At 48.6% G+C, this 70497-nt stretch overlaps 2 protein-coding genes across 2 annotated transcripts in view; both read left to right on the forward strand.

The window, feature by feature from the left end:
- Positions 1–3657, forward strand: part of LOC103818886 (1,25-dihydroxyvitamin D(3) 24-hydroxylase, mitochondrial) — a 12656-nt gene extending 8999 nt beyond the window's left edge. The window contains exons 11-12 of the mRNA XM_050982115.1: positions 416–527; positions 2608–3657. Of these exons, the coding sequence (XP_050838072.1) occupies positions 416–527; positions 2608–2621 (126 nt within the window). The 3' untranslated portion in view covers positions 2622–3657. The remainder of the gene's footprint in view (positions 1–415; positions 528–2607) is intronic.
- Positions 3658–20274: 16617 nt separating this feature from the next.
- BCAS1 (brain enriched myelin associated protein 1) lies at positions 20275–54085 on the forward strand. Its single transcript, XM_030230058.2, has 12 exons — positions 20275–20371; positions 24174–24247; positions 24334–24415; positions 27571–28076; positions 32882–33034; positions 33536–33580; positions 36221–36361; positions 38680–38715; positions 38926–39120; positions 42670–42837; positions 48824–49072; positions 53159–54085. The coding sequence occupies exons 2-12, from the start codon at positions 24179–24181 to the stop codon at positions 53231–53233; spliced, it is 1719 nt and encodes a 572-aa protein (XP_030085918.2). The 5' UTR covers positions 20275–20371; positions 24174–24178; the 3' UTR covers positions 53234–54085.
- Positions 54086–70497: the final 16412 nt, after the last annotated feature.

Consider the following 70497-nt stretch of genomic DNA (forward strand, 5'->3'; position numbering starts at 1 on the left):
GCAGCAGGCACAGCCTTCCCAAGGATTCCTCTTGGGGAAGGCAGGGAGAAAGCTCAGAGGAGAAGAGAAACAATCCTTACCTCTGTTCACTGCTCGTGTTTGGCACATGTGGAATGGGTTATGGAGATTGTTTATGGAGAGTGAGCTCTCAATTGGACACGGTGGTGGCTGTTTGGATTGACTGGGCAGCTGGGTGGAAGCTGTGTGCTGACTGAAAGGGTCATGATACAGTATATATATATATATATATATATATATATATATACAGTGTATATATCGCGATAGGGTATGGTTTTGGGGATAGTGCAGTGTTGTGTGGCTGAACCAGGCGACTGCTCAGCCCTCTGAGGGAGGCAGTCAGAGCAGCTGCTCCTGCCAGGGCCCTGCCCTGAGGGCTGTGCCTGTGTCCCTGCAGCTGATCCGCAGGTACCGCGTGCTGGCCACCGACCGGGCACCGCTGCAGACGCTGCACTCGGGGATCCTCGTCCCGGGCCGGGCGCTGCCCATCGCCCTCCAGCCACGAGCAGGTGGGCACACACACACACCTGGGCACACACAGGCACCTGGGCACACACACACACACCTGGGCACACACACACACACACACACCTGGGCTCTGCTTGGGCACACACACACACACACCTGGGTACACACAGGCACCTGGGCACACACACACACACCTGGGCACACACCTGGGCACACACCTGGGCTCTACCTGGGCACACACCTGGGCTCTACCTGGGCACACACATGCACCTGGGCACACACACACACACGGGCACACACACACACACACACACCTGGGCTCTGCTTGGGCACACACACACACACACACACCTGGGCACACACACACACACACCTGGGCTCTGCTTGGGCACACACACACACACCTGGGCACACACACACACACACACACACACACACACACACCTGGGCAGACACACACCCCTGGGCTCTGCCTGGGTGCACAAACACACACCTGGGCACACACACACCACGCACCTGGGCACACACACACACACCTGGGCAGACACACACACCTGGGCTCTGCCTGGGCACACACACACACACCTGGGCAGACACACACACCTGGGCTCTACCTGGGCACACACATGCACCTGGGCACACACACACGGGCACACACACACACCTGGGCACACACACACACACACACACACACACACACACACACACACACACACACCTGGGCTCTGCTTGGGCACACACACACACACACCTGGGCACACACACACACACACCTGGGCTCTGCTTGGGCACACACACACAGCTGGGCACACACACACACACACACCTGGGCAGACACACACCCCTGGGCTCTGCCTGGGTGCACAAACACACACCTGGGCACACACACACCACGCACCTGGGCACACACACACACACCTGGGCAGACACACACACCTGGGCTCTGCCTGGGCACACACACACACACCTGGGCAGACACACACCCCTGGGCTCTGCCTGGGTGCACAAACACACACCTGGGCACACACACACAAACCTGGGCACACACACACCACGCACCTGGGCACACACACACACACCTGGGCAGACACACACCCCTGGGCTCTGCCTGGGCACACACACACACACCTGGGCAGACACACACACCTGGGCTCTGCCTGGGCACACACACACACACCTGGGCAGACACACACACCTGGGCTCTGCCTGGGCACACACACACACACCTGGGCACACACACACACCTGGGCACACACACACACACACACACACACACACACCTGGGCTCTGCCTGGGCACACACACACACACCTGGGCACACACACACACCTGTGTTCCTGTGCTCCAGCACACTGCAGGCTCTGCTGGCACCTGGGCTGGGATTTCTGTGGCAATGGGAGGGTAGAAAGGTGATGTCTGTCTGCTCTTCATTCTCACAGGGCCAGAGCCACCCTGAGTGTTTATTTTAACAAATGGATGCTGTCCCAGTTCAGTGTTCCATCTGCCCTGTGTTTCTCACAGCTGTGGCTCTGGAGTCAATCTTATATCCACGTTTTCTGCGTGATTCAGCTCAAAAAGGGGGAAATCAACAGATGGCCAGTGCTGCAGGAAATAACAGCCAGGGTTTGTTAGAACTCCTCCACTGCAGCCCCAGAAGATATTTCCTGCAAAAGAGCATTTCATCTTGAGCATCAATTTGCAGATTAAATAGAAGATGCCTTAGTGAAGGAACTGCTCACTGCAGAGTTTAGATAACAAAACTTCATCTGAGGCAGGAGAACAAAGAAAAATCTATTTGTAAATAGTTGTGCAGTGTTGCAACTTAAATATTTTGATTGTAAAGTTTTCTCTCTCACAAGCTTATACAAACGAGCTAACAAAATAACTTACTTGTGCAACAGCCTAAACTGAGAAAACAAGTCTCTGACCTAGAATGAAATCCTCCAAAGAGAAACCCAGGACATTTCAGTGCTGGGGAAGATTTTTTTTTGCCAGCCAACACCACAGGAAAAAAAAATCTCACGGTATAATCTGAATATTCACTCATTTAACTGGAGTTTGTTCAGTGCTGTTTGCTTTGACATAATCCCTACAAAGATTCTCTTTTTTTGCTCAACACAGGTTGCAAAAAATAAAGAACAGCCCTGCTGCTGCCTCCTCTTGAAAGAGAGACATCAGCTGTGGGAGCCAAAGCTCTGGAGGCTCCAGGGGAGAACTGCACCACTGCTGAGCCAGGAATGGCACCAGGAAAAGCTCCCAGAATGTTTTATTGGGAAAAATGCGCTTACAAGGAGAGGAAAAAGCCAAGTGCTGTCATAGAGCTGGGGAAGTCCAGGGATTTAGTGCAGCTGAGGGACTGAGCAGGACCAGGAGCCCAGTTTGGGGAGAGCTGCCTCCAGTTTGGGACCAGTCAGGGCTGGACCGGCCCTGGGAGCTCAGAGTGGGAGAGGAAACTGCCCCAGTCCTTCCCACCTTGCCAGGGAAGGGAGCTGGGAGTCTGGAAAAGGCTGAAACAGGGCTGGGAAATTGGGATAATGAAAGAAATGCTTTTCCTTGGCATTCTTCCCTGCCTGGGTAGGAGGGAAATGGGGACAAATGCACCTGGCAGGATTTATTGCTTTGCTTTGAGCTTGTGCCTGACACAGCCTCTGCTCTTCCCGTGGATTTCCATCCCTCCAGCTCCTGCACAGCCCATTTTATCCCCTTTTATTGCAAAAGCTTCGTGGTCTTTCACTGCATGAAAAGAAATGGAACCACTGGAGCCCCTGGGTGCTGCCTCTGCAGATGATGAGGATCCTGACAGGATAGTTACAGGAGATGAAGAACAGAAAATTATGCTTCAAAGGACAACTCCACAGGAAATGAGGACCCCAAACATTCCCAGGGTCTGTTTCTCGTGGAGGCTGCAATATCTAAAGGTTCAAATTGTCATCACTGCCCTCCATGCAATGCTGGGGTTTGGCTGTCATCATTACTGGGTTTACACTCTGGCAGTTTCAAGTACAGCTTTATCTCTATATAACCTGAATTTATTTTTTTACATGTTGAAATGCTGAAAGTTCTTAGTGCTTGTTGGTCTGTCTCTTGTTTTTCATTTGTTTGTTCTCCCCTGTTATGCTCAGACATGTAAATGTACCCCCTTAACAGTGTGTAAAACAATTTGTGCATTATCTGAATATTTCTAGGCTGTTTTGTAAGGAAATAAAGAGTTCTATTTTTTTTTTTCTCTAGAATTACTCTTTCATTCATTATTTTAAAATCTTTGCAGCTTTGCAAAAGAGGCTTCTGCCCCCTTGGCCCAGTCTGAACACGTTTCTGCCTGGCATGAAATGGTCCTAGGGACAGGACTGGGACATTTCTCTGTCATGAGAACAAGATAAAATCCATAGAAAGTTCTGAGGAAAGCTGAAAATAGCTGGGATTTTTGCAGAATCAGTAGAAATTATGTATATTCTTTAAAATGCCATCCCTCAGCCCCATTCCTGGCAGGGTGAGGGTGACCCTGGGAGCAAAGAGGATGGGAAATCAATCCCCAGGGAGCTCGTGCTGAGGTGTGGGTCCATGTGGGGCATCCACCCAAAATCCCGGGACAAAACCCCCACAAAGCCTCTTTTTACAGCATCATAAATTAGAATTAAAAGGGAGCTGGGCCAGTGTGGAAGAAGGGCTAAGAGAAACAGTTTGGTCCAGTCTGGGCATCTCTTGCTGCTCACACACATTGTGATGGTTTAACCCTCAGAGAGAAGAGCTGCCATCCCTCACTGCTCACACACATTGTGATGGTTTAACCCTCAGAGAGAAGAGCTGCTATCTCAGTTCCAGCCATCTCCCTGCTCACACACATTCTGATGGTTTAACCCTGAGAGAGAAGCGCTGCTATCTCAGTTCCAGCCATCTCTCACTGCTCACCAGTGTCCTGATGGTTTAACTCTCAGAGAGAAGAGCTGCTGTCGGGGTTCTCTCACTGCTCACACACATTCTGATGGTTTAACCTTTAGAGAGAGGTGCTGTTATCTGGGTTCCAACATCTCTCACTGCTCATCACACACATTGTGATGGTTTAACCCTGAGAGAGAAGAGCTGCTATCTGGGTTCCAGCCATCCCTCACTGCTCACCAGTGTCCTGATGGTTTAACCCTCAGATAGAAGAGCTGCTGTCTGGGTTCTCTCACTGCTCACACACATTCTGATGGTTTAACCCTGAGAGAGAAGAGCTGCTAACTGGGTTCCAACATCTCTCTCTGCTCAGCAAGGTCCTGATGGCTTAACCCTCACAGAGAAGAGCTGCTGTCTGGGTTCTCTCACTGCTCACCAGTGTCCTGATGGTTTAACCCTGAGAGAGAGGTGCTGTTATCTGGGTTCCAGACATCCCTCCCTGCTCACACACATTCTGATGGTTTAATCCTCAGAGAGAAGAGCTGCTATCTCAGTTCCAGCCATCTCACTGCTCAAACACATTCTGATGGTTTAACCCTCAGAGAGAAGAGCTGCTAACTGGGTTCCAGCCATCCCTCACTGCTCACCAGTGTCCTGATGGTTTAACCCTCAGAGAGAAGAGCTGCTATCTCGTTGACCTGACCTTGACAGCCTCGTTAGCAGCTGTTTCGAAACCCTGATTGCTCCGGGGCAGGAAATCACAGGTGGATATTTATTTACCGACCTGCTCAGGGTTTTTGCTGTTTCGAGGCAGTGGACCCAAAGATCCAGGCGGGAGTTGCTCTGGGTGCGTTCTGTACAAGCCCAGGTACAAATCTGTGCTCTCTGCTGGGTCACCAGCAGCCACTGACCTGGAAAATGCAGTTCCGGAATCTTTGGAGTTTTTCAGGTTCCTGAAGTTTGCAGAGAACTTCATTAATCTCCTACCTCCGAGTAAACGTCCAAAGCAATTAACTTAGGAAATAGGTAATTATCAAACTGCACAGACAATGAATGACCAAGGCAGGCTTCCACTTCAGGCACCAACAGAGCTTTCCTCTCCCTCTATTTCCGGAGCAGGAGCCTAGCAGATGCCCTGGGATTAATAAATATAAATATAAATATAAATATAAATATAAATATAAATATAAATATAAATATAAATATAAATATAAATATAAATATAAATAACTGTATCAATATTAAATAGAAATATTTCTTAATAGAAATAGAAATAGATGTGAATATTAATATAAATTTATATGTGAATATTAATATAAATTAAATATAAATAATATAAATATCTGGGCACCCTTTAGCCCAGCAGGATAAATTCAGTGCCTTCCTCTGCTGCCTTGGAACGAGGCCCTCATTCAGAATTTCCATTTCAGCACCACCTCCCCCGGATCATTTCCTGCAGTCTCCCCTCGGAGGAAGGCAGCAGGATCTCAGCTTTCATGGAATTAATTCCCCTCCACATTCCCTGTCCCTCCCTAGTGAGGTTCACCTGTCCAGAAGGAAGTGAATTCTCTTCAGGTTTGGGCGTGTTGGAGTTAACAGGCAAAGCTGGAGCCAATAATCCATGGATAAATCCATTATTTTCATGGATAAGAAGGGCAGTCCTCAGGCCTGGCAATCTGGAGGTTTTGATCTGTGCTCTGCTCCTGGCCCGCTGATGTGCCACAGCCCTGAGTCAGTCCCTGCAGAGCGATTTAGAGACCTTTCCCTGCTCCCATCAGTGACAGACAAGGCTCAGGCTGGTCCCCTCCACCCTCAGAAGGACCTTTGTGCTCAACAGCCAGAGGCAAATTCACATCTCTGCCAATACTTCCATTAATGGTGCAAAATAACCCAAAATCTAAACAATCAATTCTGTGACTGGTTCCCAGCTGGAGTTCATTTCAGGACAAATGTTCAGGAAATCCATCCCATGCCTCCTTTTAAAGATGTGAAACTTCATTTTTAATTCAATGGCACTGCCAGTGGGTGGGTGGGTGTTTGATGCATTATCACCTCTTAGAAAAGGAGAAAGTTGGACAATTTTCACTCCTTTGTGGCACATCTCTTGAAAATTCATGGAAGAGTTGTAGCTCTAGCAGAAAGAGCTGGTTTTGGCTGCAGATAGTTGAAACAAGAGGTTTGTTGGGATTGAAGCTGCCAGCAGCTCACTGATCCCTGTGTGGATGAGTGAATTCCCCTGGGAGCCTGAGCACTGACAGCTCAGGGTGGGGGTGGCTCCATTCTGATTTGTTTTAATATCTCCTTTCAGGCAAGGCTTGCAGAAAAGTGTGAATATTATATTGTGAAACTGATTCCCTTCTATTTGTTCTTGGCTATTTTTGAGTATCAGAGTTGAAAACCAGAGCTTTTATTGTCTGTTCACCTGGAACTCCATTAATGCCTCACACAATTCCTGCATGGATTTGATCTCCTATATTCCCATATAGGACAGACCACATGGAATTTCACCTCCTGTCCACGGTTTCTATCTCAGTGGTGTGATCTTTGAGACTTTGGAACAACCTAACAAGTCAAACCTCAGGACTTGGATCCAGAAGGAAATTTAAAGAACTTTGGATGGAGCTGAGCACCTATGGAGCAATAATTCCTGACAGGAAAAGCAACAAAAAGCCTCTCCATGAAACAAAATATTTTTCTCTGAGGGACAATGTCAAAACAAGTGTGGAATGGAATGCATTTAATAACCAGGGAAAAGCATCCTGTGCTTCCTTGGGCATGTTCCTCTCAACGAGTTCAAACTCTTTGCCTCTAATTTTCCAGGGGTTGGGTGAACTCCAGGCAGTGGAAAGGGAAGGGAGAAGGGAAGGGAAGGCAGGGACAGCAGCAGGGCAGTAAAGGGGAGCCAGGAGGACAAGAATTACCCCAAACTGGAATCTGCACCAGCCCATCTGTCCTGAAAGGGGGATGGAAATCAGAGTCTCGTCTGACCCATGCTGTGGTGACCTGTGCTGCACAGGAAAACAGGAGACAGGAGAGGAGCAGGGAATGCTCCAGGTCTGCTGGCCTCACTGCAGGTGGATTCCAGCAGCACGGGGCTGGCTCAAGGTGAAGAAGGGACAAAGGTTCTCCAGATTTAACAGAAATAATGGAAGGAAATGTTTGAGAAGCCTCAGGCAGAAAGGGTTCACTTATCCAGGCTTCCAAGCTGCCTCAAAACACCCCCCTTGTTGTCTCAGTTCTCCAAGGTCTCTCCTAAGAGATCTTCAGGTACTGAATAATTTAGTTTGGGATGCAATCCCTCAGGTTCTTAAATATTAAAGTGAATTTAAGCCACCTAAAACCAGCAGGAGTTTAGGTTTTTGTTCTAAATGCTAAAATTTCACTTTGGATACTTGAGAACCTCTCGGGGACTTCCCTTCTGGTTGGAAGGAGACAAGAACAAATTGCAAAAGGCATTTTTGTTGCTGAACAGTGGCAAAACAACTTCCCAGCACAGGGCCAGGCTCCGAGGGAAGCCTGGCAAGGAAGACAAGGGAAGGTGTGCCCCAAGACGTGCTCCAGACAGGACAGAAGCTCCAAGAGCAGCTGATTCATAACTCTGCAAAGCTCCTCTTGCCCAAAGGCAGAACTGAAAGGGAAACTCATTGCCTGAAGAATCAGAGTCAGCTCTGAGGCAACAGATAACCACTGCACTGGGGCAAGTTTGATTTGTCTGTGGATCCAGATGAATGGAAGGAAGGTTTAAAAATAGCACAGGGGTGCTGCCTGCAGGAGGAGCTGGGCAGGGAGGGCCGTGGCTGGTGCCAGATGTTTGATCTGTGCTTTGATCCAGCAGCAGGGCTCTCTATTACCTGTTTGCAGGTGCCCTCACAAACATGAGCACTGGGGGAGTTCTGCATATTCAACATCCCCTGGGGGAGCTGCTGCTTCCCCCCTGCCTCTCTGGGGTTGTGCTTGGCACCCAGAGCAGCGCCAGACTGGAAAACATTCATTTTTTGTCCAAAAGGATTTGTGGCATGGAGAGAGGAGTGTGCTATTTATAGAAGTCTATGGCATCCAGGGGAAAAAACCTGGAATTTCTGGGGGAACCAGAGCCCCTGGGCAAGCAGAGATGTGGAAATAACATCTTGGGGGTCACACAGTGTCAGGGCTGTGCTCTGGAGCCACGTGCCCCACACTGGCTGTGCTGAAGGACAGTGGCAACCAGGTTTGCTCTTTTTCTAAATGATCCTGAAATCTAAAATTCTTCTGTGCTGGAAAACCCCATTGAAGCAAAGGTGGCTTTTTAGCAAAAGTTTGGGAGAGAGAAAACACATCAGCTGGATGCAAATCTTATGGGAATGAATCTTCTGGAGAACTTGGAGTTCTTTTTAAGATTAGCGGGGCTGTTACAAGAAATTCCTGCAGGATAAAGATTTTTTCTTCCCGTCAAGCTCCAAACCCGTAGTTTTCAACATTATCATGTCAACAACGCTTCATTTTCATTTTGAAAGGGCATTTCATTAAAAACCACCTCAGTTTCATGGCATGTTTGGATTTTTAGAAAGCAGCTCCTCCCAAACACCTTCAGGCACCAGCAGGCCCAGGCCAGCACCTCTGCATGGTGTGAAAACCTTGGGCAGCCCTGGGAAACTTCACTTCTGACCAAAGCTGAACCTTCTTGGTGCGTGGATAACCCTTAAATTTTCAGCAATGTGCAGCCATTTCTTGCTCTTGTTGTACAGACAGAGAAAACTGATTTATTTTCAGTTGTTAAGCAAAGCTCTATCCCTGGATTATCTGGCATGAGAGCCAGACTAATTAGGCAGTGTTGGTCCTGGGGGAAACCTGCTCCTGAGCCACTTGCAGCAGCCTGTGCAGCGCCTCACCATCTCCTCAGCTTGCACAGAAATCATAAATACAGCATTAATAATCAAAGCTTTAAAAGCTCAGGCAACAGCACATAACTGAAAGTTAATTCTGTCATTATCAAATGCAGGTGGACTCCTCCTCCTCTGCTTCCTGTGAGTTCTCAGTTCCCATAAGAGGTATTGTAAATGTAATGTAAATATTAAAAATATTGTAAATATAATGTAAATATTAAAATATTAATTAATAGAAACAGACAATGGGGTTTTTAACACATTTATTCCACAGCTTGTGAGGAAGCCTCATTTTGCTTTATTAGCTGAAAAGCAGGAAAAGAAAATATGTGTATTAATTTGGAAATACAGCCAAAGAAGTATTGTAAATATAAAAAAATATTGTAAATATAATGTAAATATTAAAAAATTAATAAATATAAACAACTGATGGGTTTTTAACACATTTATTCCACAGCTTGTGAGGAATTCGGAGGTGAGTGTCAGGGATCAGTGAGTTAGTATAGTATGTGGGTTTTTTTTACTAAGTACAGTTAAAATTTCATCAGGGTTGGACTTTTGTGAGTCTATTTTTGGCACACCTCGGTAGGAGAATGCACTGGCTGAACCTGCACTCCCAGCCCGTGCTCTGCTATTAATAGCAGGGGTTTAATGAGCAGCCAGGGCATGGGTGAGGGGGAAACCTTCAGCCAGAGACCTTTCAACCAGACAGCACAAAATCCAGCCCAGGATGGGGGCAGGAGGGACACGGCCTGAGTGTCAGAACTGTGACACTGGGAACCCCCAGCTGGGAGGGATGGTCGGGAAAATTGGGATTGTTCATCCTGGAGGAGCTTTGGGGTGACCTCACTGTAGCCTGGAGGAGCTGCAGGAAAGATGGAGAGGGAATTTATAGGGATGGAGGGGCAGGAGACAGGGAATGGGTTCAAATGACAGAGAGGAGGGTTGGGTGGGATCTTGGGATGGAATTCCTCCCTGGCAGGGTGGGCAGGCCCTGGCACAGGGTGCCCAGAGCAGCTGGGGCTGCCCCTGGATCCCTGGCAGTGCCCAAGGCCAGGCTGGGCAGGGCTGGGAGCACCTGGGACAGTGCAAGGTGTCCCTGGGATAGTGGGAGGTGTGGGATGGGGTCAGATTTAAGGTTCCTTCAACCCAAACCAGTCTGGGCTGAGCTGTGGCCAAACTGGCCCAGGCAGCCCCCAGGACAGGGATGCAGGCTCAGCTGGGATCCAGCTCCCAGCTGCACATTCCCAAATGAACGGGAATGAATTCCCATACACAGAATTCCCAAATGTTACAAGTTAGGAACTGCTCAGAGCCTGAAAAGCAGGGCAGAATGATGGTGCCAGAAGAGATAAAGGATCCAGGTCATTTTAAGACACTTTATAAAGATAATGAGGGTCAGGATGTGACCCAAAGTTGCAGCAAGAGGGAGTCGGTGTCAGATGTGGGTGAGCAGCACACTGCAGCTGTGGGACCTGGGGCTGGAGCAGGAGAAGAGCAGGAGAAGCAGAGCAGGAGAGCTGCAGAGCAGGGTGAGACAGCCCATGGCAATGGGACCTTTCCTTGGGAGGTGAAGTGAGACACAGAGCCCAGCGCTCTGGCTCTGTTCCAAGGACAATATTTGAGCTAATGCAGCAGCTTTGATCATCCCCCTCCACGTGGTGTTTACTGGTGAGAAATGCCAGCATTTCTCCAAGCTCCTGTGGATTTCCCCTCTTTCTGATCCCCCAGCACCCTCAGCTTTCCTGTATGGTTGGAGGGATTAATCCATATTTATGATAACTTGAGAAATAAAGTGTTCTTTGTTTTTACATTTGCCAGACTGGCCAGGAATGAGACAAATAATAAAACAGAATGACTGGTTGCTCTTTCCTGCTCTCACAAGTTAAATATTCTTTGTCACAAGCACACTCAGAGCAAGATTTCCACCAGCTCAGAGCACAGTTTTTCCTGGATTGTCAGTGATGGTTAAAATGGTAGAATAAATGACCATTTCCATTTTCCAGAGAGATCATTACAGCTCCATTAGCCTTTACCTCGAGGAGTTTGTTCCAGCAGAGAAGCTGTCATTAATGCTGTGTGTTAATTGCTGGTTTTTCAGCCAGAACTGTCAATAACAAAAATTGTATACATTTTGTTCAGCAGGGCTTGAGTCAAGACCACTTTGTTTGCTCAGAGGATACTGAAAATATTCAGAGATGTAAAAATCTTTATAGCCAAAAAATCTTTGTTTTTCCTTTGCCATGAACATGTTTAGAGAAATTATCTCCCAAAGCCATTTCTTCTCTGCAATTTCACTGGGAATTTTCAGCTGGAACTGCTTCTGTGTTGAATTTCTCTCTCTCTTTTCCTCTCTCTCCCTGTCTCACCCAAAGGAGAAGCACCCTAAATCCCACACCCTAAACCCTGAGCTTGCTTTTGCATTTTCAGTTCTTCCCCCACCCACCCATCCCAGCTCCACATTGCACAAACTTTCAAGCCCAGGTTTGTTGCTGCCAGCAAAAACATTGGGTAGTCAGTGGTGTGAAAAAGTCTCCCTGAATTTTCTTCAATATTCTTGGGCAACCTGGTAGGAAAAAGCCAGTAGCAAAGGAGGATTGGCTGGGAGGAACTTATTGCAAAAGGTCGTTCCTCCTTCTTACCAGCAATGAACTGCATGATCTGGGCTGGAATAAATTCCTCTTGGAGGATGGAGGAGTGAGCCTGTGGGATTATCAGCCCTGCCCATGAGTAAGAGCACTGCCCTGGCTTTCAGCTATTGCTGATCTGCAGGAAAACACTTCCCACCTTTTATCTTTTATTGGACATTATTAAAGGTGGGAAAAAACCCTCACTGGAATCTGAGGTCTCTGAATCTCTGAGCTACTTCCTGGGTAGAGTTACAGCCCATTTTAGCAGCTGGGTGATCCACCAGAGCTGCAGAAAGTTCACAAGGAAGTATAAATATATATATTTTATCATGGTGTGGCTTCTCTAAACACCGTTTTCAGCAGAATTGCCTTGTGCAGGCTGAGCTAGAGCAGAGGCTGGATGGAGATAAAAACTAAAGCAGGGATTTATTAAAGGATCTCCTGCATGGATCCACCTTGGGCAGCACCAGAGCCCAGCCAGGGCTGCACCCAAGATGACCCAAAATGGCCCCAAAATGCCCGGCCGGGCACAGGGTCTGTCCCTGGGATCAGCTCTGCTCCATTCCCACCTTGCAGTTCATTGTCCCAGCCCAGCTTTAGCCCAGCCAGTCCCAGCCTTGTTTTTCTCTCTCCAGCCCACGGGGTTTGTGCTCCTGGGCTGGGATTGGGATCATTTGTCCTTGGTGCCCAGCTGGAGCAGGAATTGTTTTGTCTCCCTGCTCTGTGCACAGAGCTCACCATCCCATAATGTGAACCCAGACCCACACACTGAAGCAGCACAGAATCTGAAACACAGAAAAGCCGAACCTGAGGCATCTCTGGGAGCAGGCCCAGCCCCAGGAATGCCCTCAGGCAGCACCTGGAGCAGCCTTGGGAAGGGAGCAGGCTGGGGATGCTCAGGGAGCCAGGCAGACAGGCTGGACCCTGCAGGAGCAGCCCAGCCCTGGCTGTGCCTCCCCAGCCTTTTCCCACTCCTGAGGGATTTGCTGAGTGAATGAACTGCCCTTCCCCAAACCCCCCAGCTTTGGGGAAACACGGGTTACAGCATGCTGTGTGTGCCCAGCAAACCCAGCTGACCCCGACAGGCAGAGCAGGAATCCCTCTGTGATAAGGGAGAGGCCAACGAGGGCAGCCCATCCCAGCCCTGGCAGTGCCTGACCCACTCTGCCCTGCCAGAGAATCCCTGGCCTTCAAACACCCCTGCTCTCCTCCTGTGAGCTCCAGCACCAACCAGCAGGCACAGGAAAACTCCATTTCCCAGGGTTTTCCTTCAACTGGAAATTTGGAGAAGAATATCTATAGTAGTGGTGTCTTTTCTCCTCTGAGTGTGGCCTCAAACTGTGCAGACTTTCAGGTTAAGTGCTCAATTAAAAGGTCAGATTATCCAAATAGAAAACTGAAGTGTCAGGCAATAATTGTCCACTGGACCCCGTTACCTGAGGAGTTCATTGCACACTGACCCCCATCAAATATTACCCAGGGCAGTGGGACGTGCAGTGCTTCCTGCAGGTATTTATAACTCCTCAAATCCGGGGTCAGGGAAGTGCCAGGACTGCCCTTCGGAAGTGTTTGCCTCTGGAATTTGCAGGACACACAAATACAATCAAGATGCTTTGAGAATTCCCAACCAATTTTTTCCTGGAGGAAAAATAATAGTCCCAATCTCACAGGAGCATTGCAAAAAGTGACATTTATGTAACAGAATCCTTCAGCTGTTACTAATCCTTGCTGAAGAAGTCTCATTTTATGGAATGCACCCACAATTTTCCTATGGGATTTCTGCTCTGACTCAACACTTCAAGCTCATTCTTTATTTCTGACCATAAATAACTCGGCTTCTGTTGGTGCTGTGACAGTGACACGGGGAAATCGTCCCCTCGGTGATCCCTGCTCACACACTGGGAAGGAATCCCTCCCTGTGAGATGGTGAGGGGCTGGGATGGCATTCCCAGAGCAGCTGGGGCTGCCCCTGGATCCCTGGAGGTGTGCCAGGCTGGGCAGTGCAAGGTGCCAGGGCTGGAGGGATGAGCCCCAGTGTCCCTGCCCAGCACCCTCACTGAGCTCTGTGCACGCTGCAGGTGGTTTCCAGAGCTGACTAAAACGGGGGGGTTCCCTTCCCCAGGGTTTGGATGTGCTCAGAAGGGACCTGGGGTGGCTCTGCCCCTTGCACTCAGCCACCCCAGCAGTGGCACACGTGCAGAGCTCCCCTCTCCTGTCCCTCGGGTGTCCCCTCTGCAGTCACATGCCAGCTGCAAAAACATTAACCACGGTGTCCTCTGTAAACCCAGCCCTGCAGAGCTGCTCCTTTCTGGGGCGTGTGGGCTGTCCCTGATAAGGGATCTAATCCTCTCTCAGAGCCACAAACAAATTGTGGGAACACAAAAAAAAAAAAAACCGTTAAAATATCTGTTATTGCTCTTTCTTTTGGAATTCCGTGAGCACACATCATCTCAACTGTGATAAAAAACCCTCCTGAGTCACTGTGGGTTTGCTGGGAGGCCTGAGTGAGTGAGCCCTGACATATGAGTCACCTGAAATCATTAACCACACCTGACAACACCAGCACGGACTCCCTGACCCCAGGGAACAAATTTAACAACACAAAAACTCCATCGGAGAGAAAAGACAATAAAGATAACTTTAGAATGAGCCTGGCTCAGAGCAAACAGTGGCAGTTGTTTGGGACACAGCCCGAGTCATGTGCTGGCATCTGCCCCCCTCCACCTCTGCCTGCACAAGAGGATCTTCAGAAGGCTTCTCCTGCCTAAACTGGGGTTTTGTCCAGAATGGGAACAAAGGGATGAAGCTGGAGTAGGAGTCAATCCTACTCTGGCATTAATGAACCTGGTTCATTAATGCCAGAGGGAGAAATCTGATCGTTTAAGAAATGTTTAAGTTACTCTGAATTACCCAAATATCAATGCTCAAAACAGCTTCTCTTGGTTGCATTTCTGTATTTAAAAGACAATCACCACAACAAGCTAATTTTTAAAGGATGTATGAGTATGTCCTTGGCCTGTTGACACCCACATGTTATTTCCACAGCTGGGACTTAGGATTTTACTCAAGATGTTAAAAACAAACCTGCCCATGAGTCTGTCACAAGAACGGCTCTTGTGCAGCCAAACTCTCCCTTCATCCACCACAGTCTATTTTAACAGCACAAGGACAACAGTTGGTGTTGGAGCAGCACGGAGGAAACCCAGAGGGCTTGGAAAGATGATCTTTTCCAGAGTAGGTGATTAAAGAGTAGAAATCTCACTTCCAGGTTGAGCTGCACAAACGTGCACAGACAGGTGCAGTTCATCAGCCAGGATTGTCCTTGGCTGAAGGCAGAGGAGAACAGACAGAAAATTCCTTTGTGGGAGGGGGAAGTAGCTGGAAGGACCTGGAAAGGGTTGGAGGACACCTTGAGAGCACCTCATTTGGAGTCCCAAATGCTCAGAAAAACTTTGAACTGAGGTGGATTGTGTGGGGGCACCCTCGGGAAGGGAAGGGAAGGGAAGGGAAGGAAGGGAAGGGGAAGGGAAGGGAAGGGAAGGGAAGGGAAGGGAAGGGAAGGGAAGGGAAGGAGTTTTGGGCTAAACGCCGGGCTCAGCTGAGCGCACTGAGCATCTCCTGGCTGAGCGCGGCTTAACGCCGCCACCTGCTGACAGGCTGCCGGGCATCCCGGGACTTCCACGGGTATCCCTGAGCTTCCTGGAAATTCTGTGAGCATCCCGAAACTTTCCTGAGCATCCCGGAACTTCCGTGAGCATCCCTGAGCATCCTGAATTTCCCTGAGCACCCCTCAGCATCCCCTCAGCTGATGCTGAGACCGCGGTCAGGTTTCAAGCCCTAATTGCTGTTTACAAGTAGGTAAAATAAATGGAAAATGAAGGGTTCTGTGGGAAGTGGAAGTGCCGAGCCCTGGCCGTGGAGGACAGGCCGGGTCCTGCTCAGGAGTGTCACTGCTGCAGTGTCACTGCTCGCCGGGGAGCTGCGCTGGAGGACAGGGCTGTCAGGGAGCCCTGGAATTCTGCTGGAATAAAGCTCTGGCTCTCAGCTGTGCTGAGTAATCCGGAGGGGTCACGGAGCTCACACGAGTTCGGAAAGGGAAAGGGACAGGGAAAGGGACAGGGACAGCCCAGGGGCTGGCACAGCTCCTGCCCGATATCCCAGGGCAGCAATAAAATGATATCAAATTCTTATCCCTCACTAAGGGTCGTGTTTCCTCCCGTGGCTTTAAAGCTTTTGTTCCTTCAGTGGATTGCACCAGGGATATCCATCCTCGCATTTCCACTCGGCAGAAGTTTAGCAAATCATATTTTTCCAGGGAGAAAAATTGGCTGCAGCTGCCCTAATCCTGCAGTGACCTGAGGAGGTTCCCCTGTGTTGAAGAGGAGCTTTAACCCCGTGCTCCAGGGCAGCTGCAGGAATTCACAGCTGGAATTGCAGGGAGAGCTCTCCCAGGTGATCTGGGGAGCAGGGAGCACCAGGACAAGGTGCCCGAGGCTATTGATGCCTTTTCTTGGAAGAAGTTCAAAGAAAACACAAGAAAATTTGGACTTTTCCCTCAGCCCAAAACCACCAGGGTGGGGAAACAAAGGTTTCCCAGCAGCACCTGACAGAAGGGCAGGAGTGTGGCCATGGCCTCGCCCGTGTCCAGCTGGCAGCAGGAGTTGGCCAGGACACACCTGGCTGTGGGCACTCTGCTCTTCCCACCAGAGCAGGCTCAGCCTCGTGCCTGGCCCCTCCTCAGCACAGGAGAACATCCTAGACCTGACCCACGTGGGCTAAACACCCCCCAAAATCCAGCACTTCTCTGCCCCTGCTGCAGGTCCCTGCTCATGTGCCTGCTACTTCCTCACTCAAGGCAAGATTTAAATATAAAATTTACAAGAAGACTTTTTTTACTTCTTTTTAGTAGCTGCAGCTCCCCCAATTTTCCATATTTCAGGCTTGGGCAGGGGAAGCACTGAGAGGGGAAAGCAGAGCCAGGGGGTTCAAAGCAGAGCCTGCAGGGCAGAGGGGTGACCCAGGCTGTGCAGAAGGAAGTGAATATTTGACATAGTCTTGTTATCATCACTGCATATTTGATAGAGACCTAAAGTGCTCCTACAGGAGAGTAATTGTGGTTCAGATGCCTGTTCCACCCACTGAGGCACCACAGCTACAATAACTCTCTGTCTCAGTCCTGACACAGGAACCTTTCATCTGCTCTAGAAGCTCCCACGTGGAGAAATAGCTGGTGTAGGGTCTGTAACCCTCCCTCTTTAGAACCAGAAGAATAGTGGCAGCAGAACCTGGGGGATTTTTGTGAAGGGGGATGAAGAGACAATCAGATCAGCAGCTCCCTTCCTACATCAGCACTGACTCACAGTCTGCAGGAGCTCCAGGCTGAAACATCATTTAAAAATGCTGCTCAGGCATCCCTGGAAGCAGAATGAGGGAATGTTTCCCATTGAGCTCCAGCTGTGTGAGCCAGAGGCTGCTCCCAGCCCCTTGAGGGTCTGCAGGGATTCCTCTGGGCTTGCTGGAGCTGCTGCAGAGCCAGACCACAGAAGGGGCTGCAGCCTGACCCAGGGCCTGCTGAGAGGGATGGTGCTGCTTCCCAGGGCTCCTGCACTGCAGAGTCATTCTCTCCTTCTCACTACCCACCAGACCACAGTGCTGAAACACAAGACAGACCTGAGCATTAATGGGAACTCTGTGGGATACAGCAGGGAAACCTGGCTGGTTGAAAACATCACTGGGGCAACCCCAGGAAGCACCAGCTGTACACAGCCAGGTCCAATCCAGCTCAGAACTCCAGCAGAACTCCAGCAGAAGCAGTTTTCCCTGGGGCTCTGAGCCAGGCTATTCAGGTTTACAGGAACACCAGGAGCTCAGGTGTGCTTTCCCTCTGCAGTTCAGAGCAGCAGCTGCTCCCCCAGAGAGGAGGATGTTCACGGTGATGGGCATGGGATGTTTGGGTGATGACATTCCAGCTCGTGTCTGTCCCAAGGATTACGGATTTTGTAATGGATATCAGGAACTTCAGAGTGCCAGCACCTTACTTTGGGGTCTGCCAGGTGTGGAAGCCCCAGCTGTGTGACAGCATCACTCAGTGCACTGCCTCTAAGTAGGCTGAACTGACAGTGGGACCCTCAGAGGGTCTCAGAGTGTCCTGGGAATGCAGGCTCCAGGTGAACAAATCCCATGGATCTCAGAGGCCCAGGGGCTGGGCTGGATCTGGGATTCAGGAGGCTCCCAGAGCTCTCCCTGCCCAGGATCCAGGATCCAGCAATCCCTGCAAATGCTGGGCTCTGTCATCTGAAAGGATCCATGATCCACTCCATCCATCCTCTTCTGAGAGAAACATCAAAGCTGAGTCCAAACCTCATTTCCATTTTGTTCCAAACTGCCAGAATTCCCCTGGAGCAATGCCTAATTTTGCTCAGCTGTTCTCCTGCAGGTTCCCTCTGCCCTCCCTGCCAGGGGGGTTTTGCTGCTGATCCCTCGTGCTCTGCTGGATGAACCCTGGCAGATGGAAACCCTCACTTCCAACCACCCACCACCATCTCCAGAGCACGTGTGGCAGATGCAGACACAGACCAGGAGTCCTCTGCTCCTCCACTGTCAATATTTGAGCTCTTGGCTCTGGCCCTGGACACTCATAGAGAAGCTGGTTAATCATTGATCATTGTTGGCAGCTCTGTGCCATTGATGAACAGGAAGTTTTATGCAGCTGTCAGATGCACGAGCTGAGCATTTCCTGCAGGGGAGGAAGATTTATTTGGTGACAGCTTCAGTGGAGATTTTTAGAAAGAAAAAAATAGCATTTTGAGGGCTGAAAAATCGTGAAAGCAGCACAGTTTCCTGTGCTTTGCAGAAGATTTTCTGTGGCTGCCACCCAGCTAAATAATTCCCAGTTTGGAAAAACAAAATTCAACGTGTGTCCCTCTGGTCTGTCCTTGATTGAAACATGGGATGGCTTTGAAATTACCGGGAAAGGATATTAAAGAGTTGAAAGACACCTCAAAGAATGGATGGTTCATTGTCCACACAACTATGAATAATTAATCAGGATAAAGCTCACTGTGATGGCTCAGTTCAAGGAAAAGCCTTTTTTGGAGGAAAAGGAGCACTGCAATTCTTACATTCACAGGTAAAGGACATGATGATCCAAATCACTTCCTTCATGATGAATATTAAGGTTTTAAGGCTGAATTTGAAAACATTTTAGGAGCAAATACACCAGTGGAAGGCAAAATATGGTGCAAATTTGTAGTGAGTGTAATGACCTCTTAGAGAAATGAAGCATTTCTGGAATTAAATATTTACATCTTGCTTTTGAAAACCACTTTGCAATAATATTTTAACCAGGGAGAAAGACCAAACAATCAAAATAAAAAGACAATTAGTCCATCATTACTGCATGGGAGAGTGGTTTCACAGCCAGGCTGGGGTTCTGTGCCTCAGCCCAGGGGTAAATTCTGTTCCAGGGACCATTCCTAAGTCATATCCTGTCTGTGGATGGAATTCTGAGACTGGACTGGTGGGATATCACCTGAGCTTGGAGCAGACAGGGATTTGCACCAAGGAGGAAATGAGAAAGGTGCTTGACCCAGGGCTGGAAGAAATGAGGGAATCAGGATGTCCCCTCCCTTCCCACGCCCTGCTGAGGAGCTGGATGCAGATTCCTGCTCTGGTTCCACCCTTGCAGGTTCCTCATCACCCCTGAAACCCCTGACACCCTCCCCAGCCAGCACAACCCTCCTGACAAATCTGTTTTCCTCTCTTTGTCATGATCAGTAACAGAATTATACCCCAACCCACAATGAGCTCTGAAATAAGAGTGCCAGCTGGATGCTGCAAGCAAGTCAATGGTGCTCCTTCCATGCCATAAAATTGGGAATTTTCTCTTGCTGTTTTGCTTGCCTGTGGAAACCTCACTTTGCAAAGGCAGGTTTTATTGGCTGAGGTGCTGTGACAACTGAGAACAAAGAGCTCTCCCTGCTGCAGCCACCCCCAGTGTGAGTGAGCCCTGTGACTCACCTGAGGGAGCAGCAAATGGTGACAATGGCTTTAAAATAGCAGCACTTAGTCAGGCTGCACATTCTGCAGGGGGATTAGGAGCCACCCAGGCTGCACACTCTGCAGGGGGATCAGGAACCACACTGACAACAGCAAACAGCCCTGCCAGTGAAAGAACTTTGGGTTTTTCCTGCATTTGGGGAAAGCCCATGTTGGGAAGGGGTTTGTGAGGGTCCAGCACAGTGGGGCTGCCCCAGGTCAGGGACACACAAGCGCCCTGGAGCAGGTTTGGGTGGCCAGAGAGCTGAGAACAGAAAACACCTGGGGAGGGCTGGGAGGGGCACGGGGCTGCTCCACCCCGGCTGTGTTTGCACCCAGTGTTTGTGAGCACTCCCTGTGTGACCGTGGGGCAGAGCAGGGACAGGGACAGTGGCACAGCAGGCAGGGCTGGGTGAGCAGCACATCCATCACCTGGACCAGCTCCAGCTCCCAGAGGCTGTCCTGGCCCCTCTCCCCCAGGTAACTCCTTCATCTCCTTCCCTCCCTCTGTGCAGCTCTGCTCTGCTGCTTTGGCTTTTCCTGGGTTTTGCTCTCACAAAAGCATTTTTTGTTTTCTGCTGCTCTGCTCCAGCAGTCCTGCCTGTGCTCTCCAAGGATCTCAGGAGCTCCTGCGAGTCTCATTTTCTGTATTTGTGCTTTAAAGCACCAGCTCTGCCTTTCCCCAGCAGTGCCCTGGCTTTTCCTGCAGAATGGGAGCACACCTTTGTGGCAGAGCTTTCCCCAGCCACTCTGGGACTCCTTGCTCACCTGGTGGCATTGTGGAGCTGTCCCCTCCCTGAGAGCCCAGGGCGTGAATGTTTGAACTATTTTGCTTTTCCCACTTGGCTCCAGCGTGGAGTGGCTGAAAGAATTGTATTAAAGTGTCCCAAGAGCAATAGGGACTGTAAATCAGCATGTCCTGCGTGCCCAGCCCCTGCCAGGCTGGCTCCTGGCTGCTCCCGGGTGTTCCTTGTTTGCTGTAGGTGACTCATCCCAGCTGTCCCAGCTCCTGCTGTCCCTGTGTGCCCACTGCTGCTGCCCAGCTCTGCCAGGGCTCACAGCCACCTGCCCTGCTCCCCCTCCCCAGTCCCAGGTGCCTCTCCCTGCAGGACAAGGCAGAGCTGCTCTCAAGGTAAGCAGAATTTCTGCACTCTGTGCTGTCAGCAGCCCTTTCTTCGCTCCTCCTCAATCCCAGCTGAAAATTCTGCTTTTCCACCTGGACGTGGCCATGTCTGCAGGCTCACCTGGGTTCCAAGGGCAGGGAAATTGATTATTTTCTGTGATGTTTGAATGCAACATACGGTAAGTTTTAGGGAGGAGTTAATTGTGGGCTTTTGGCATTTTCAGACATGGGTGATTGCAATATTCCAGGCTGGTCAGTGCATCAGGGAGGGGAGGCTTGGCTGCCTTTAGCAGCACACAGCAGATCAGAGATTTTGCAGTAATTTCCTCTCATATTTTCAAAGCTTTTCTTACCATTCTGCCAGGACCAAACCAATGATTTTTGAGAGAGAGAGAGTGAAAAAGGGGGATTTTCCCAAGCCTTGAAATTGGCACACTATGGTGCACACAACATTAGAACCAATTAAAAATGCATTTATTTTCCTTTTGAATTATTTTCTGCATTACAATGGAAGCAGCGAGGCATAATTTGGGAAAGGGATTGTTTCAGAGCTGTAGAAGCTGGTAGTTCATGTTCCTTTTGGAACCAGTCAGGCTGGATTCCAGCTGGCCTGAGGGAGCCCCCACAAGGAGAATACCCTTGGAACTTGGTGACAAAGCTGTACCTGGAAAGGGAGCCTCGGGACAGGAGTTACTGCAGCTCCTGCTGACTTTTAGGGGCTTTGCTCTCATTTTGAAGAATGTTCTTGCCTCTCAGTCCTCCAAGTCCATCTTCTCCCATAAAAGCTGTCCCATTTTCTCTCACAGAGTGAGGCAGAGCCCTGGCCCAGCTGCAGGGAGGGTGTGGGTCTCCCCCTCTGCAGACACCCCAAACCCCCTGGCTGAGTTCCTGTGTCACCTGCCCCAGGTGGCCCTGCCTGAGCAGGGGTTGGGCTGGCTGATCTCCAAGGGCCCTTCCAAGCCAATCCTGCTGCAATTCCCTGATTATCTAACCCTCAAACACATCCTGAGAGCTCCTTTATTTGCCTTTGTTTGCCTTCACGTTGAACAACTCCAGCTTTAAGCTGCTGTGTATCGAATGAGAGAAAAATGGATGTGAGCACTCCGGGAAAAACAAAACCATTCCATGGGAATGGCAGGGCTGGGGCTGCTCTTTGTCAGCTCTGGAGCCACACGGGGACAGTCAGCGGCAGGAGCTGGCACAAGGGCACGGCAGTGACATCAGCTGCCAGTTTGACTCGGTTTGTGTTCGGCTCCTCACTGCTCTGCTCACATTTGTCTATAGGTGGCAGTGACCGGTCATTTTTCTTTAAAATAAGGCAGAAATAGCACACGTGGATGTTTCTAAATCATGCAGGGGTTTGGGGTGGAAGGGACCTTAAAGCTTATCCTGTGCCACCCTTCCAGAGCAGGGACACCTCCCCCTGTCCCAGGCTGCTCCAGCCTGGCCCTGGGCACTGCCAGGGATGGGGCAGCCCCAGCTCCAAACTCTCCATGAGCACAGCAGAGAGCAGTTTGGTGCTTTGGGATCACATTTGGGATTGTGTAGCAAGTTTTCTTCCCATTTTTAGCAAAAAGCCTCTCCTGTTCATCTCCATCTTTCCTTGAGAGAGTTCCTGTGAGTGAAAATATTTTGAAATTCCAAATGGCTGCTGTGTGTGTTTTATTTCAGTGAGAATTATAAACTGGATTTTAGGAAATGGCTGAGCTCCCCTAGAGCAAAGTCTGCCAGAGATCAGAGCCTCTGGTCCCTGCTCTGCATCAGCTCCAGACAGCTCACCTGGAGGGAGGAAATCTGCTTCAACAGGAAGCTGCAGGGGCTGAGAATCAGCTACAAATTGTTGAAATTAAGGAAAAAAAAAAAAAAAGAGGAATTTGCTTCTCTCTCTCACACAGATTTTACAGCACGTGTGAGAAAGGAAGCAAACCTGCAAATATTCCATCCTGGCACAAACCAGGCCTTGGGAGTGCAGGACAAAACAAATCCTCCAGATTCGAGCAGACACTGAATTTTCCCCTGAGCCTGGGTTCGGATCTTGTTTTCTTCTCCTGCCTTGGGATAACCCTGGAAGCTGCCAGAACACAGCCACAGAGCAAGGGCAGGAGCTCGTTGTGCATCCAAATCTGGACTTCTGATTTATCCTGGGAATATCAGCTGAGGAATAAACCCTGTGAGACCCTCAGCAATCAGAGCAGACCCGGGGCTGGGGCTGAGAGCTGACCCTGCTCTCCCATCCCAATCCTAGGCAAGGTCATTTCCTAACACTACTGATTTCCTTTTTTTCCCTGGTTGCTAGAGTGGTTCAATTAAAATTTATTCTGATTTATTTAAAGGAGGTGTTCTCCTCCATTCTTTGCAGCTTCACTGATTCCTCCAGGCAGGAAGCAGAGCAGTAATAACTCTGTTAGCTGTGTGGCTGTGCAGGGCATCCCAGAGGGTGAGCACAGCTCCAGCCTCCTCTCCTTGGGCACCTCCCTCTCTCCAGGTGTGGCTCAGGAGGCTTTCTCCTCGTTGTTTATTTGGGAACTTTAACAGCAAGCACACATTTATATCCTGAGTCAACAGGAGCTCCCTTCTTCACTCGGGTCTGCTTTGCTCTTCCACCGTTTTTCAGGGAGTGTTTGGCCCCAGGGAATTCACAGAGCAAGATCAGAGGGTACATAAATGTATTCTGAATTAAGGGTAAAAGAAAATAAGGGACAAGAAAAGAAAGGACCCTAAATGTATTTGAAATTAAGAGGGAAATAAAAGGAAAATAAACTCCCAGAAGGTTTATGTGATTTAGTACACAGGCTGAGGTTCAGTTTCCACGTGTGATGCCTTTCCATGCTGCCTCTTTCCTTCTCCCTGCTCTTTATTAAATAGAACCCAAACAAAACCACGCAGGCTGTTGTAATTTCTGCTCAGGTTTTAGCCCTGTTCTTCTGCTCCCTCCTGAGCAGGTGGGGCTGCAGCCCAGTTTGCCTCCACAAACAAGAAAAGTTTGTTGGCTGGTGCCGTTTTGGGGAGCAGCTGTGAGCCCTGAGCACCATGGGCTCGGTTGGGGCAGGTGCCTTGGGTGGGGTTTTAGGGATTGTAACACCTGCCCCTGCCTGCTGGTGCATTCATATTAATGACAGAAAAGGGTAATTTGGGGTTTGTCTCTCCTCCTCCTCACAGGAGCTATGGGGAATAACCTGAGCGTGCCAGAGGAAGCTGAGGATGACAACACCTGCACAGTGAAGAGTTACCAGGTGAGCAACTCCCACCTCCCCTGGCTGCTGCCAGTGCAATTTTCACCCTTTTGGTGTCCTAAACTCTCTGGTTTTTGTTATTTCAGCCTCTCCCGGAGTCTCCCGATGGTATTACAAATGGATCTGTGGTGTTTGCTCAGAGCCCTCCCCTGGCAGTGAATGGTGAAGGTATGGGCTGGGAAGGGGGTGGAAGTGCCCTGGGGGAGGTTTGGACTGCAGGAACAGTAAATATTCATGTGTGGCTTGGAATTAGGGGATGAACCCGTGGTCCAGCTCTGACATGGAAATGTGGCTCTGCAGAGGCTGCAAAGTTTAAATACAACAAAAAGAAAAATAAGGAATTCTTGCCAAAGTTCTCTGGATGCTGGTTGGTAGTTGTGGGGGTTTGGTTCTGCCCTGGCCCCAAAAAGTGGAAATACAGGGCAGGGCTTTGTCTGCAGCATCACCAGGCAGGGGTGGGTGCTCTGCTGGTCCCTGCCACGTTTGGGACAAAGTGTGCCCAGGCTCTGGGGGAATTCCGGGTGGAATTCGTGTCTCCAGCACGCCCTGGGGGAATTGTTGCTGCAAGGAGCCCAAATGGAGGCTCTAGGAAAGGACAAAATGCTGCAGTGTAGGGGGATTGTGGACTCTTGTAGGGGTTTGGGGTTTCTGGGGAACACCAGGAAATGTTTTACAAGAAGAGAACAGTTCATGTGTTGGAAAAGGACAAAAAATCCATGTCCTGGCTCTGTGTTCTGATAAAGTCTTCGAAACCACCTCTGCGTTTTTAAATATCAGCCCTTCTGTTCTCCTAATCCCAGAGAATTTCACACTGAAGTTCTGTGCTGTGTGGAAGATGTGTTTCAGTCAGGTTTTTTTGGTGTCTGGGGTTTTCTTTCTCTTAAAGGAAAATGTGAAAGGCATAATATTGACTAGACTATTACAATTATAATTTGAACTAATTTCAATTTTACATTGAAACTGACAATTTTCCTGTTCTAATTCAGCAAGTCGGTTTGAGCCTGTCAGCTTTCCACAGTTATAATTAAATACATCTAAATTCATCCTTGAAATGTGGTGATGACTGACAGGGAAATCAGATCCATATTCCAGCCCAAGCAGGGAAGAGAAGCTGGAGCTCAGGGGGAGCTGAAGGATTTACCTCTCCACGAGACCCTTTTTTATTGGGGTTTCACACCACATCATCTGTGCTTCTGCCTCCCGGCCACAAAACAGATCCAAGCAAGACTATTTTTCTTTTGTCTCTTGTTTCTTTTGTCTTGTGCAAAGCAGGAGCTGCCTTTTCCTGCCTGTGAATCCCATACCAGGGATTTTCACCTCAGCTGTGTTATCAAAGCACCATTGTTTTATAAAATCATAAAACATCCTTTTAAATCAAAAGGGTTTTTGCATCTAAGGCGTGATGGCCACGTGTGTACATGTGGAATGATTTGTGTGAGTTTTGGGGGAGGAAATGTGATTCTGAGCCACAGTTTGTGAGAGAAGAAATGTGAAATGTAAAGAGAAATGTAAGGATAAGAAACCTGGCTGGGATGTGATTTATCAGTATTCAAATCAGGCTCAAAATAACCCACAGGCAAAGGAGAGGTGCAGGCAGGAGGGAGAGGAGAAATGAGTGAAATAGTTCTGACTGCACACAACTCCCTCCTGGGAGTTTGGCCAGCCAGGAGATGGGATCAGTCCTGGTGCTTCCCATTCCTTTTGTTTCCTTAGCTTTGACACAGGAGCAGGTGATACTTTGATATATAACTGTCCCCAGTTTTACTGGTTTGGGTTTTTTTTGCATATCACTGATTTTAATTTGCTGTTAGCTGGGCTGAGTAGTGCCAAACAGGGCTGGTACTGACGTGGGCACTGCAGAGGGGTTGTGCAGGGGGTGAATTCACACTGATGTCAGTGAGGGGTGACAAAAATCAGCTCTGGGGGATAAACAGAAGGTAAAATTCACACTGATTTCAGTGAGGGGTGGCAAAAATCAGCTCTGGGGATGAGCAGAGGGTAAAATTCACACTGATTTCAGTGATAGGTGGCAGAAATCTTCTCTGGGGGCTGAGCAGCAGCACTGGGGTCCCCAGTGTGCCCTCAGACCCAGCTCACCCCAGCCCGAGTGCCCATGCCCGTGGGTAATCCCTCTCTCCTGTGTTGCAGCAGGTGCCATGGTGCCCGTGGGTAATCCCCTCTCTCCTGTGTTGCAGCGGGTGCCATGGTGCCCGTGGGTAATCCCCTCTCTCCTGTGTTGCAGTGGGTGCCATGGTGCCCGTGGCTAATCCCCTCTCTCCTGTGTTGCAGCGGGTGCCATGGTGCCCGTGGGTAATCCCTTCTCTCCTGTGTTGCAGCGGGTGCCATGGTGCCCATGGGTAATCCCCTCTCTCCTGTGTTGCAGCGGGTGCCATGGTGCCCGTGGGTAATCCCCTCTCTCCTGTGTTGCAGTGGGTGCCATGGTGCCCATGGGTAATCCCCTCTCTCCTGTGTTGCAGGGGATGCCATGGTGCCCATGGGTAATCCCCTCTCTCCTGTGTTGCAGTGGGTGCCATGGTGCCCATGGGTAATCCCCTCTCTCCTGTGTTGCAGTGGGTGCCATGGTGCCCGTGGGTAATCCCTTCTCTCCTGTGTTGCAGTGGGTGCCATGGTGCCCGTGGCTAATCCCCTCTCTCCTGTGTTGCAGTGGGTGCCATGGTGCCCATGGGTAATCCCCTCTCTCCTGTGTTGCAGTGGGTGCCATGGTGCCCTTGGGTAATCCCCTCTCTCCTGTGCTGCAGTGGGTGCCATGGTGCCCGTGGCTAATCCCCTCTCTCCTGTGTTGCAGCAGGTGCCATGGTGCCCGTGGGTAATCCCCTCTCTCCTGTGTTGCAGCGGGTGCCATGGTGCCCGTGGGTAATCCCCTCTCTCCTGTGTTGCAGTGGGTGCCATGGTGCCCGTGGGTAATCCCCTCTCTCCTGTGTTGCAGTGGGTGCCATGGTGCCCGTGGGTAATCCCCTCTCTCCTGTGCTGCAGGGGATGCCATGGTGCCCGTGGGTAATCCCCTCTCTCCTGTGTTGCAGTGGGTGCCATGGTGCCCATGGGTAATCCCCTCTCTCCTGTGTTGCAGCGGGTGCCATGGTGCCCGTGGGTAATCCCTCTCTCCTGTGTTGCAGGGGGATGCCATGGTGCCCATGGGTAATCCCCTCTCTCCTGTGTTGCAGTGGGTGCCATGGTGCCCGTGGGTAATCCCCTCTCTCCTGTGTTGCAGGGGATGCCATGGTGCCCGTGGGTAATCCCCTCTCTCCTGTGTTGCAGTGGGTGCCATGGTGCCCATGGGTAATCCCCTCTCTCCTGTGTTGCAGCGGGTGCCAGGGCGGCTGCAGGCCGGGAGGACGCTGCCGTTTCCTCGGCGGAGCCGGCCCGCGGTGCCCGGGCGGGCGGGCAGAGCGGCGGGAGCGCTGCCAGCAGGGCCCTGCCAGCTGCCAGGCCCCGCTCCCTGCTGGCCTTCCCCTGGGCCGTGCCAGCGCCTGCCGAGGAGCCAGCGGCGGCTCCGGCCCCCGCAGAGGCCGCTCTCGGTGCCAGCCAAGGCCCGGGCGAGGGCGCGGAGGGGCCCGGGGCAGCCCCCCAGCACGGGAGCCATCAGAGGCCGGGCCAGGCCCCGCCGCAGGCCGTGGAGCTCACAGGGACACCCGAGGGACGCGATGTGGCCGCCCCACGGGGCAAACAAGTGACACTGCTGGACAGGATCTTCAGGCTGGAGAAGGGCACGGGCAGGACGCGAGGTGACGCTGAGGAGGGACGGCAGGGCCTGGACATTCCCAACGGGAACATCGCGGCCGGCGCGCCCCACGGGGAACCGCTGGGCAAGGCAAGTGCTCCCCACAACAGCCTGACACCTCGGTTCTGCTGGGGGAACCTCTTGGGAATGTTGGCGGGGTGGGATAACTCCCTGTGGGGGTGGGAATGGGTCAGTGCTGCCCTTGAAATGACCACAGGTAACCCCCCAGGACAGAGGTGTGGAAAATGAACCTGTGGCCAAGGAGTGAAGCTCTGTCTCATGACTAAATCCTGACCTCCAGTTTCATTCAATTTCCAATTCCCCAAAAGGTTTGGGCAACACGGCTCCAACTGCCAGGAGGAGCAGCTGCCAGCTGCAAATGAAAGCAAAAATACCTGAAACCAAATAACTTCTTTGTGCTGTAGGACCTTGGAGTTTGACACTGGATGGGTTTCTAAAAGTTCTTTGGTGTGTTTTGTGTCATTTTTAAAATAGCCCTGCTTCTCCAGCAATCGTTGCTGGATACGCAAAATAACGAATATTATGCAGCGGTGATTTTTGTACTCCAGCTTATTGGGATGTTTTAGTCAAGGAAAAGTGGTTCATTAGAAATGATTTTGCAGGATGAGAATGTGATATAAGAAACTATGGATCTTAACTGAAAGTGCACTCTGGTCAAAGGAGCTGGAAGTTAAAACGAGTTTAGATTTTGCACTTCCTGCCAGATCTGATGTCAGCAAAGGTAGAATTTTCAGGTAATTAGCTACAGAAGAAGCCCATCCTGTGAAAGGGAATAATAGGAATTGGTGATCAAATTGAAACCCTGTCTAATGTCAGGAACAGGAGGGAAAAACCAATGTGTAAATACCTTTTGAATAATTGCTTTTATTGGCCAGTTCAGGCTTGCAAATAACACGGTGATCACGGATGCTCTGGGTAGTGTTGAACTTTACTCATGGGATACTCACTGCTTACACTGCCAGCATTGCAAGTTGCCCCAAAATTCTTTTATTTTTAATCTTTGTCTTCTCTACTTTAGACTTGCTCAGATTTGAAGAGCACATTTCTTGTATAAATTTACATATTGCAATATTTTCCTGAGGGTTCATTTTTGAGAAGGAACAGTTGCATTTTTCCGCCCCTCAGGAGTGCTCCCATCACTGGTGTTTCAGACAGCTCGGGATGCACTTTTAAAGAACCCATAAATGCATTCAGCACCTAAGCAGAACAGGGTGGATAATTTGCAATGCATCCTCTGTTCAGGGCACACTGGCACTTCTGTGTTCAGCCTCGTAGAATGGAGCTTTTCAACACCCCAAATTCCTGCAGATATTTCTGACTGTCACACACAACAAGGCTTGCAGGAATTGTCTCTCTTTTCCCACCAAATGCCAAATTCTCGTTTCCTACTTTGCTGTCACTGCAGTGACACTGTTTCATTTACAGACTGGGGAAGGTCACAGCTGGTGCTGCTGAAGGAATGCTGTGACAGTCCAAGGCAAGAGCACTCTGGAGCAGTTTTAACTAAAATTCAGAGTTAAACACTGCTGGGAGCAAACAGTCCTGTTGAAAGCTCAGGTGAGGCAGGGCATGATCAGGGACTGAAGGGAATCTAAATCATTATCCCAGTTCAAGCAGGGAAGCACTGCTCATCCAGATCAAGCTTTATTGTACCAATAACACCTGGATTTCACATTAATTCCACTGGCTGGCAGTTCTGCCCCAGTCCCCTTGTACCCATCCCCATCCTGGAGCTTCCTGGTGGGAATAACCTGGAAATTCCAGGCACTGCTGAGCCCTGGGTGCTGCTGGGGCTGGCAGGGAGTGTCTGCAGGATCCCAGCAGCTTTTTGGAGCCCAGGAACATTCCTGAGGACAGGACTGGTTATCAGAAATGCCTCTGCCCCTCCCAGGTGTGTGCTTTAAGGTGCACCATGGACATCTTTGAGGAATCACCAAACTGGGGCTCACTGGGTAAATAAATGACAGATCTGGATCACAGGGAGAGGAATTTTAAACTTGTGCTTGAATTTTTGGGCTATAACTTTGGCTCTTTCAGATATGAAAAGGAATATATGGTGGGGGCAGAGAGGAGTGAAGCACCTTTTTTTGGGGAAAATACATCAGCTAAACACTGCAATGTGTTGCCAAATTTAACTCAATCCCTAAAACAAAGGTTGTGGCTCTGCCTTGCAGCACAGTTGCCTTCTGTTCCCTCTGAAGTTCCAATTCTCCTGCTGGATGGGAGAATGACCATGCCTAATTTAATTACTGTTACTGTAGTAACTACAAACTGCTACCAAATAATCGTACTAAAAATCAAGATATCGCTGCCAACAGCTCCTCTTTTCTCTTTTTTCCTTTGTGGATTATGACTTGTAGTATCTGTAAATGCTAAAAGCAAAGTTTCCCTGCGCTGAGTGCCAAGACAAAACAAACAGCGTTGCTGGTGAGTAAGAGAGAGGCTCCACAGTTGTAGCTTAAGAGCTGCACAAACATTCTGTGTTTGCTGAGCCACTCTTTATTTTTGTGGTCTACAAAACTACATTCAGAGCGCAGCATAATTAAAACAAGGGCAGAATTCATGAATTCATGAAGCATTTACTATGTAAGCCAAAGAAAAGATAAATTATATGCCTGAAATGTTTCACTGAGCCATGATTCATGCAAACAAAAGTGCTGGCAGGAATACATTCTTTTGATATGTTTGGGGTTTTTTTTTTTTCCTGATGACTGAACTGAAACTACAGTATATTTAAGGTGTTTATTACCCCCAAATTTAGCTTCTCAAAGACATGAATTGAACATTTACATAGCATCTATTAGCTCCTAATACTGATCTTCTGTTATTCCTGGGGTTTCTTTCATTATTTACCCCCGGGGCTTTGAGCAGGGAGCTGCCACAGAGGCTTTTGTGGTGATTTTGTGGCTCTGCAGACGTGATCCTGCAGGGCTGTGTGTTCTCTGTGCCTGATTTCAGTGCCGATGGCCCCAGCCTGGGCTCTTCCTGCAGGAACGTTCCCAGGGGAGCACAGGATGGAGCACAGCCCCTCTCCCAGGCCAGGCTGGGGTGGTTCTCTGTAGCCAAGGGCAGCTCGGCTTGGGCAGGGTCGTTTTTAGTGGGAAAAATTGGAATAAAAGCATTCTAAAGAACCTTTCCCCGTGCTGGGTGATTAAAATAGCACAATAATTGTGTAATATGGATTGCTTTATGTCACCAGTGGAAGGAATAGACTTTAAATGCTTTCAGACTTCAGAGGGATCAGGACAGCTGGGTGTGGGGTGGGCAGTGCCAGCAGGCTGCAGGATGTTGAAATGGGCACAGCAAATGGGGCACACCTGAGCTGTGAGGTTGGAGTTCAGGGATTTTGGGATGGCCCCAGTCCTCAGGATCTGCAGTGGCTTTCTCTCTTCTGTGTGACTTTGTCAGGGAGATGTCCTGGATCAGCCAGAGGTGCTGGATGCAGCTGTGTGCATCTCTCTCCCAAAATGAATCCCAAAGGATGCACTGGGCTTGTCTGTAATTCCAAAAGTTATTAAATCTGATTCTTTTTCTTGGTAGCATCCAGCTCCAAAGACTGTGATGGCACCAGGCACTGGGCTGTGAAGCTGGTTTTGTTTAGCAGCACATCAGCCTCCTCCTCCTCCTCCTCCTGCCTCAGTTGTCCCTTGAACTCCTGGAGCAGAGCCAGCATTTTCCATGGCACCAGAGCTCTGTGTGTGCCACCCCGGGCTGGCGTGGCCACGCGTGTCCTGCATGGGACAGATTGTTCCTGGGGCTGGCAGCTGCACAGAGTGCTGTGTGAGACCCTTCAGGGGCCTGCTGAGCATTCCAGCCCTGCTCTGCTGCTGCTGGGCCAGCCTGCAGAACTGGGTGGGTGGGGAATAACACTGGAGTCCCTTCTGGCATTTCAATGGACACTTTAACTCCCTGCAGCCTGCTGGCACTGCCCACCCCACACCCAGCTGTCCTGATCCCTCTGAAGTCTTAAACCATTTAAAGTCTATTCCTTCCACTTGTGACATAAAGAAACCCATATTATACAATTATTGTGCTATTTTAATCACCCAGCACGGGGAAAGGTTCTTCAGAACACTTTTATTCTAATTTTTCCCACTAAAAAAAGCACTGAGTATAATGGGCTGGTTAGGGGAAAATACCTTTGATGTCACTCTCTCCTGCACAATGCTCTTGCTGAGCTTTCCTGTGCAGGTTCCAGGCAAAGGTGGCCAAAATGGAAGGTAAATTCAGTGTGAGAGGTGCCAAACTCTCCAAAACTATTCAAGAAATGGTTTTTTAGAAGCAGACCCTTGTCCAGCTGTCTAAACAGAAAACAAGTACATTAATATTACCTGCTTTTGTGAGTGCTAGAGCCCTGGAAAATGTTCTGGGGCTCTGTGAAGTGTAATTCCATGAAGAGAAGAGGCAGCTCCATCTGGCTAAGAGGAATTACTTTGATTTGTTGCCTTTTTCCTTCTTTTAATGTGTGTCACGTTGGTGTTTGGTGGATAAAAATGATTCCTGGCATGGCAAAATAGAGAACCAGAAGCCATCTTTGTACGGTGCACTCAGACACGGAGCTGGCAGGGCCAAAATCTCAGAGTTTGCTCCCATTTTGCACAAGTTCAGCCTTGGAAAGACAGAAGTGGAGTTTGGGGCTCGCCCTGTGCTCGTTGTGGCTGAGAAGAGCATTCCCCCAAGCAGCAGCAATGCTGAGTGTCTGAGCAGAGAGGGGAAGGAGAGGGATAAATGCGGGATTGTTCTGCCCGTGGGCTGGGCAGGAATGGTTGGAATTGCTGTTGTGACTCCCAGCAAGTCACAAAAGCCACTTCTGCATTCCACGGGGAATCAGGCAAGCTGGCACTGAGCAATCTGTGCCCCCTTTTATGTTTTAGGAGATAGATGAGTGCAGCCCAAAGCAGCTTGGGCAGGACTCTGCAGGTGAGCAAGACCTGGCTGCTGCAGCACCTGGGAGGGCGCAGGCGGAGCGGGACAGTCCCCAGGCAGCTGCAGGACAGGGCTCAGTCATGAGCTTCCTCAGAACACTGGTAAGTTCTGCCTTGCCTTTCCATCTCTTCGGGTTTCAGTTGCTTCCAAAAATCCCCTGTGGGATTGGAAAATTTGTAGAAGTAATGTTAAAATGTATAAAGAAATGTAGAATGTTGTCTGTCCTGGGGGGATGAGGAGGGGTGTGGGGGGGACACTGAAATGATCAAGTGAGTGCCACCTGCTCTGCAAACTTCTTCTACACAGATACAGGTCTTGAACTGTCTCAAAGACTTTCTGCTTGGTATTCCTTTTGTACCACCTCTAAAAGTTCATTTTTATTAATTGGTTAGAAGCTTGAATAGTAAATATTCGATCCGGGCATTTTTTACCGTAGCCATTATGTGTTCTCAAGGAATATTTGCATTATCAGTTTTCCCACTTGAGGCAAGCAGTATTTGTATTTTCCTTTTGTGCAAATAAAACCTGCTGATTTCAGGCTGATCTTTTCCATCTTTTGAAAGGCTGGGTTGAGTGACTGTTTTTTCTCAAATTCTTTTAAGGTCTCCCCAAGCAAAGCTGAAGCCAAAAGTGATTCTGAAGACAAGGTAGGCAGTTCCTTGTTCACTGGTCATTAGGTGTTTTTCACACAGGGATTTCCTCTTCATTTTGTTGGGTTTTTTCCCAACTGATGTCATCACTTGAAGTAATTTGAAATATTTTTCCCCTGGATAAACTGAAAAGGAAGAGACAGAACAGTGCCATTCTTAATATCATCTGTTACAATCAAAATCTGTCGTGCTTTCTGCAAGCTTGGTGATGATTGGTGATGCTTTTGGTTGTTTCTCTGACTTGTCTTTGATATAAAATTTCCATGAAAATTTTGAGTCCACAAAAAAAGTTGCATTTACTCATAGAACAGTTTTCCTTGTGCCATGAAGAAACTTTATTAAGAAACAAGGAATGAAGCCCTAAAAATTGAAGTGTTTTTTCCGCACAGATATTAGCCAAAATAACAACATTTTTGGGTGTTCTCCTATTTTTTTATTCTTTTTTCCTATTCAATGTTCAGTCTTTGCAGCAAAGTTGGTGAGTACTTGAATAACTCTGAAAATTATTCTCAGTAATTCTGAATAACTCTGAAAATCATCAAATAGGGTGAAGCTTTTCCAAGCTATGCAGAAAATGCAGTTATTAACGTGCTCTGGCTCAGGCAGACTTGCAGTTCTTCCCAGAGGTGGGGAACAATCTGGTTTGGATGGAACCAACCCCATTTCCCTCCCTGCCTCTGTCACCTGTGCCAGGTGACTGCTGGTGCTGCTGTCATTTGGACAGGAATATTGTGGGTGGGTTTGGTTTGCTGGCACACCTGGCAGGGCAAACAAACCCGGGTGACTTGCAGGATGTGCAAACTCCTTTCAGGAGATTAAGTGAGTTCTCTTTCACTGGGAGTTCCTTTATCTGATATGGCATTTGTACTTCAGTAAGGGGGAAATGTGTTTAGGAGGTTAATTTATCAGCTCCCAGGTAGAAAGCTGCAGATTTTTTGGCTGATAGGAAATAATGGCCCTTTTTTCCCCCCCAAAAAAACCAACTGAAGTGTGTTAAAGGTAAAGCTTTGCTAAGTGAAGTTTTCCCAAGTGCCATGGGGCTGTTGGGTGGCTGCTGTGCCTTCAAATGTTAGGATCATGGGATATCCTGGAGCTGGAAGGGATCCAAAGGTTCATCCAGCCCTGCCCCTGCACAGACCCCCAACAATCCCACCCAGAGCATTGTCCAGGCCCTCCTGGAGCTCTGGAAGCTTTGGAGCAAGGAATGATCTCTGGGGAGGCTGGGCAGTGCCCCAGCACCCTCTGGGGGAGAAGAACTTTCTGTTTCTCTAGGGTCAGGCTCTTATCAGTGCTGGCTGCAGCTCTAATCAGCTGCTGGGCCACGTGTGCTGCCAGCAGCCAGGCACACCCTCGGTGCTGGCTGTGCCTCTGATGCCTTGTGCAGGCTGCCCTAGATAGAGATGGATGGAGATAAAGAATAAAGCAGGGATTGATTCCAAGGATCTCCTGCATGGATCCACCTTGGGCAGCACCAGAGCCCAGCCAGGGCTGCACCCAGGATGACCCAAAATGGCCCCAAAATGCCCGGCCGGGCACGGGGTCTCTCCCTGGGATCAGCTCTGCTCCATTCCCACCTTGCAGTTCATTGTGCCAGCCCAGCTTTAGCCCAGGCAATCCCACCCTTGTTTTTCTCTCTCCAGCCCACGGGGTTTGTGCTCCTGGGCTGAGATTGGGATCATTTGTCCTTGGTGCCCAGCTGGAGCAGGAATTGTTTTGTCTCCCTGCTCTGTGCACAGAGCTCAGCATCCCATAATATGAACCCAGACCCTCACACTAAAGCAGCACAGAACCTGAAACATAGAAAAGCCAAACCTGAGGCATCACCTTGGTGCCATCCCTCGGTGCCATCCCTCCCTCTGTGCCCACACCAGCTCAGAGCCCGGTCACACCTGCCCAGGCAGTTCCTACAAACCAAGAGGTTGTTTGGACAAGGTCTGCCCCAATCACTGACCTCACCCTCCTGTGGCAGGCCCTGAGCTGATCCTGTGTCCCTCTGTGTTCAGGAAGTGTAAGGATTTAGAACTTTGCAGGAATAAGGGTCAATTTGAGAATTAGTAAGGAATAATCCTTCATTCTCCTCCAGGCCAGGTAATCAAAGGCATCTTCCTGCTTTAAAGCCTGAGACCTCAGACAGTTAATTAATTAATTTCAGGGACATTAATGCAAGCTTGAAATATCTTAGGCAGTGTATATCATGAATATTCACACTGCCCTTTTCCCAAATAATGCATTCTGTAAAACATTTTAAAGTCCCTATTATGCTTCAGTAAAAAGACTGAATGTTCCTCTGAAGGTTTATATATTTGCCTGTTTTAAAATTATAAGTCTGAAGTTGCTTCTTTGTGACTTGGAAAGGCAGATGTTTGTGGGATTTAAGTTTCAGTTTAGTGGAGATTTTAGAGGGAAAGTTGTGGTTTAATTTGGAATCGGGTGGATTGCCTTGGCTTTTATTTTGCTGCTCGTGTGAAAGAAATTCTGAGGAGAGCTGAGAAGTGACTGAGGGAAAAAACCCACAATTTATCCAGAGCGAAGAGGGAATATTTTCCTTTAATGCCACGTGTGTGATGATGGAATACTGTCTTTGATAAAGCAAATGTCTGCAGTAAGCACTCACCTGCACCTGCTGTTGTGCACAAGGGCTCCAGGGCGGAGAAGGGCCCTGGGGGACAGCCTGGCCCGAAGGCAGCAGCAGAATCCCCCTCCAAAGGAGCCAAGAAAAAGAAGGCAGAGAGCCCCAAGCTAGGCCACGGCACCTTTAGCAAACTCTTTAGGCACAAGGTTGGTATGGAGCTCCAGGAGCAGCAGAACCCTGAGAAATCACAGCTGGCTCACAGCTGGCACAGAGAGAGGAGCTCTTTCCCAACATCTGGCCAGATGTGCAGAGCTCTGGAGGTCCCTGGGGGAGCATTTCTGTGCCGGGGGGATGGGAACCATCCAGAGCTGCTCCTTCCTCTCGTTGGGCCCTCTGTGAGCTCGGGGTTCTGCAGCAATCCCTGGAGCAATAATTCCTGCCAGTTACTAACACGGACTAAACCCCCCTGGCCACTAAAAACCAAGATCAGAGGTGCTGACAAACAATGAATTGTGTAGAGGTGACCAAAACCTGAGACCAGAGAGGTTTGGGAGCTCAGCCCAGCCACAGATCAGGTTTTATGTCATTAATGTACACCAGAACTTGGCTGAAATTGGCATTTTGGGTCATCTGATACAGCACAGAGGAGGCTGGAATGTGGAATTTCCTGCAGAAATAGAGATTTCTCCCTGCAACCAAGATAATTAATTAATTTTATTCTGATTTAGTTTGAAGTAGAAAAAAATCCAGGTTTGATGAGTACTTTAAAGGGCTTTAAAATGCACAGTCAAGCAAATGGCTGTTTCAGAGGACATGAGTTTTTATGTTAAAAACCAGAAACTACCAAAACTGTAGGTCTCCAGTTCTGTGTTTGAAGATTTCTGAACTCTCTGAAGATGAACATGGCAGGCAAGCAGAGAATTGCAGCTTTTTTAAGCCAGAGAATGCAGCAGAGACCCTTCCAGTGGGGGAGGAACATAATTAATATTTAATTCTCCCTCCAGACACCCACGTGGAATTTCTGGTGAGTAGGGGGCTTTATAATGCAGGGCATAGGGCATTCTTTAATACATTTTAAAACCAAAAACGTTCTTTCCACTATCTCATTTTTGAGGGGAAAAAAAATTCATCTGCATATTACTGAAGGAATAATAGTATTCCAAGTGAATTCAAGTGTGCAGTTCTTCCCCAAACCTTAAATTTGATATCTCAGCTTCATTTCTTGATAAAATTAAAATATTAATTACTTGTTCATAATGAATTAAGATTTCCTGGCAAAAACCAAACCTGACTGGCATTTTTTAAGATTCCATTCCAATAATTAATCTTGTGATAAATTTTAGTGAGAAGAGTCCCTGGAATATTTAGTGGAAGTTTAAAGAGGTTGTGAGTTAACAGAAACATTGTTTTTCAGGCTCCTGTGTTACAAAATCCTAACTCTAAAGCAGCTTGTGATGCTCTTCCCATCCGTGCATGTTTGTCCTTCATCCCATGCTAATTTTGCATATAACTGTGCTGATTTATGGAAGTTTCCCTTGGAAGAGAAGGGTGAATCCCTCCCTTGCAGCACTAATGCTGAAGCCAGCCCATGCCATCCTCACCCTTGTTCTCACCTCATCCCGTTCTGGATGTTGTTTGTCAGAGCTGACCCCAAAAATAAGTTCTTGGCTCCTGCAGAATGTCTCACCTGCCCTGCAGAATGTCTCACCTGTTGTGTGCAGAGCTTCCCAAAGTCTGCCCAGGCTGCTGCAGCCTGGCCCGGGCTGTGGCTGGGGTTTGTACAGCTCAGGTCATTCTTCAGTGAGAGGGGTAAGAGCTGCAGCCAACATCCCTGGCCAAGGAGGAATTTATCTGGCTCCTCCTGGCCCTGTGTATCCTGATGACATCAGGAGCCCCATCAGTGAATGGTTGTGCTAGAGGAAATCCAACCTCATGCCCAAAAATGTGAGAGGCTGGGTGGAAGCACCTCCAGCACCTGCAGAGCTGCTCTTGGCAGAGCTCCCGCTCGTGTTCCAGAGCCAGGGCTGTTCCGTGCCCGGGGTGTCCAGCATTTCGTGTGTTTTGGATCGCAGGCATCCGAGCCTCCTGCTGGAAGGTGACGGGAGCACATCCCTGGTGATTCCCACGGAAAACACCCAGCTCTGTGTCCCTGAGCACTGGAAGCTGCAGACACAGAAAAAACTGTTAATACCTTTAAAATCTCTGTAGTGATTTATCTGAGCTCAATGGGAATGTGAATATGGGAATACATATATAAATAGACGTATTTTTAAAGAACAAGTTGAAGACTACAAGCCCAAAGAGTGCAGCACCAAGCTGGTGCAGGTACAAGGATGGGACCTGGCATTCCCTCCAGCAGCCTCCACTCTTCCAGGGATCAGTTTCCATGGCTGCAGGAGCCAGGACTTGCACACACATTCACTAAAAGTAAAATAATTGGTGACCCAGACAATTGCTGGCCTGTGGAAGTGCAGCGCTGCCGTTGCCTCAGACAGACTCATCTTTGTGTTTTGTTTCCCTGCAGGCTGCGAAAGAAACCCAGCAGACAACCGACACCAAAGTGAGTAGGAGGGGATGCAGGAAAAGGGGAATTCTTATTGGCATGCTCAGTTTTTAGGTGTTTTAATTTCTTTATCTGTGTTCTGGCTTTGCTGTGCAAGCAGGGATGGAAGGGCAGGGGAGAACGGGGAGAGGCAGTGCTCACCTGTCCAGGTGATGGCTGAGCGTGCTGGATTCATTGCCCACAATCTGCATGTCCTTTCGTTCCCAGAGCCCTGAGCAGCCTCCTGTGGCCTGTGTGAAAGCAGACAGGAATGTCCCTCCCTGCCAAGAGCCGCTGCCCAAGCAGAACCCGAGAGCGCCGGAGGCCGCGGCCCCTCCGCAGGGCGTGAGCACAGAGCCCCCCCGGGAGGGCACCAAGGGCTCAGCCACCCCCCTGCCCCTCAGCAAGCTCTTCTGGAAAAAGGTACTGGGGCTGCAGGTCACTGCTGCCAAGCCCACCACGGGCAGCAGCAGGGAGGTGAATTTAGCTGTGGTAGTGCTCTTGGGTTTATGGAATCAGGAATGTTATCCTCTCTCCGTTCAATGCTTCTGTTGAATATCCCCCAGAGATCACAGAGTTCTTTACTAAAATGAATCATTAATAGAGATAAAGCTCTAAAACCTCCTTTCATTTCTTTGCTTTAAAAGTCTGAAAAGCTGGGATCAGGGGGGTCTGTTCTTACCCAGCAGAAAATGTTCTGTGACAGAGCAGATCAGGCTTCAGTTTGGGGTCTCAATTGCTCAGGAAGACATTGTTCCTCAGGTGAAATAATGATTTAACTAAATTTAGGGCTAACTCTAAAAACACACTTCCCATTTCCATGATCCTTATGGTTTGTAGGCTGAAGTTTATTCATTCTTCATTTCATTTCATAGAAGGGCTGTATGAAACTTTACTGAGTCACTGGATGTTCAATAACTGCTTTTCTGGGCTTCTGCTCAAGCTCAAATCCAGAAATCTGCTGCTTCCAAACACCCAGATGCACCTGAGTGGCTGCTGCTCCTGCAGCTTCTTTAGCTGGGTTTTCCCACTGGAGATGCAGTTTGGATATTTTATTTATGTTTAAAAAATATATATGTTTAGATATTTACAAAGTAAACATGCTTGAAAATAATCAAAGCTTCAAACATTTGCCACTTGGGAGTGAATTTCCTGGGGAACTGTGGGAATCAGGTGCTTGGAATGAGAGGGAAGTTGGGAAGAAGAGGGAGAGGGAGGTTTTTCTGTAGTTGTTACTGCTACAGAAACCTCCTCCTCTGAGTAGCCTGTTTGAAAACAGAGCTGGGAAGCAGGATGTGTGCTGAACATCAGGATGAAATGAGGGAAAGAAGAGACCTTCTGGCAGGCTGCTGTGTGTAGTTCCAGTGTAAAACAGCAATAAATCCAGTCTGAATTCAGTCATTTCTTAATGAAGTATCAAGGATTAAAAAAAAAAAAAAAAAAAAAAAAAAGAGTTTGGTTTTTTGGTACAAAAAACCAAAAGACAACAGGTTGGCCTCAAACTCAGCTTGCTTTGAAGACTCTGTGGGGTGTTGTGCAGTGAATTTATCTTTTCCTGGCACATTGAATGCACTGTCCTTTTGCTAGGACAGGAATCCAAGCTCCAGTAGGTGGAGAATTCAGTCAGGAGTAGCTTTGCTTTTGAAGTCACAAACAGCAACCACAACACTCCATGGATGCAGGATTCAGCTCCAGCTTCTCTTTCCAGGCAGTCTCTTAAATATCCATCTTCTGATGAGCTTTCACTTCAAAGTGCAGCTAATGAAGTGCCTGTCAACACGTGGCAGTTAATGCTGCTGCTCTGCCTGCAGATGAATAAATATGGAAAGGGAAAATGAAAAATTCCTTATTCAGCTTCTCAGCTGGGAGCCACTTTGTATTTGCCCCATTTCCTGATCAGTCTTCACAAGAATTTTCAGAACAGTTACTCAAATATTTGCTGTGCCAGCATTTCTCTTTTTTTTTTTTTTTTTTTTTTCAGAAGGAATTCTAATAGGGAATTACAGTGGGCAATTTCCAATATTTGTGTTGGAAAGCTGCTTCCAAGGCCCTGCAGATATCTGATCAGGGCAGAGAAACATGATGCTTCACATTTATCTGATCAAAGCAGGCCAGGCCAGGGTGGAAGGTGATCAAGGCAGCATTATTTACACTGCTCTGGGATCTGGCTTTAAAAGCAGATGTGTTTGTTTTAAAAACTTGAATTTTAAGCAACTCTTGCCTCGTGACTGCAGGAAAATCATGCTCTTTTTACTGATGTGCAAACAGCAAAGTGGTTAATTACTGGGTGAAGCAGAACATTGAATTCCAGAATGGTTTGTGTTGGAGGGACCTTAAAGCCCACCCAGTGCCACCCCTGCCATGGCAGGGACACCTTCCCCTGTCCCAGGTGCTCCCAGCCCCAGTGTCCAGCCTGGCCTTGGGCACTGCCAGGGATCCAGGGGCAGCCCCAGCTGCTCTGGGCACCTGTGCCAGGGCTCAGCACCCTCACAGGGAGGAATTTGCTCTGTATATCCAACCGAAATTTCCCTTCTTTCAGTGTGAAGCCATTCCCCCTTGTCCTGCAGAACAATTTCCTGAAGAAATGTGTAAAAATCCCTGATACTTGAAACAACTCAATCCCTGAACAGCTGCCTAACCCTGATTTAACTGGGCATTTAATTTTGGAGCTTGGCATTTGGTCCCAGGGTGCTTTTGTTGGTTGTGCCACCAATTCCAGTGCAGAGCCAGAGCTGCAGAGACAAAACTCCTTTGGGGTGCAGCAGGGTGATCCCAACCTGCCCCCTTGGAGTGGAGAGATCCCAGGAGCTGAGCTCTGCCTTACTGAGCCACTGCTTCCACTCTGCTCTGAACCATTTCCTTCCAGCAAATAGATGGGGAATTGATGATATGGATGTGTGAACAGGCAGAGATCCAGAGTAAAATTATTATAGATTGATTATCTCCAAGCTGTTCATAAATATAAATTAAATCTACAATTCCACGGGGAAGTGGGATGCACTGCAGCCATCTCAGGCAGCAGGGGATAAGGAATATTTATTCCCTCATCATTCTTCTCCCTGCTGCCCCACCCCCAAAATGTTGTTTCTTCCACAAAAGAGGAGTCAGGAAGAAAGCAAAATCTCTCCTGCTGCTGTGGGAGTCCATGGTGAGTCCCCTTCCTGAATGTGGAGTTCCCTGCAACTTAAAAATAGGACAGAACTAAAAGGTGAGATGGAATACTGAGTAAATCTATTGGGTGGGTTCTGTATGAAGGACTAAATGAACTGGGGTTTTATCTGCTCAGAAAGGGAGATGGCAACAGCACTCAGAAAAACTGCTCTAAAGGGGAACAGGAAAGATCCTCGTTCACAATGAAAGTGGCAGAGTCCAAATGAAAGAATGTGGTGACAAATAAGAATAAACGAGTGACAGGACAGGGGAATGGCTTCAAACTGGCACAGAGGAGGTTTAGATGGCATATTGGGAAGGAATTGTTCCCTGGGAGGGAGGTCAGGTCCTCTCACAGATTCCCAGCTGTGGCTGCCCCATCCCTGGAAGTGTCCAAGGCCAGGTTGCAGCAATTTATGGTGTCCATAGTGTGTTTCAAATAATCTTAATTCTGCTTTTGAGTCCAAATTCCTGAGTATGATTTTTCTCATATTTCCTGGATTACTTGTGCTTCATCTCCTCAGGACAGCATTGCTGTGTGTGATTTCATTTTCATTCTTCCATTGTAATCACAGCTAGGTTCTTGTGATTGGGAACCAGCAACTCAAGAAAGGTTATTTCTTTTGTTCATATAAACTGGTGGGATTTTAACACTTATTTACTTCCTTTCATTTGGCATTAATCAAATTCCTGAAGCAACGCAAAGAGAACAGTGAAACTGAGGATGCTTTTATGCCCTGTTTGATTGTAAAATTTTAAGAAATCAACCAACTCCTCCCTGATTGAGTCAGAATGTTTCTTCCACTTTGCTCCCAACCCCAGAACTCCTCGGATGAAGCGGAGGCCGTGAGCAATGAGAAGGCAGAGGTGGCTCTGGAGGCCGTGGCTCCCGACAGGGACGAGAGCAAGGGCACAGAAAGCAGCGAGGTGAAACCACGAGGGCCGGAGAGCAAAACGCCCAAGGCAAACCTGAGGAAGTTCTTTAAGCTGGTAAGAGCAGCTTTGCCCTCCGGGAGCTCCGAGGGCTGGGGAGAGGCTTGGGAAACACTTTGCCTTTGTCTGGGAGGGCGTGGGGATGCTCAGGAGTGCTCGGGGATGAGGGGCACTCAGGGATGAGGGACACTCAGGGATGCTCAGGGATGAGGGGCACTCAGGGATGCTCAGGATGCTCAGGGATGAGGGGCACTCAGGGATGCTCAGGGATGAGGGGCACTCAGGGATGCTCCGGATCGCTCAGGGATGAGGGGCACTCAGGGATGCGCGGCTTGGACTTCTCCCCGCATATTCCCCGTCCTGCATCTCCCTCTCGCGGCTCCTCCCGGAATGTCCCGAGGGCTCCCGTGGCCCTTTCCCTGCCGAGGCAGCCCAGGGAGCTCCAGGGGTCACGATACCGAGGATGCTCCGCTTCACAAACCGCAGCATCCCCCGGTGGGAAGCTCCTGGAGGAGCCCACCTCCAACCCCACCTCCAAATCCATCTCCTGCTGGCCGCGGTGCTGTCAGTCCCCCTGGGATGTGTCCTGGCCTGCACTGCCTTTGGGGAGCTGTACTTTTAGTGGCACGACTTTTTTTGGCAGTCAATGTAGGTTAGGGAAACTGGCACGTGAAAGGAAAGGAAGCAGTCAGTCCTGCAAAGCTCCATCAGGTGGGAAAGAGGAAAGGCAGAAAGTAGAAGAATCCACTCCTGCTTCCCAGAGGAAAACTGTTCCCAAACCATCTGCAGTCCCTGTGCTGCCCTGCTTCCCCACATAATCAAACTTAAGTAATAAATAGCTTTTGGAATTGAGAATAACTGTGTTCTCAAAACTATTGATGAAAATGTAGCAGGGGATTGGCTGTCCCCACCCTCCTCCATTTAAAAACATCCCAACCCACCCTGCCCTCTGCAGAAAACTTTGTGGGCAGCCTTGGCCAGCAGCAAGCCCAAGTGGCCAGAGGCAAGGACAAGAGGTCAGCAGTGCTCGAGAGAAATCCTTGGGATTGTTTTGTCCTCATCTCACTGGCAGCAAGAGGGAGCTTTGTCTAGACCTCAAGGTCTTTACTCTGTTTTTGGTTAAGAATAATAATAGCAATAAAAATACGAGGTGGATCAGAGAGGTTAGCTAAAGCAGGGCTATTTTTATCTGGGTTTGGGGTGTTTATAGGGGAAAAGGTAACACTGATTGCTGTTAGAGCAGGTTTTTTTCCTAAAGGCACTTGAGAACTTGCTAAAACACAAATGCAGAGCAGATTTTATCACAGCCCATCCTCATGCACCCTGGAAGGGATTGTCCCCAGACAGAGCACACTGTGCTTCCTCCCCTGCAGCTCTGCAGCCTCCTGCCCAGATAAAGCTCCCCAGCACAAACCGTGCCAGGCTCAGCTGGCCCCTTCCAGGGACAGGGCTTCCCCACAAAAGCCATCAATTGTCAGGGAGTGGTTTCGTTTTCTCTCCTGTCTGTGGTTTTGCAGGAAGGCCAGGTTGCAGTGAGGCTCTGTGGGAGCAGGCTGGTGCTGCTGTGCTCCACCTCACCAACCCAGAGCTGCAGCAAACCGCAATTCCGCCGGAGGTAAATTTAGAACAAAAGTCACATCCTTCCATTGTTCTCATTGAACTTCTGCAATCAAAAGTGACATTTAAATTTGGGCACTCTGAAATCCTGCAGTTTATTTTACGTTTTGCTGCTGAGCTCTGTGGGTTCTGTGGCACCCAGGAGAACACGCTGAGCCCTCCAACACACTTTTAAACACAAATGCTCATTCCTGCTGTCCCTTTTTGTAACTTAAGCTTAACCTAATTCTGACAAAGCTTGTCCTATTTACTCAGTTTGGTCAAACAGGGGTTTCTCACTTTTAAATCTAGATGGAAATGGGTTTTTACCTTAAAAAGATATTTCAGAGTCAAGGTTTGCTCTGAGTGACCTTCCAGTGCTGCAGGCTCAGGCTCTGCCTGGATTGTCCTGGCTGGGAAGTGTGGGAAGCAAGGAGGATTATTAGTTAGAGGTTTAAGGGCTGCAGGAATAAACTGGAAAGCAAAAATCAGGATTAAATGGATGCTGATGACAAAATATGCAACCATCCCTCTAAAGCTGAGTGGGCTTTAATTATTCACAGCACATGCACTTAGTAGGGTGGATAAACACAGGGCAAGTCCCACTAGGTCATGTAGGACAGATTTGGGTCTAGAAAGCAAAGAAAAGCTCTTTCCCAAAAATTGCAGCAGCAGGGCTGCCAGCAGGTCCTTGTTTAGCAGCTGAAATGATCCCTGCTCAGGCCTTGATGGGAAACCTGACTGGCAAGAGACAATCCCACAGAACAGAGCCAGCAAAACCCCCTGGAGATGGGGGCATTTGCAAAGGGCAGGTGCTGAAGTGCCTTCAAGCCTTGGTTCCTGGGAGTTCCCAGCCTGAATGAAGGCCTCAGACAGGAGCCTTTGTGGTTTTAGTCAGGGAAGGGCGATGGAGGGACCCCGTTCAGGTTAGGGAGATGGCCCAGCCCCAGACACCACCGAAGTGCATTTGTGGTTTCAGCCTGGACTCCTTCATCCCCTGGTGAGGGGTTCTTGTCACCTGCTCCCACACAGCTCTGCCTCTTGAAATGGAAAAGTCACTGAGAGGAAAGTGCTGGACTCACTGAGCTCCGTGTATTTACACATAACTTCTCTGTTTCTTTTATCTCTTCATAATATTAAACAAGATTTTAAAGAGTCAACATAATTTATTTTTTTCTCAAAGAAGCTCTTTCCGGGTGTGTTCTTTTTCTTAAAGTAATCAGTGGGTTTGTGTTCAGTCTTCTTCCTCTCTCTTGCTGCTTTTTGACTTTCTGCAAGAACCTTGGCTCAGGCAATGGAACTAAATACACACAGAATTATTTTTACTTTGTTGATTTACTTGTCTTCTGAGGAAAGAATCATTTAGGTGGAAACTACAAAAGAGAACTGAAAATGAGAATGAAAACTGCTCACTGCAATGTAACAAGAGCCATGAAAATATTTGTTTCTTGTTCTGTTTTTGTTTCTTTTGTTTCTTTCATTCTAAACCCAACCTTTGGGTGTGGTATTTTCATTCTATTCTTTGTGGCTTTCAAAATGCTTCAGAAAAATCATATTTTCATTAGAAATACAAATTCTGTTAATTTGAGAGTCAAACCCTCATCTGCTGCAAGTGAAGCTATCCAGAAGAATTCACCTCTCAGTAACGAGAACTAAAACAAGGTTCTGTCTGCAGACAGCTTCCTTTAAGAGGAAAACTGAAGTTGTATTCAAAACTGTCATTTCAGAATTTCCTTTTTTAAATAGCTGTAAAATTATATCTCTCTCTCTTCCTATTTTCACAATGTCTGATGACACCAAGGTTAATTTTCATGAATTATGTCTCTGAAAGCACCCTAAATATAGCAGGGCCTTGTCTTGTGACACTTAATCCTCATTTCATACAAGAGCTTTGTGAAGTGATCTGAGTTAGACACCAAAAGTTTCAGCCCTGGATCTGTTTTATTATTTTAATGAGCAGCCAGCTTCCTTCCATTTTTGTAAATCAGTTTATTGATCTTCCTCCTTCTCTCCCTTGCCCTGGTGTAAAGTAGAACCGTTTTATTCCTCAGAGGAGCCCAAGGAAAACTGGATCTGCTGCTGACTTCTTTCTTTCTTGGGGATTTCTTTGAAAGGATTTCCTTAAATTGTGCTGTAGTGTCTCTGGAATGCTGTGATTCTTCTCCCCTTCCCACCCCTGCCACTCTGCACCCCACAGAAATTTCAGCACTGCTCCAAAACCACAGAAACCCTGGGCTTAAAAATCAGCCTTGGCCCAAGGTCTCCTGTGAGATAAGGGGGAAAATGCTGCCCGTTTTTCTTTTTTGATTTCAGTGGCACTGCTGGTGTTGAGGGAGGCAAAGCAGCCTGGCAGGAGCAGCTCCCCTTTGGAATAAGGAGCATTAACATCTTCCATTATTCATTGGCCTCGCTCCGCATTTCCTGAGCTGCTCCCATCAATATCAGATCTGCCAATTTCCTGCCTTTCAAGGTTAATATGAAACACCTCAAAGAGATTATCTGATAGGGTTTGAGTTGGGTATTTTCTGCCTGGAAAATGTATTATGAATATTTTTTAAAAAGTGTTTAGTCTGCCTGACATCAAAGGCCCCACCTGCTCTCAGCCATGGGGACGGTTCTGCTTCGGCTGCAGCGCTGTCTCAGGCACGTGTGGGGAGGAAAACTCTAATTTTACACCCACAGATTTCACAGAGTGTTTCTGAGGCTTCCAGGCTCCTCTGGCTGACAGTCCCAGAGCTGTGCTTGTTGCTGCAGGGAAGGTGAATGTTTGCAGTTTCACCTGAGAATCATTTTCTCACTTGCAGTGAGAAGGGTCTTGGGAAGCAGCTGCTGGGGCAGCAGCTCAGAGCTCCCAGAGTTAACGGAGCCAGAGACAACTTCCCATTTGCTTTGTGTCCCTCCTTGTGCTGGGAGAGCTCCTGATCCCCTGGGCACTGCAGTGTCACCTCCCAGGTGAGGTGGCACAGGTGGGGGGTGTGGTGTCTGTGAGCCCAGACCCCGGCTCTGCTCTCCTCTGACCCCACTGAGCCTGCTTTAAACATTTATAAATCTGCTGATCCCCTCCTTCACCTTCTCCTGCACAAAGACTTTAAGTCTAAGAGCAGAGAATCCAGGTGTGAGGAAATATTTGCTACCTATATCAATCTCTGGAAAAAGAAATCATTCCAAAAGCTGATATTCAGTGGAGGAGTTGAGTCTCCTGGTCAAGCCTGACTGTATTAAATGGGTTCTGTGATTTAAACATGGAACTTTTTAAAGATTGGCTAGAGAGAAAAGCTGAATTGAGTGAAGAAGGCAAAGCAGCAGGATTGTTGTCCCCTCTCATTCTTGTTCCCCCCAAATTAGAACATTTTTTATTTTTAAATACAAGAGGTGCATTTGCATTCTGTTTCTCTAAAGTTTCTGCTTTCAGGGTTTTCTCTGAAATCATGATATCTAAAAATGTTTTTGTTTTGAATGAAAGCTAAGCCTGGCGTGTGAGCACACAACCCCAGGCCTTCAGAAGAACACCAAATATTTCAAGACTAATGGTAAAATTCCCAAAGCTGGAAAAACACACAGCATTAGGCTTGGGCCATGGCCTGAGGGCAGATGTGAGATTTCCAGCTTTTCAACATGGTAAATTTGTGCTGGTTTAACGATGGCAATAAATAAAGCCATATGGGTTTGGAGTTCTTTTTTACATTTAAAAAAAAAAAAATCCTATTTGCAAACAGATTTCCTGGCAAAACCACCCTCATTTGCTACTTTCCAAAGAGGGGTGATTTCATGGTCTGATCCTTTGTTTGCCAGATATGATTTTTCTTGTGTGAACTTCAAATACATCCTGAACTTCTCTGAGTTCTGGAATCTTCCCTTTTACTCTACACAGGTGCTTTGTGATTGTGGTTTTTTGGAAGATTTCCTGTCTCTTCTTTTGCACTTGTACATGAAATTTTCTATGATATTCTGGCTTTCCACACCCCAAACCTGTGTTGAGAATTTTTGGTTGGAGTGTCGCTCATTCACAGGGAATTTCTTTCCACCCTTTGCTTTATGGGGTCCTTTGATTTTTGTCCTCTCTCAGATCTTTTCCTTGCGCTTTTTGGGCGCTTTCCCTGCTTGGGGTGCAAACTCTGGGGGTATTTCAGTGACTCTCAGTGGTGTTCCCTGCCTCCTTGAGCAGCCCCAGCAGGCACGTCCATGAAGTTGTTCCAGGTAGGGGTGGTTTGATCCCGCACTCTTTGCTCATGGAATTCCATCAGCTCCCTGGGAGCCCTTCCCTGAGCCAACACTGCAGGAGCTCATCCCAGCCTCTGGAAATGCAAACCTGCTGGGCAGCAGGACTCCTCCTGCCAGGTGGCCTTCCATTTTTTTAAATTATTTTTTTTCCCTAACATATTTATGGCTCTCCTTGTGAATTCTCTCTGCTCCCCACTAAAAATATCCCTGCTTGAAACCGCTGCAGACTCTGAACGCCACGGAGAAGCCTCTTGCCCCATCTGAGAGCGACCCTGGGGGCCCAAGGAGCAAAGAGGGCTCCAAAGACAAGAAGTCCACGCTGGAGCTGGGCAAGCAGAAGGGCAGGGAGCAGCCAGAGCCCCGGGAGCAGCCAGCAGCTGAGCCTGACTCCATCCACAACGGCGGCGACGCCAAGGAGCACTCCTACAAGAAGACAGAGAAGAGGCAGTCCCTGGGAGGGTTCTTTAAAGGCCTGGTACGTTCATTTCTCTTCCTCGTTTTGCTGATTTCCAGCTGGTTTAGGCATGCAGGCACAATCCACGTGGGATGAGTGCTTCAGTTTCACTGCAGGACTGGGGCCAAAGAGCAGCAAGGTGTTGGGAAAGGGAGCAAAATTCAGGGCTGGGGGTGCTGGTTGGAGCAGGGATGGTTTGGTGGTTTGCCCTGGGGTGCTGGTTGGAGCAGGGATGGTTTGGTGGTTTGCCCTGGGGGTGCTGGTTGGAGCAGGGATGGTTTGGTGGTTTGCCCTGGGGGGGCTGGTTGGAGCAGGGATGGTTTGGTGGTTTGCCCTGGGGTGCTGGTTGGAGCAGGGATGGTTTGGTGGTTTGCCCTGGGGGTGCTGGTTGAGGCAGGGATGGTTTGGTGGTTTGCCCTGGGGTGCTGGTTGAGGCAGGGATGGTTTGGTGGTTTGCTCTGGGGGTGCTGGTTGAGGCAGGGATGGTTTGGTGGTTTGCCCTGGGGTGCTGGTTGGAGCAGGGATGGTTTGGTGGTTTGCCCTGGGGTGCTGGTTGGAGCAGGGATGGTTTGGTGGTTTGCTCTGGGGTGCTGGTTGAGGCAGGGATGGTTTGGTGGTTTGCCCTTAGGGAATTGAGGCAGGGATGGTTTGGTGGTTTGCTCTGGGGGTGCTGGTTGGAGCAGGGATGGTTTGGTGGTTTGCCCTGGGGGGGCTGGTTGGAGCAGGGATGGTTTGGTGGTTTGCTCTGGGGGTGCTGGTTGAGGCAGGGATGGTTTGGTGGTTTGCTCTGGGGTGCTGGTTGAGGCAGGGATGGTTTGGTGGTTTGCCCTTAGGGAATTGAGGCAAGGATGGTTTGGTGGTTTGCCCTGGGGGGGCTGGTTGGAGCAGGGATGGTTTGGTGGTTTGCCCTTAGGGAATTGAGGCAAGGATGGTTTGGTGGTTTGCCCTGGGGGTGCTGGTCGGAGCAGGGATGGTTTGGTGGTTTGCCCTGGGGTGCTGGTTGGAGCAGGGATGGTTGGCCCAGGAGGAGCTGGAATTGTTGGCCCAGCGCTGGGTTTGGGGTGCGTGCCTTGGCTGTGAGGATGACTCAGTGTTCCTAAAGGGAAAGTGGAGGTGGGGCTGGTGTACCAGAGGAAGCTGCCTGCCCCCGTGGGGTGCAGCTGGGACATCCCTGCAAAACAAAACTCCTGCAAGGTCAAAATCAAGGGAGGGGATCAGAATCAAAACTCCTTCATGGAGTTTAACAAGTGACACACATTTAGAATTCTTCCAGAAAGGGAGATCTGAAGGAGTGAGGAAACCCCTTCAAAATTCATGAAAGAGAGAGGCAGGAAAGGTGGCTCAGATTGAAGGGCAAGAAAAGCTTCAGGATCAAGGGAGGAGATCAAGGTGAGAGCTAAAAAGACCATTTGAGGAATAAAACAGAATCAATGTAGAGGAAGTAGAGATGTTCTGCAGGATTTATTTTTTCAGTTTGGCTGTGCAGTGCCTTATCTTCTGCTGCAATTATAGAGAGGGCTCCTGCAGCTTCCCTCTCCCATTAACTCTGAAAAAAAAAAGAAATTTTTGACCACAGTAAAGTTGATTTGGTCAGTTTATTGTGCTTCAAAGTGGCAGCAAACCACACAACAGTGAGGTCTGCAAATGGGAAAAGTCTCATGGAAAATTATTACCCCTCTTTGAATATCCTCAGGATTACCAAGAGCTAAGAAACTCATTCTACAATCTAAAAAAATAATCTCCTCATCTCCTAGATCAGAAGGTGTAATCATTGATCTAAAATATTAGATCACACACACCCCCCAATGCCAGCATTGCCATCTCAAGGTAACAGCTCGATTGTCTGGGAACAGCTCAGCAGAGCAATTCAGCTTTTTGTTGATAAAAAGGGAGCAGGAGATGTTGAAGAGGGGATCCAGCAGCTCCTGTTCTGGATTTTAACACCACCCTCTCCTGGGTCTGAGTCCCCTGGGAATGGCACAGAGCAGGAGGATGGCACAGTGCAGGAATGCAGATTAAACACTGCAGCTCCAGCCTCTGCTCCCAGCTGGGCTAAACAGGCTGGAATTTTGGCTACAAATGCTGAAATTTTGGCTTCAGCTGGAGCCACTGATGCAAGCAAACAGCATCAGTGCCCGACTGCAGGGTTTGAGCACAGATAAGAGTGTTCCTCTGGTAAAAGAGATTAATTTATAAGCTGTAGCAAATGTATTTAGGGAGTCTTTGAAAGATTAGATTAGAAAGAAAAAGAAAGGGGGAAAAAAGATTAATAACATTGTTTCCTGAGCTGGAATAACTCATAGTCCAGTTGTCAGGAGCTGGGAGTGCTCAGCACGTGGAAAGTATTTGGATCTTTTCTGATCAGAGTATGTGCTGCAGTAACCCAGTCTTCTCCCAGGCAAAATCTGGGGGAAAAAATACTACAGCACCACGGGTTTGCAGTGTGTGTGCCCTTTAAAATGCTCTGCTCAAATGTCCCAACCTGGCTGTGACAAAACCATGAGCTGGTGGTACCTGAGCTGGAATTTGTCCCTTAAAAAAGGTAGAACAAAGTTCTTTCTTTCACGAGAAAGGAGGGCTTGGAAATTCCAGTTCAACAGGAATCAGCAGCCAGTCTGATCTTCCTGCTTTAATCAGCAACCACCTTGAAAACTGGTGCAGCAGGAGACTGCAGTGAGCGAGGAAGTGACCTCTGCAAAGTGGGGATTATCTCCAAGGAGAATCCTCCTCTCCTGCCTCCTCCCTCCACCCTTTTATAGGAAGAAAGGCAAATTGGATCATCTCATTCCCTGATCAGTTTGGAAGGGACCTCCTCACACTCAGGCAGGAGCTGGAGCTGGCAGAGCCCATCACTCCTGTCGTGTGGGAAATCTTCACCTGGTGGGGAGGTTTTCAGGGGTTCTGGGTAAATCTGGAAGGAGTAGCTCACCTAGTATTGGTTGATGGATGAACGATGGATTTGCTGCTACCTAAAGGCCAAACCCTTTCATTCTGCTCTAGAGCATCCTCCAGACTCAAGGCCAGGGGAAGCAGAAGCAAAGCCATGCAGCCAGCTCAGCTGCACAAGGTTACAGTCAGTCTTAGATGGGATCTTTCAGTCCATTGTGATCTTTGGCTGTTCTTTTTCATACTTAGATCCTCCAAGGTGAAACACTGAAAGAAGATCAGTGAGGTGGAGCCTTATCAGTGTAAAAGCATTGCTGGTTTTACTTCCCTGAAGGGGATGAGGAAGTCGAGACCTTTCACAGAATCTCCTGAAGTGGCCACTCAGGTTTCCAGGAGGGGACAATTCTCACATTATTCTGCCTGGTTCCTCTCCTAGGGAAAGCACAGAGCACCTTCAGCTTTGTCCTGCTGGATTTTCTGCTTAGCAAGGCATGATTTGGGTGACAGACAGCACTGACACCCCACAGTGCTAACACTGACCTCAAACACTGGTTTTGGGTCCGTTTTGCTCAGGTTTTGGCAGCTTCAAGGCCAGCAAAATTAGGTCAAGCACCTTAAGCCAGAGCCAAGTTTTTATCAGTTAGTGAAAAATGTAGTTGGTATAGTTAGAGCTATACATTTCCTTCATCTAAGCTGGATTAGTGTCTTGGAGTGGTTCCAAACCCAGAATTATGTTTGCAGTGTAAAAAAAGCTTTATCACTCAAACATTGTAGAATACCTGTCATGCATAAAAGTATTTAATGTTCCTTTAACCTAGAGCAGAGCTGGCCATAATACACCATTCATCATGCCTGAAGGACTCTTAGCAGGGCTGCAGTGAAGCATTCAGGGCCGGGAAATGTCAGAGAAATTATGCCAAAACTCCAGTTCTACAGACACACAGCAGCCTGGCTCTGGCCTGTGAGCCCAGTTGCTGACAACAATTGTTTCCATGCCAATTGGGACAATCCTATTAAAATAACCCTCATGTTTAGGCAGGAGCTCTGTGTGGCTCTCGTGATGCACACGGTGCTCATATATTGGTGCATATTAAATGAAGAAAAGCAGGGAGATCCAACCAGTGGGAAACAGCTGGCAGCAAAAGTCCAGGACACAATTCCAGACTTGACCATTCAGAAATACTTGGAAATGTTCCTAAAGGTGTCTCTCTTGTTCCACAGGGCTCCAAAAGGATGTCGGATGCAGAAGTGCAGACAGATCCCGTGTCCATCCTCCCTGCTGGGAAATCCAAGTAGTGCCCAGCCCTGGCTGCTGGAGGGAGGCTCAGCAGCTCTCTGGGAGCTCCAGGAATGGCTCCTTCCCTTCCTGGCAGCAGGAATGACTCCTTTTCCTTCCCACGGCTGTCACAAACCCCGGGGCTGCAGCAAACACGGGGTACCATTGCAGGCTGTCACTGGCAGGGCTGGTTCCTCACCTGTAGGAAGCAGCTCTGCAGATCCCCATGAAATGTGTTTAAGGTAAGGTGCTGTGGATGGTTTGAGGTGTGCAGAGGGGAGGGTCAGGCAGGTAGGAGGGTGGCAGAGAATTCAATAAATGGCAGAAAAAGCAGGCAGGTGACAGAGGAGAGCAGCAGGGAATCCTCTGCTTCAAAGAGCTTGAGAGCAGCCAGGAGAACACAAATCCCTGGAGAAACGTCCTGCTCCAGTGTAACAGCAGCCGAGTCACTTCTGGGGGGGTTTGGACAGAGCTGGGATTAGAGCTGAGCCCTTCAGCCAGGCAGAGCCCGTGGTGATCGAGTCCTGCTTCCTCTTGGTTATTAATGTAAATTAAAACGCTAAAATGCAAAGGCTTGACCAGATTGGGCAGCTCCGGTCTGGGCCGGGCGGGGTGGGATAACAAATTAAAGCTATTTAAGGTTCTAATAGGACACAAGAGGGCAGCCACGTCCCCTAACGCCGGGCTGTGCCTGCCAGCCCGCAATTAATGTTCCTTACAGCATAGGAAACTTAGTTGTTTGTCCTGATGTTTGTTTATATCCGTACTTGTAATTAATCCTAATAAAAACCAAAATCAAAGCTGCCCAGGCAGCTCTCTGCTTCACAAGACTCCTGTATTAATTGTAGTTAATAAATTTTACAGAAAATTGAGATTTCTGTTTGTTCAATCCTAGCCTGTACAGGGAACCAGGGGCCTGACGTTTTAATCCACACTGCTCTTAATGATGCAATACTGTATATTTTGACATCCTTACCTTTAAATAAACTAATACTTATCCTCTGAAACAAAAAATCAGCTGCTGCTTCAATTTTCAAACCAAGTTTGTTATTTACATCCCCGTGGTCTGACGATTGATGTGACATGAAGGCATAAATCAAATCAACACAGACAAACCTTGCCTGTGGAGGGAATAGTTGTTATTCTCTCTCTATTTGAGTGAAGATTGCACCTGGAAAGCAGGGGAGAATTCTGTAATTCTGTGCTGAGGGCACTCTGTGCTCCCAGGAACTGGGGCTGCTGTGCCCTGACCCCATTCCTTGGCAAAGGGGCTGATTTGAGGAGTCAGGAAATGCTTTTGGCAGAGAAACAAGCACCAGGGGGGCTGGGGGTGCCCTCCATGGCACAGGGCTCCCACTGCAGAGGAAATTAAACCACTCTGAGAGCTGGCACTGGCTCCTGGCAGAAACTGCCTGGGTCTGATTGATTCCTCCCGTGGTTCTGATTGATTCCTCCTCTGGTTCTGATTGAGTTCCCCTCTGGTTCTCTTTGATTCCTCCTCTCATTCTGACTGATTCCTCCTCTGGTTTTGTTTGACTCCTCCTGTGGTTCTGTTGGATTCCTTCTCTGGTTCTGATTGAGTTCTCTGGTTCTGTTGGATTCCTCCCCTGGTTCTGTTGGATTCCTCCCCGGGTTCTGTTGGATTCCTCCCCTGGTTCTGATGGATTCCTCCCCTGGTTCTGTTGGATTCCTCCCCGGGTTCTGTTGGATTCCTCCCCGGGTTCTGTTGGATTCCTCCCTGGTTCTGTTGGATTCCTCCCCTGGTTCTGTTGGATTCCTCCCCGGGTTCTGATGGATTCCTCCCCAGGTTTTGTTGGATTCCTCTCCTGGTTCTGTTGGATTCCTCCCCGGGTTCTGTTGGATTCCTCCCCGGGTTCTGATGGATTCCTCCCCTGGTTCTGTTGGATTCCTCCCCTGGTTCTGTTGGATTCCTCCCCGGGTGCTGATGGATTCCTCCCCGGGTGCTGTTGGATTCCTGCTGCCAGCAGCAGCTTTGCAGAAGCCCCTCATCCAGCCCACACGTGGAAGGAGAGGAAGGAAGGTCTTAGGAGAAGCATCCCCAGCTCAGGGAGTTTCCACATTCCACACGGATATAAGGAACATTAAATGCAGCTTTCATGTCCAGGAAAGCTTAAGGAGTCATTTGGAAATCAAAGCTTTGGAAGGGCTGCAGCCCAGGACAAGGGAAAAGAGCAGCCAAGGCAGCACATTGAGTTTGGAGCTCACTGCCAACAAACAGCTCTGGGCTGGTGCTTTGGAGCCCAACTGGAGCAGATCACACTGATCAGGGGCTCAGGGTGTGTTTCATGGGGCATTTTGGAAGGCTTTTAGGCATCTGATAAATATAAAAGGGAATGGATCAAAACTGCAGGTTTTTGGGCAAGAAATGCTGGCTTACAGCACCCAGGGGTTTATTTGCCCCTCAGGAGGAGCAGTTCCCTGTAGGGTTCTCAGTGTCCATCCCAGGAGCTGAGCTCAGCTCCCACTCTGCAGTCCCAGGAGGGCTGCAGAGCCAGAAACTCCTCCAGCCCCTCCTGCTGACCATGCCAGACCCCTCCACCCTCAGAGCAGGGAATCTGACCAGGATCTTGCCTTGGAAGTTGAAGGTCCTTCACTTCAGGAGCTGAGCCAGGACCTGACTTGCAGGGTTGTGTTTCACAGCTCTGCACCCACAACGTGTGGTAAGAGCCTCTGGACACCCTTTGGGATGTAAATGTTCCCAGCTGGCTTTAAAGCCACTCCTGCCATAGGAGCCATGGTTTCCTGGTGGAAGGATGGTGTGACAGGAGATAAACACAGAGGGTCTGGCTGTGGGACTGAGCCCACGGCAGGCTGGGGCTGGGATGGCTCTGAATTCTGCACAGTCACACAATCTCTGAGAGTGTCAGTGAGAAATCTGGATTTGGTATAGGCTCCACCTCTTCTGGATAGCACACCCTGGGCTTTACTGGCAATTTCAGCAGCTCAGCAGTTCTGAGAACATAAAAACAGGAAATTCTGCAGCAGCTCTGACGAGGCTGAAGATGCTTACGAATTCCTTAAAGAAGTGTCATTTTCTGGAAACAAATTATCAAAACCCTCGAAGAAGAATAAACCTCTTATCAGCACTCTTTGCTTTGACTTCATCATTTCCTATTAAATCTGTCACCTGCTGAAGGGCAGAGGAAAGAACCTCCTGCACAGGAAGCACCAGAGACTGGACTTTAGACTGGAAAAGGACAAAGTCCAAATTCCTCCTTTATCACATCCCAGAGTGGGTGAACAGGTGATGCAGAGCCCAGCAGTGCCCCTTCACCTGCCTCTGCACACAGCAAGGGCCTTCATTCTCATCACAGACCTTTATTCTGGTCACAGTGAGCACACTTCCTTCTGGTCACACTCCTCCATTCTGGTCACAGTGATCCCACTCCTCCATTCTGGTCCCACTCCTCCATTCTGATCCCATTCCTCCACTCTGGTCACACTCCTCCATTCTGATCCCACTCCTCCATTCTGATCCCTCTCCTCCACTCTGGTCATACTCCTCCATTCTCATCACAGACCTTTATTCTGGTCACAGTGATCACACTCCTCCACTCTGATCTCTCTCCTCCATTCTGATCCCACTCCTCCATTCTGATCCCACTCCTCCATTCTGATCCCACTCCTCCATTCTGATCACACTCCTCCATTCTGATCCCTCTCCTCCATTCTGATCCCACTCCTCCATTCTGATCCCACTCCCCCATTCTGATCCCACTCCCCCATTCTGATCCCACTCCTCCATTCTGATCCCACTCCTCCATTCTGATCCCACTCCCCCATTCTGATCCCACTCCATTCTGATCCCACTCCTCCATTCTGATCCCACTCCTCCACTCTGATCTCTCTCCTCCATTCTGATCCCACTCCCCCATTCTGATCCCACTCCTCCATTCTGATCCCACTCCCCCATTCTGATCCCACTCCTCCACTCTGATCCCACTCCCCCATTCTGATCCCACTCCTCCATTCTGATCCCACTCCTCCATTCTGATCCCACTCCTCCACTCTGATCCCACTCCTCCACTCTGGTCACAGGGCACAGGGATGACAAGGACAGACCCTCACCAATGGCATCCAAGCCACCATTAGAATTTTGCAGCCTCATCTTTGTACAGCAGTTCCAGGGATGTGTATGATGACTTCATTGGAGTTGTTTGGAAAACAGAAGGGAAGTGGGGATTAAGCTGCAGAAGTTTCACTTTTTTTGCTGTCAGCAGTTTCGTGTCCATTGGAAAAGAATTGCTTATGAAAAATTTGCTTGTAAGATTGAGCAAAGCAATCTTTTTTTTTCATATTTTTAAAATTTTTAAATTTTTTTTAACCACTGCTTCACATACTAAAAAGCCACATAATTATCAAATGCCCTGTTCAGGAACCCTTCATCAAATTCAGTGATCAGGGCTAGATAACTTTATAGCTCCCTGTTCATGGCCACAAAATGCTCTATCAACATTCACAGCCCCAGCCACGGAGCAGAACCAGTCTTAGGCATTACAGAAAAAATTCTCTTTACCCCAAGAACCCAGAACTGGGCCACACCAGAAGGGCTCTGGTGCTTCCAGCAGTGAGTGGAGCAGCCCTGCCAGAGACACAGCCACACTAATTCCTTCCCAGTGAGACTAAATCCATGCAAAGGATTCACTGCCATTGGGACTACACTCAAAATTAATGTTTTTGCTCTCTTCTCTCACTTTGTTGCCTCCACACTGTCCTACCACAGTAAAACTGCTGAGTAAAAATCAGATTTAGCTGAGGGGGGCTGCAGGTGCCACGGGGCACAGAAGGGGTTAAGGGCTGCACTGGGTCAGCCCAGTTGGGCTCATTTGGGAGGTGATGAGAAGCTTTAATCCCCTGAAAGGGATGGCCAAGGGAGGCAGAGCTGCTGGAGGAAGGGCTGGCTCTTCCCAGGAGCAGGTAAGAGCTGTGCCCAGCCAGTCTTTGTGGCTTTGTGGGTTTTGGTGTTTTCCAATCTTTTTGTGGCTTCTCAAGGAGACAACAGTGCTTGATAAGGTTTTATGGTTCCAGCTTCTTGTGGAGTTTGTGGGGTGGTTCCCCCTGGAGTTTGTGGGGTGGTTGTCCTGTGATTTGGGGTGGTTCTCTCATGGTTTTTGGGGTGATTCCCCTGGATTGTTTGGGGTGGTTTCCCCTGGATTTTGTGGGTTGGTTCCCCCATGGTTTGGGCTGATTCCCCTGGATTTTGTGGGGTGGTTTCCCCTGGATTTTGTGGGGTGGTTTCCCCTGGATTTTGTGGGGTGGTTTCCCCTGGATTTTGTGGGGTGGTTTCCCCTGGATTTTGTGGGGTGGTTTCCCCTGGATTTTGTGGGGTGGTTTCCCCTGGATTTTGTGGGCTGATTCCCCTGGAGTTTGTGGAGTGTTTCCCCTGGATTTTGTGGGCTGGTTCCCCTGGTGTGGGCTGATTCCCCTGGAGTTTGTGGGGTGGTTCCCCCATGGTTTGGGCTGATTCCCCTGGATTTTGTGGGGTGGTTCCCCCATGGTGTGGGCTGATTCCCCTGGATTTTGTGGGGTGGTTTCCCCGTGGTTTGTGGGGTGGTTCCCCTGGCAGTGCTGTGCAGCTCCCTGGTTCCAGCCCCACCAAACCCCACTGTCTGGGAAGTGCTGCCCACCTGTAGCCCAGCACATCCCTCTGCTCTCCCACCTTTTTGCTGGAAGCCAAAACGTGGCCTTGGCCACCTCATTCAACCCTGAGAGCATAAATAACTCTGACCTCCTTAAATATCTATTTAAAGGTGAATGGCAATGCTAAAATGTGAGTTTAGTGGAGCCTGGAAGTACAGGGGAGCATTTATCACAGAAATAACAATTTTTAAAAGCTGCTTTTCCCTGTAAAATGTGCTGGGAAGGAGGGGATGTGACACTAAAGCCTCTGAGAGACCCAAACAGGGCTGGTATTGAGAGCTTTGATGTGAAAAAATGATGGATTTTGGTGCATCAGAAAAGCTTTCTTGGTGAAGGAAATTGTGAAATGCTCTTCCTTGGGTTAATCGTGGTGGGGGATTTTTTCTGTGTTATTAATTCTCAACAAACAAAATTCTCAGCATCACTCAAGTTTGTAACTTGATTAGTGCAGGGAGATTAAGAAATGGTGTAACAGGAGCCTGAATTCCAGCATCAGAAAAGCTTTCTTGGTGAAAGAAACTGTGAAATACCCTTCCTTGGGTTGATCTTGGTGGGAAATCGTGTCTGTTGTGCTCACTCTGAACAAAAGAAATTCTCAGCGTCTCTTAAGTTTGTAACTGCCTTGATTAGTGCCGGGAGATGAAGAAATGGTGTAAAAGGAGCCTGAATTCTGCCTCCAGGGCACTCGGGGGCTGTGGCAAGGCGAGGGTTAAGGGAAATCTCCTTTTTCCCCCGGTCCCGTGTGTCAGTCACAGGGCTGACCTGCACTGAGCTAACACAATATGGACACGAGGCTTTTACCAAACTTTGTCACTTTGAGACAAAGCATGTGCTGGGAGGGAAAGTTGTTTGTTTTAACTGAGCCCCAAACGAAGCATTCATCATCTTGTCTCCTGTACAGCACCTTGTTCTGCCTTGGAAAAAAACTGAAACCAAACCATATGCTGAAAGGGGAAGAATTCAGAAAAATCTCCTCACTTTCCATCCAGTCTGTGCCCGTTTTTTTTTTTTGAGCTTCAAGGGGAGCAGAAATGGGATTGCTGCAGACAGGGTAAAGGTGGTGGTTGCTATTCCCAGTCCCTTGCACAGAGTAGGTGCTTTCAAGAACTTGGAAACAAACATTGCATTAAAATTACTGCTGGTTCCTGGCAGAATTGCTTGAAAATATCTTTATTGGAGGCTGGGAATAGAGTTTGGGGGTTTGCAGAACGTGTTCCTCAGGCTTGTTGTTGACAGATGCAGCTTTGTTCCTGCGGGCACACGGCTGCCAAGAATTCCCTCAGCAACTCCTGATTATTTGGGGGTTCTGCTTGTAACTTCTCCAGGAACTGAGGATTTTATAAATGCTGATTCCTTGGCAGTGAGATGTTGTGGAGGTCACCCCAAACTGGCACTGTCAGCTCCTTTGCAACTTCTCCTTTACCTCGAATTTACTCCTAATTGACTCTTCACAATATTGCACTGTTAGTTCCTATAAAGGGTGAGAAATGTGATGTTAGTTTGGACCTGGATTTGGAAGTTTGGGGACAAATCACTGGTTTTGTGGAATATTGTCTATTTTCAATTTATTGTTTCAATTTATTTACACTCCACATATCAACCACATTTATCTGAGTACTTCTTCATATCTGACTCCTTAGCACATCCAGTTGATCTCTGCCCTGCCAGCAGGAGAACACAAAGTACTCCTGAAAGGTCTCAATTTGCAATCTGAGATATAGTTTAAACTAATGTAGCAGCCCAGTTGTTATCACCAACAGCCATCTCAGATATTTAAAGTGAGGATTTTATTCCAGTCCTTAGCCTGAATTTAGATTTTGCTGTTAACCGTCTGTAGAAAAAAAAATTAAAATTAACTGTCAGATTTTGCAAGTTAATGCAGGGTTGACTTGAAATCAGCCACCTCCAGGAGGAGAGTGCTTTATTCTTCCTACATTTGTTTACAGTCCTTGGGTGTCTTTGGGGTTTTTCACAATCAAGGCAGAGGTGCAGAGCACACACAGTAAGGGAGCTCCATCCCCTGTTTAATTTCCCTTTTCCCGGTGTTTATGACACCTGAGCTGTTTCTGCAGCAGGTTTGGTACCCGAGATTGCCCCGTGGCCATTCAGGGCAGAGATGGCCCCACTCAGGCAAGACAGGCTTCTCTTTTTTGCTGTTTCTTTGGTTTTTCTCTCTGCACATCTGACCTCCAGGGCCAGGAGCAGTCCTGAGCTGTTTCTGATTCCCTCGAGGGGGGTGAGGCCGGGCCCAGGTGATGAGCAGTGGGAAAGGTGAAGGTGCTGCCCTGCAGCCAAGCTCAGCTCGGGTGGGAAGGTTCCAGAAGGGAGGGGACACCCTGGGCTGGATGCACAGGCTGCTGCAGGACCTGCTGGAACAGCCAAGACTGAGCAGAGCAAACGGTCCTGGCTGCTGAAAATCAGCTGAAAATCAGGTTATTGCTGTCATGAGTGTGGCAGGGCAGCCCTGGCACAGATGGGCACTGTTCAAGGCAGAGATCAAACCCCAGCCCGAGCTCTCTGCTGGGCAGGGCAGCTCCTGCACTTACCTTGGTATCACAAAGGTGAGCAAGGCTGGGGCTTTTTTGGGCTGTTTCAGTGCTGGTTACCTGGAATTCTGTGTGATTCCCACAAATGTAAAAGATTTACCTGGAATTCTGTGTGATTCCCACAAATCCCAGTCTGACAAATGCAAAATATTCACCTGGAATTCTGTGTGACTGTGACAAATCCCAGTCTGACAAATGCAAAAGGTTTACCTGAAATTCTGTGTGACTCTGGCAATTGCAAGAGATTTACCTGGCATTCTGTGTGACTCTCACAAATGTAAAATATTCACCTGGCATTCTGTGTGACTCTCACAAATGTAAAATATTCACCTGGAATTCTGTGTGACTCTCACCAATCCCAATCTGACAAATGCAAAAGATTCACCTGGAATTCTGTGTCATTCTCACAATTTCCAGGCTCACAAATGCAAAATGCAGTTGTCTTTTTTATTTTTATTTTTTTTTCCATGAAGAAGTCTGATGCATGAGCCTGGGCTCCCAGAGTCTTGTCACCCTTTCAGGCAGGTTTCAGTGTGTGGCAGGATAATTTAGATGTCAAAAAGTGCCTTGCTTTTACTGTCACTCAATGGGTGTACCTGAGAATTCCTGGGCTGGATTCAGCAGAACAGAAGCTGCAAATGCTGATAAATCCTGCAGACACTCCCTGAATTACCTGGGATGTGACAATTCTGGGCACAAACTCTCAAAAACAACACTGCTGTTATTACACACTTGGGAAATGATTCTCCTAGAATTACAGATATTTTTAACCACCAGTTTGTCAAAGTTTGCTGCTTTATTTTTTTTTTTTTAATTTTAAATTTTTATTTTAAATTTTTTCTGCAGTTATTTTTTGTTCTGCAGTTAACCTTCAGCAATGTTAGCTTGGCTGAAGTGTTATGAAGGCAGCTGAGAGCACCCTGTGGGTGACTGAGCTCAGTAAAATCTCAGTGCCCTGCAATCCTGTGTGACACAACTTCCCCATCCTGCACCTCGATGTCAGCAGTAAAACCATGATGCTGCTTTTCTAGCAGGGCAGGGGTGAGCTGTTCTGTGCAGAAATGCCTGCAGGTCTCCCATGAAGTGTTCTGAACACACTCACCACCCCAGCCTTCCTGGGACCTCAGGGATTCAGTTCCCATAAGCTTGGATGATATAATTCCTTCCAGGACCAATTCGTGTGCTCATGTCACTGTTACACAACTCACTTCAAAACAACACATGAAGTGCCAAATCATCAAAAAGCTTTCTTCTCCCTTGCCTCCACCACTAATTTTTCCAATGAGAAACTCAAAATGTGATTTTTTTTTTTTTTTTTTTTAATGTAAAAAAATAGAGCAATCTGTCCTAACACAGACAGGACATCAAAAAGGGTTTTATCTCCTTTCCCTGCCCCTGAACCAGAAGCAATTTCCTCACCCTGCCTGGCTGGCCCTGCTCTCACACAGAAAAATGTTCTTTGGCATGTTTTGTTCTTTAGTGTGTTCTCTGGCATGTTCTTTAGTGTGTTCTCTGGCATGTTTTGTTCTTTAGTATGTTCTTTCACATGTTCTTTAGTGTGTCCTTTGGCATGTTTTGTTCTCTAGTATGTTCTTTCACATGTTCTCTGGCATGTCCCGAGCCTGGCAGCAGCAGCCCAGCCCCTCCCGGCCCTGCTGGGTGTTCAGCCATGCCCTGGTTCCTGCCCCAGCTCCCTCTGAGCTTTGCCTCCCATCCCTCACCCTCCTCCCTGCCCTGCTCAGCCCCATCTCTCTCTCCAATGCCAGCAGAGGGCACTTGGATTTAATCTCTTGCGTGGTTCAGGCTCTAAAACTGTTCAGCAGGAGTTCTTACAGGTTGTTTGGGGTTTTTTCCCCTGAGAAACCCCAAACCAGCCCATAATCCCAACCTGTGTGATCCCAGTTTAGGATCCCGGGTCCCAAACCCCAAACCAGCCCATCATCCCAGTCTGGGATCCCAAACCAGCCCATCATCCCAGTTTGGGATCCCAAACCAGCCCATCATCCCAGTTTGGGATCCCAAACCAGCCCATCATCCCAGTTTGGGATCCCGGATGTCAGTGCGAGCCAGGTTTGGGTTCAGAATGAGCAGACTGGGCTGAGTAAAATAAGTGACCCAAATCTGAACTGCAAGAGGCTCAAAACTTTGTTCTTCTTCACCTGAAGTCTCACTCAGTGTGTCTCTCTTTACCATTTAATACTTGAACAAGTTTAACTTGGGTGTTGGGTTGTTTAGATAAAAAATAGTATTTTGTGGAGTAAGACAAGATAAAGCACTTAGAATTGACCACAATCATAATGAATAATCTAATTTAGCCCTTTTTTCATTTAAAATCACCTGATTCAAGTTGATTTTTTTCACTATGATTGGTCAGATAACTGGTGCAATCAAGCCCTGTCCTGTGATTTTTCCATCCATGCCCCAGGAGCAGCTTCACATTGTTCAGTTCTTTGTCACATGACTGGCCACAAGTCACAGTCTGTTATTTCTGCTTCCTGTTTGATGACAGGAATAAGAGGTTTGCAGGTCTTGCACATTATCTGATCTATTATGGAAATAAACCCCAGAGAGCTGACCCAGGAGCATTTTCCCTGCTCCTCTTCCCCCCCAGACCAGTCTGACTTCAGGAGCTCCTGCTGGAGCTGCTTTCCCTCCGTGTGCTGGAGAGCAGCAATGCACAAACCCTCCTTCTTGGTATCCATACCAAGTATTTATATGTTCTTTATATATATATCTGGTCTTTTGTATTTATACCAAGTATTTATGTACCTCTGGTCTTTTGTATTTATGTACCTCTGGTCTTTTGTATTTATACAAAGCACTTACAGACCCATCTATTTGTATTTCTACACCTCTGGTTTGAAGCTCCATCTGAGCAGAGGTTTATTTGATTTATCACCTTCATTTCGTGCACCGTGGGCCAGTTCCTTTTGTCTCCCTGAGCAGAGTTTGGGGAGTCCATGGAAAGCAGCTCCATGAACATTTGGGGCTGTTTTGCCACTGAATTCACACACCAGAGAGGAATCTTGGAATGGGTTGGGTTGGGTTGGGAGGGACCTTGAGGATCTTCTCACCCCCCAGCCATGGCAGGGACACCTTCCACCATCCCAGGTGCCCTAATTCCTGCCCAGCCTGGCCTTGGGCACTGCCAGGGATCCAGAACAGCCACAGCTGCTCTGGGAATTCCATCCCAGGGAAGGTTCCAGCAGGGGCTGGGTGCAGGATTCCAGGTGAGCCCATTCCAGCTGCACAGGGAGCTGCTGGTGCCAGGCCCCAGGAGCATCTCATGCCAAGCTGGCACCTTTCATCACAGGCTGCTGGGGCCCTGCCATGCTTGTCCATCATGAATTGAGCCAAAATGGACAAAAGTAGCACAGATGGGAGATGGCTGGGGGAGGGATTCATCCCCTGGAGCTCACAGAACCCTGCTTCCAATGAGCCCAGCCACAGCATTTGCCATCACCTCAGGCTGCAGTGAAAGAGCAGAGGTCACACTAAAAAGGAGGGGCACTAAACTAACTCAGTGCCTGCTCATAAAAGACATTTTTATAAAGGATGTGTAGCCAAAGCCACTGTTCCAGCAGGGTCTGACATCTGACCAACCTGGCCTTGCTGATCACGGCACCACTTCCAGGTGCCTCTGGAAATTCAGGGGAGGGGGAGACACAAAGCAAAACCCAGCAGGGAGAGCAGATGGCAGCAATGAGAATAATCCATGAGAGCCATCCCAGTCCTGCTTGGAGCCCATCAGCAGGGAGCAGGGACAGGCAGGGTGCCCTGTGCCCCCCTCAGCACCACGGGCTGCCCTGGCACCCCCAGGTGGGTAATTGACCCCAGGAAAGCAGGAGCTGAATTCCTGCAGGGCTCCTGGAGGGAAATGCTCTATGAAATCACACCATGTAACCAGAGTTCTGCCCAGGACAAACCCACACAGGTTGGACAAGGTTACAGTAAAGCGAATTTTTAGCAATGAAACCCCCCATGGTATTTGGTTTTGTCTAATTTTTTATTGTAGTTTAGACTACAGTGCTATCAATGCTAAAAAGAAAAACAGAGTTTTCAAGTCTAGGTATGTGAGACTTTTTTAACATTTGGAATAGATCCAGCAATTCAGTGTCTTAATCCAAAGTCAAACTTCCTGCAGGACTGCAGCTTTATTTTTGTGGTTTAGGTGTATCTGGGAAGGGGGGGGAGAACAAACTGAATTTTGTTGTATTTCAGTTAGAACAAAATACAACCCCTTACAACTGCAGTGCCTAAAATAAATGTATCTGACTAGGCTGGGTTTATGCAACATAAATAGAACAGAACAGTGCCAGCAAACTTTGATTTTGTGACATAAACACAGACTTGGTGTCAATCAGTACACGCCTCAGTTCATGTTCTTTCAATACCCTGATTTTAAGAAGCATTTTTAAATAGACTGTAGGTACAATATTAAAATTTTGTTTGTACATTTTAAATGAGATAAATTAGGAAAATGGTCCACTTGGTCCCCTGATTCTTCTGTGCTCTGAACACGTGACATTATTTATATGTGAAAATCAACTCCTAGACAAGATTTCTTTAATAATTCTGCTGCACTAGGTGAGGAGTTTTGGGGGGTGAGGAGTTTTGCTCTGAGGTCAGGCTGCAGAAGCAGAGCTGCAGGCTTTCCCAGAGCCTTGGGTCATTTCTGCCTCTCAGGATCAAAGCTGGGCTGGGGTAGGATCTGTGTCTGGGGAGAAGCTGCCCCTGGGATGTGCTGGGTGTTCTCTGCTTTATTCCCTCCCTCCCTGGAGCGAGCTGGTGGCACTTTGGGAGCAGAGGGAACTGCCAGCATCTCCCTCCTCTCCTGCTGGAGGATCCAGGGAACCTTGAGCTGTTTCCCAGCCTCATTTCATTCTGTGCCAGCCTCTAAAGCTGACACACATCAAATATTTCAGGTTGTTGTCATATCCTCCCTTAGTCATAATTTGCTCAAATCACACTCATTCAGCCTTTGTCTTGTTGTCTTCTTTTTTAATATATCAACTTACTTAATTTACTTTCTATTCCCTGAATTAGCACTAGAGCTGCATAAACAAATGGGCATTAAGGGGAGGGAAGGGGGAAATCTAAAAATCAAACTGAGTTCATATAGAACTATTAGAAGTATTTTAAATTGAAAGTATTAAGAATGGGGGTTTAAATTCTGTCTAAAGATTGTGCAAATTAATCCTGGAAGGGTTTTTCTGTGTGAATTTATTTGTTAAAAAACCACAAAACAAACAATTCTCTCCCTGCCACTTCGGAGCTCCTGAAAGGTTCTAAAGTTAGTCAGTGACTTGTGTTAATTTTTCCCCGGGCTGTCCGATGGTGATTTAATTTGAGCACACCTCTGATTGATGTCAGACAATTCATTGCCCCTTCCAAACAATAGCCTGGCTTCGGGAGAGGAGGGGGCAGATAACGCTGGACTCTGATAGCCAGAGCTGAAAACACATCAGCTGTAAGCACGAGGACCTCAGATTACATTGAGGGGTTTTTCCCTAAATTTCCTGGAATTTTTCCTGCTGTTGGGATGGGTTTTGGGCGGGCAGGGAGGCTGCCCTGCATTTCCTCCGCGTGGAACAAACCCCGAGTGTCTGTCGGGGCAGCGATGGGGTTTCCTGTCGCTGGGGATTGTTTAGCAGCTGATCGCTCCAGAAATAGCCGGGAATAGGAAATTCCTGCCGCAGGGAGAGGCAGAACGCTCCTCGGGAGGCCTCCGAGAGAGGGAGATGGAGCCGCTTCTGTCCCCCTGCGGGGTTCGGGGTCGCTGGGAGGGATGCGGGTCCCACTCCCATCACATGCCCAGCAACACAAAAACCCAAAAAATCCCCAAAAACCCCTTAAAATCTGTCTGTGTTTCCATCAACCAGCTGTCAGTCACAGAGGGCAGGTTGCTCCCAGGGCTTGGGGAAGCGCTGTGCTCCAGGGGGATGCGAGAGGCAAACTTTGCAGGCTGGGGGAAGGGAGCAGCAACAAAGCGTTTATTCTTCCCTTCCCCTCCCCCAGGAGAGGGAGGAAGCAGAGGAGTGGTGGCAGAAGAAGGAAGAAGAAAGGAATTAAAAAGTAAAGACAACTTGAAAGTGGAGCGAGGGAAGGAATTTAAAGGGGAACTGTAGAGTTTTAGCAGGAGGGCTGAATCCCGGGGGGCAGCGGCAGCTCTGCCTTCAGCCAGCCAGCTGCTTTAATGGGAATTGACTTTAATTGAATGAGCCTGGTCCTGCTGGCAGCAGCTCGGTTTCCATCGACTGGAGCAAGGCGTGGCCGCAGGTTTGGGATGGAGCAGAGCCGGTTTGTGTAACATCCCCTGCTGCTCGCACACGGCAGAGTTTCAGCGAGCTTTCATAACCCTTAAGCTGGGTGTGTGCTGATGGCAGGGCAGAGCAGAGCCAGCCTGCCTTTGTGCTGGGGATTAACCCAACCACCTGTTACTAAAACGTGAAACTCGGCACAAAACATCCCCAGCCTTTCCCGAGGCACCTCGGGGGAAGGATGGAGGAACAGCTTGGTCAGGGAACAAAACTTTTCCCAACTCTTCCATGCTGTCCCCAGGTGCCAGCTGTGCTTTCCTGTCATTTTTGCACCCTGCCTTGGTGCACACACACGTGTGAGGACACCAGAGCACACAGGCTTGGGCTGAGCCTAGCCTTGGCTGCTCCTGCATCCTCTGAGTGCATTGGGGCTGCTCATTTCTGCTCCTGCATCCTCTGAGCACTTTGGGGCTGCTCATTTCTGCTCCTGCATCCTCTGAGCACATTGGGGCTGCTCATTTCTGCTCCTGCATCTTCTGAGCACATTGGGGCTGCTCATTTCTGCTCCTGCATCTTCTGAGCACATTGGGGCTGCTCATTTCTGCTCCTGCATCCTCTGCCTGAGCACATTGGGGCTGCTCATTTCTGCTCCTGCATCCTCTGCCTGAGCACATTGGGGCTGTTGGTAAGCAAAGTTTAGGTTCCACACTTGCAATCATGTGCTGTTCCAGTTGTGGATGTAAGTGCAGCTCAGGAAAAATATATATATTGTATTGACCAGCGTGCTGACCTGGGGCAGAACCTCTCCTGATTTTCCTCTTAAATCCTGGTTTTAAACACAGAGCTCTGGTTTCCTTTGGTTGTCATTACTCCTGAGTGCAGCTGCCTTGAAAAGCAGGGTTTGCAATTCACAAGGTTTCCTTTCCCTTTTTTTGTTTGCTTGCCCACTTGCTTTGGGGAAGATGAAGTTTTTTAATCTGGCTGCAGAGCAGCTCCACAGCCCTCCAGGAATATTGACAAGGACAGCAGGGAAGAGGCAGGAGCTGGAGTGGCCCAGCAGCTGCCCCAGCCCTGGCTGGACCTGCCCCAGCCTCGGTGCCTGCTCGTCAAACCCAGGATGTTTTAAATAACACAACCCAGGCTTGGCCCATTGGGACTGCCCAACAAAACCTGGCTTTGTCAGAAACTCTCTGCCCAGCTTTAGTTTTGAGTAACGTGCTCCATCTGACCCAAGAGAGTAAAATCCCCTCTCTAGGGGCAGGAGTGGATGAATAACTGATAATGCACACCCAAAGTTCTCCCACTGGGATCAGCAGTACTCCATAAATGTTTCCCTGAGTTAGATCCATCATTCAGTTCTGAATGGAATCAAACCTGCCCCTACCACGTTTGTGTTTGGGCCTGAATTTCTGTTCTGGGAGCTCTGCAGGCAGGGGCTCAGGGAGGGCACTGCAGGGAACTCACCCAGGAGGGTTCCTCATTCCTGCTCCTCCTTTCTGACAATGCCCTGTACCAGCACACCAGCCCTTTACTAGCTGTAGGAAACTGGTTGTAGAGCCTTTGCACTTGGACTGAGCAGCTGTAACAAGAGCTAGGGGTGTGTGGGAGCTCAGCCTCCTCTTCCTCACTCCCTGGCAGAGCTGTGCCAGGACACACTGGGCAGCCCTGAGCTGTCACTGCCCGGGCAGCCTCAGGTTGGCTTTTCCCCATTTCCTTTTGGGGAGGAGGTTTGGGCTTAAAAGAGGAAATAAAACTGTGCAGCTATTCCTATCTGAAAGCCAGACCTTAGCTCCTGGTGGTTCTTTTCCTTTCAAAACACGAGCAAGATTAAAAATAAAGAAGTGTCAGCGTGCTAATGTTTCAGTTTCTAATCAGTTCACAAATGGCAGGAAATTAACTGGCTTTTCATGAACATCTGTTCCACTTCTGGCTTGGAAGGTTGGAGGCAAATGCTATCTGTCAAATCTCATAGTGAGAATCAGCAATAAATGCACGTTTCATTTGCCACCCCCATTTCTCTACGAGCCATTCAAGCAGTACACTGTAGCCAAATGCACTGGTTGCTTTTCCTCTGGTGTGTTTTGGTGCTGGAGAGGATGATGAGCTGCCTCAGAATAAGGATCAGGAGGAAGGTGGTGACTGCAGCCCTGCAGTGCTGGACACTGCTGGACGTCTGCAACACTCACCCTTACCTTCTCAGGTGAAATGTGCTTTTTTTGAACATTTCACAAGGGCTTGCCAAGCAGAATCTCTTTTTCCTGCTATTATTTGTCTTCAAGTGACTTGAGGAGCTAAAGGTCTTGTTGCTGCAGCAACAGTCTCTATGGGGATGTCACATGAAGTGACTTTATTTAATCACCTGTCCGTGCCCTGTGTGCCCAGGCTCTCCAGGCTCCACAGGACAGGTGTCACTCACTTTGTGCTGACTTCTCCTCACCTTCTGGGGAATTCACGAATGTCCAACCACTCTGGGAGTGGCTTTGTGCCCCAGGAGAGACTCTGCTGCCTCTCACTGGGAGTGCTGGCACACTGTGCTCTTTGCTGGGCTGCGTACTGGGTGCTGTCTCCTCCTTTTAAAACTGGACAAATATCTCAGATTTCCTGCTCACTGCTGCGAGGCTGACAGGGCATTCACAAGCCCAGATAATCTGGAGTTTGTAACAGCTGTGCTTTGCTTGGTTCCCTGCACATGCAGGGCTTGAAATCCTTGGCTGAAGAGGCTCTGGGATATCTCTATTAAACTCCTGTAACAGCTGATTATTCCTGAAATTGGTTTCAGTAGCAATTCAAAGAAAAGCTGCTCTGGAGAGCAGAGAA

The sequence above is a fragment of the Serinus canaria genome, chromosome 20 (assembly GCF_022539315.1).
Source record: "Serinus canaria isolate serCan28SL12 chromosome 20, serCan2020, whole genome shotgun sequence".
Taxonomy (NCBI): domain Eukaryota; kingdom Metazoa; phylum Chordata; class Aves; order Passeriformes; family Fringillidae; genus Serinus; species Serinus canaria.

Coding starts and splice junctions, on each gene's coding strand:
- BCAS1 (XM_030230058.2), top strand. CDS start 24,179: ATGGGGAATAACCTGAGCGTGCCAGAGGAAGCTGAGGATGACAACACC. Junction 24,248..24,333: donor GCACAGTGAAGAGTTACCAG/GTGAGCAACTCC, acceptor TTGTTATTTCAG/CCTCTCCCGGAGTCTCCCGA. Junction 39,121..42,669: donor GCAAGCTCTTCTGGAAAAAG/GTACTGGGGCTG, acceptor TCCCAACCCCAG/AACTCCTCGGATGAAGCGGA.